This window comes from Dipteris shenzhenensis, chromosome 7 (genome assembly GCF_047967505.1).
Source record: "Dipteris shenzhenensis isolate YYH24624 ecotype China chromosome 7, Dip_SZ_1.0, whole genome shotgun sequence".
In the NCBI taxonomy this organism is placed as follows: domain Eukaryota; kingdom Viridiplantae; phylum Streptophyta; class Polypodiopsida; order Gleicheniales; family Dipteridaceae; genus Dipteris; species Dipteris shenzhenensis.
In genome coordinates this window covers 30805510-30877598 of record NC_141602.1, presented here as the reverse complement: position 1 = coordinate 30877598, position 72089 = coordinate 30805510, and the positions used below count along the sequence as shown (strand labels likewise).

Genomic DNA, 72089 nt, shown 5'->3' with positions numbered 1-72089 from the left:
GTGAAAAGGCCGATTCAAACACTGTAATTACTCCGTCCGTATAGTACTCAAAGTGCCTGTGAAAATCACTATCTGAAGAATCAACTACAATCTGAACTATTGATGAAGACAGAACTACAATATATAATCCAATCTATTACAAGGCTTGTGGCAAATGATGCCAGGAATAGCCAAGAGGCTTTACAAGGCTTGAATAAAGTGTATAATGAATGAAAATAGCCAATAAGGCTTTACAATGGTGGCATGTGAGTTCAAAATGAATGAAAGTGCAATCTTCCCACTGATGATCAATTGACCAATGCCTCTGAAAACTCTAAAGTCTGCTCATTGAACTGATGGTGGTCGGGGGGTTACAAGAATTGTGATGATGTGAAACTATATGTAGCACAGGGACTGACTCCAAGTAGGTACTATTCGTGAAATTTCGGGCATGGCTTCGATTGGCTACTTTGGAGTTCTCTCCTCTAAGGATGAGCTATGCTACTTTGATCTAGATCTAAACCAACTGTCGAGTGATGAAAAGCAAGCAAATGATTCCTTTTCCTTTGTTTATTTTAAGTGATGGGTCAAATACATCAACGTAGAGGCTTGTGTGCATGCAAGAAGTGGATTTGTCTTGTTGAGGCTCAAAAGTGTGTGATACTTGCACCAAAATGTATGCATGATGTGATGAGCATGTAGAGCATGAAAAATTGAGCATTTTTCCTTTTTGGAGTACCCTCAAATTCTTCCTGGATCAAGAAATATCGCTTGATCAATGTGGAGGGGCTAAAGAGGGTGAAAAATGATGACATGGCACCTAGAGTCACATGAAAAACTATGCCATAAAGGGGTGAGCTAGTGAAGCACTAGGTGATGTGGCAACTAGGTGCACATAGGAGTGTCAGTGAAGAGGTAATAGTGCTTGTAGGGAGACTGTGTGCCACATGGCAATGATGACATGTTTGATGAGTCACTATTGATATGGCAGTGATGGCATGGATAGATGCTATGGCAGCTAACATGGTAGGTAGCTACCACATGGCAGATAAGATGACATGTCACAAGATGCTGATGTGGCAACGATAAGGCTTTGTTGATGAGGCACTCAACCAGTGGTAATGACGAGAGATCTCAACAACAACAGAAGCAAAATTGAAGAAGATGAGAGAGAGAGAGAGCTAGAAGAGAGAGCCACACAAGTTTTGGTGGGTTCAAAACACCCTAATCTTCTATGTAATTCATATATATATATATATATGTTTGAGTATTGTACATAACAGGGGTTGAGGTACAATGTCCTTTAACCCCCACAACCTCCCACTTAAAGGCCAATGTGCCTTTAAGGGAGAACAGCCTACCACCAGTGAGCATACTATCTAATGCCCATCAATACACAACAATACTCAAACCGTTGACTAGGTAGACTCTTCATCAGCATATCTACATGGCTATTATCTGTATTAACCTTGACAAGCTCTATGCGCTTGTCCTCCTCAAGTACCTCCCTAATAACATGGTACCTGACCTCAATGTGTTTGATCTTTGCATGAAAGACTGGATTCTGTGCTAGCTGAACAGCACTCATGGAATCACTATGCAATGTCGGTACACTTGTATGTATCCCCAAGTCTCCCACTAGCCGATGAAGGCATATAGCCTCCTTGCAACCCTCTGTCACTGCAACATACTTGGCCTCTGTGGTAGACAAAGCAACACACTTTTGTGCACGAGACATCCATGACATTGCACCACCTACAAAGGTGAACATATAATCAAAAGTGGATCTCCTGCTATCCACATGCCCTACATAGTCTAAATTTGTGTACCCAAGTACACGCATCTCTCCTCTGCCAAAGCAGATGCACATCTCCTTGGTACCCTTTATGTACTCATGATGCACTTAACTTCCTCCCAATGCCTCTTTCTAGGATTAGCCATATACTCGCTAACAACTCCCACTACAAATGCAATATCCAGTCTAGTAGCTATCATAGCATACATAAGACTCCCAACTGCTGATGCATAAGGAACCTTGGCCATCATGGCGCTCTCCTCATCTACTTTGGGACTATCTGCCTGACTCAATTTCACATATGGAGGCAATGGAGTACTGACTGTCTTCCACCCCTCCATATTGAAACGCTGCAACACTTTTGTAACATACTCCTTCTATGAAAGCCAAAGGAGTTTCCTACTCCGGTCACGCGTGATGTGCATACCAAGTATATGACCTGCAGGTCCCAAATTCTTCATGTCAAAGGCCTCATGCAACTTGGCCTTCACTGCATGTAGCTCATAAGTGTTCTTGATAGCCAATAGCATATCATCCACATAAAGTGCCAGGAGTATCACGCTATTTATCCTTAGCCCTTTTAGTATAGAGGCAATGATCAATCTCACTTTTTTTGAAACCTTGGGACTGAATGAAAGCATCAAACTTTTGATACCATTCTCTAGGCACTTACTTAAGACCATAGAGACTCTTTTTTAGCTTGCAAACCAAATGCTATTTGCCCTTTTCTTCAAAACCATCTGGCTATACCATGTAAATTTCCTTATGCAGATCCCCATGCAAGAATGTTGTAAGCTCCATATCCTCTACTACTACTGCCACAAGTCCAAGTAGGCATCTAAATGTGTTCGTCTTCACAATCGGAGAGAATATCTCATCAAAGTCCACACCCTTCTCTTGCTTGAACCCTTTAGCAACCAAACGGGCCTTGTACTTAGGCACATCATCACGTGTGACCTTCATCTTGTAGACCCATTTACATGGCAATGCTTTCTTTCCATGTGATAAAGAAACCAAGTCCCAAGTCTTATTTTTAATGAGTGAATTCATCTTCTCTAATTGCATATCATACTCCCACTTGCACTGATCCTTGCGAACTATAGCCTCTCTATAGCAAGAAGGCTCCCTACAATCAATAAGCATCACATAGTCTGCCCCTAGAACAAATCTCTCAGGCGGTCTAGACATTCTAGATGATCTTCACAAGGGCATTTCAACTTGCTGTCCCGCCTACATATCAGCCACATTTGGCTCATCATTTCCACCAATAGATGATCCATCATCTGCCCTTGATTGTGTACCTATGGGAGTACTTGGTGGCACCATTTCCTACACATTCAGTGCATGGACAACTTGATGTCTATCAACATATGCGGGTGGATTCACATCTTGGAAAGTGATTCTCCTTATTTCCACATCTTTCATGGGTGTCTTATGCATCTTCTTTTCATCGAAGACCACATCATGGCTTCATATGATCTTCTTTGCTTCTGGATCCCAGAGACGATAGCCCATCTCTCCACTTTCACCATAACCCAAAAAGATGTATTTCCCAGACTTAGAATCTAGCTTCTTTCGAAGCTCTTTTGGGACATGTGCATATGCCTCACACCCAAATATAAGCAAATGAGAGTAAGAGGGCTTCTTGCCACTCTATGCCCCTTCAAGAATAATATGAGCTCTTACTAGGTGATCTATTGATTACATGCATTGTAGTCTTCATTGTCTCAGCCCAAAAACCACCAGAAAGACTTGCATTAGAAAGCATACAATGCAGCCTTTCCTGAATGGTGCAGTTCATCTATTCTACAACTAGATTTTGTTTTGGAGTATGAGGGGACGTGAGCTCCCTCTTAATCCCACGTGTATCACATAGATGCTGAAAGTCATGAGAGAGATACTCTCCACCGTTGTTAGTCCGTAGGCATTTAAGCATTCTACCTGACAGATTTTCAACCAAAGCCAACCATTTCTGAAATACTTGGAACACATCGCTCTTTTCCGAGCTATAGCATAAGCCCACACTTTCCTAGTTGCATCATCAATGAATGTCACATAGTATTCAGTCCCGCCTAATGACTATGGGACCACATAGTATTCAACCTTGCCTAATGATCATGTAGGGTGCATGATCAAACACCCCTAATACATGTAAGGGATACAATGTCCCACACACCTCTTGCCAAAACCATGGAGCCCTTCTGAATTTTCCAACTCTAAAAACCAAAGGTAGTATGAAAACCAACATCATCTAGCTGACCCACTAAAATAAGACTCTTGGCCAGCTTAGGCACATATCTCACATTTTTCAAAACAAATGCAGACCCATTTGCAAAAGGAAACTTTATTGTTACCAGCTCCCACATTGTCACATGCATAATTATTTCCAAGATGCACACAACTTGTCTTTCCACTGTCATAAGTGGAGTAACATGGAATGAAGCACCAAAATCCAAAATCCAATCCTAGGAATATGCATCATCTGAAGTGGTAAGCAAGTCTACAGGTAGACTAGACATAAAGAGAATGCAGTGACTACGTTGATCTCCTCGATCTTCACTTTTTTTTTCTCCTCCCTTGGACTCTCTTCTTCTTAGTGTACCCCAATTTGCATTCTTTTTCTTATCCTTTTGCTCTCTTTTCAGCTTGTAGCAATCCTTTTTCATGTGGCCCTTCTTGCCACAATGGTAACACTCAATGTTCTGTGCCGTGGATTTGCTACGAGACTTTCCTCTTTCTTGGGACTTCCCCCTGAACTGTGATCTACCCCTTTGCACATTTAAGGCTACATCCTGCTTGTTGCCTTCCATAGACTTTTGTCTAATCTCCTTGGCCAACAAGCTATCCACAACATCATCGAACTTCAGTACTCCACCAGGTATAGAGTTATTGATAACTGTACGGAAGGTATCCCATGAGGATGGCAATGAACAAAAGAGAAATATTGCCTTAGTCTCCACATCAAAATTCATCTTTGAGCTTGAAGCTGGCTGAAGATAATATTGAATTCATTCAAGTGAGAAGCAATGGAGACCCCTTCCTTCATCTGCAACTCAAATAACCTCTTCACATGAGGTAAACTTTATTAGAGGCAATTTCCTTCATAAGTGGCACATAATTTCTTCCACGTATCTTCCGTAGTCTGCTCATTTACTATTGTGAAATAAACTGACTCTAAAAATGAAGTCTAACAATAGACTTTGCTAATGCATCCAACTCATTCCAATCATCCTCAGAAATATCTGAAGGCTTAGCTCCAATCCCTACTAAGGGTTTAATCTACTTCTTTTGAATAAGCACATCCCTTATCTATTCTTTCCACAAAGAAAAGTTTATCCCATCAAACTTTTTAATGCTGAAAAACTCATTTTCAGACATGGAAGAGGATGCCATGATGCAAATGAAACAAAATCCCAAATGCTAGTAGCTGCAAGAGAGAAATCACACCAAATACTAGGTGCACCCAAATGTGTATGCCAAAATGGAAGGTAATCTCACCAAACCTCAAAGGCTTAAAGCATCAAAACTATGCATCCATATGAGCAAATCTAGCCCAAAAGAAAATGCCAACAACTGCAATGGCAAAACAATGGCAATCCCAATGCCAATAAGTGCCAAAATGCCTCAAGCATAAATGTTGTCCATGAGCATATGCATCAACAAAATCTCACCCAATAGATCATAGCACAAACTGCAATATGTCAAAGCTGTCCCTCACCATAAAATAGCATCTGTGTGCTAAACGTCCATTAATAAGCATCCCATAAGGCAATTTGGGCCTATTAGTGCATCCAATGAGGATCACAATGCATCCAAATGGCCTGTAAAGCATCCAATGCAATCCAATGCAAACCACGAATGAGCACACATGACTTAGACTGCAACCACAGTGATTTGCATAAGGTATATCAGTCTTTTACTGGAACTCCAAAATCCCAATCGATGAATAGGAAATGGGGAGTCAACCCTTGCAATTGACCTATAATCCAAAAATCAAAGGTTTGAACTTTGAATGGATTTTTGACAGAGAAACAGTCGATTCGGTGCCTTAGAGAGACTAAACTTCTCCAAATCTCCATAGAATTGTGCAAGAGCTAGTAGGTATGGATTTTTGGGCCTTCGAAATGCAATGGATCATACGGTTTTGAAAATCGTGGTCCCAATCACCGAGTGCAACACACAGACCAAAAAAACTATTTTGCAAGTAGACCTGTTTGTAAACACCACCGGAGTGCGAATGATGAGCAACACAGAAGTTTTAGGACCTCTTGAGTTTACCAGAACTAACAGATCTGCAAATGGTTGCTTCAAACCCAAATTCCAATACACTGGTAGAAAAACATTGAAGTAGAGATAGAGAGTCAAAAATCCAACAAAATGATGCCAAATTCAAGAATGAAGGTGTTTTCAAACTCCTGAAGTGCAATGGACACCAAAATTAGGGAATGGCTACTTCTTCAGGTCATTTTGGACTCTCAGTATATTCAAAAGGAACAGGGAAATCATCAAAAAAACATATTTTTTGCTCCAAAACCACCCATGTATCACCCTCTATTAACCAATAACACTGCAACAAAATTTTATCATTCAAGTGCATTTTCTATTACAAGGTTTTGAAAAAGAAGCAAGGATATCATGTGTGTAGCATTCCTAGCACTATCCCAAGATGGATGAAATATTAACACCATGAATTTTCAAAAATATAGCTAAGATGAAAGCATGCTAACAAGCTAATGAGAGAAAGAGAGAGAGATTCACACCACAAATTGATGCCATTCATCACAAGTTACACAGACAGTCATACTTTTCGTGACAAAGAGAAGAAAAATAGGATATGCATCAAAATTTAGCTCAGGTATTTTTCATTAAAATAACTAAGATTATACAATCCTTAATTTTTAGCTCGGTAATTTTTCATTAATAAACGATCATTGTATTAGAAGGATAGCATCTACCTTGTGTGTCTTGTAATTAAAAAAGATGAGTTACAAAATCATAAAGAAGGGCTAGACTCCCTATAGCTTGCATCTACTAGAATCCTATGACTAAAGATAAGCTGAGAGCCTTCATAATCAAGGTTGGTGACTAGATTGCTATGACAATCTGTAGTATGGCTCTTGCCTCTTGTCCTTGAGATCAAAGGTGGCTGGGCATATATATGCACATGTGCCAATCATTCCTTAAGGGCCTGTAATGCATCTCATCAATCAGCAACATATTATCATATTGGATTCTAGATGCATGCACCACATGTTGTCCTATTGTCATATTGAATTCTAGATGCATGCACCACATATTATTGAGATTCCTCAAGAACATAGGTTTCTTCCCCCACTCTAACAAAATGTCAAGAATTTATTTGAAATTTTGGATCAACTTTTTGCAATCATTTTGCGATAGAGTATTTATAACAAAGAAACTACACCATGCGAATAAATGATTGTGTGCTATTTTGTGTAAATATAACGCTATCAATCAGATACAAAGCAAGACTCAACCCCCTGAAGAACCAATAATGTTCCAAATCTATGGGAAGCTAGTAGCCATAGCATTCTTGATGTTGAACATGTACAACAGCTCTAAGGGATGATCTCTTCTTGTAACTCCAAGGCAGAAAGTATTATATCACCATCAATTCAAATAATATCAACAAGAACTGCATGCACTTTTGCAATTCTAAATTGGTTTTTTGAGGTAGGTGAAGTGGCCTGACTCATGACTTTAGTCATTTTAGAGCAGGCCATTCATGTCAAGGACACTAGTTTTCTTATTGAGGCCAGAGGTTCATGAGGGACTCATGCCACCTCTTCTTGCAAGATTTCCATAATGATATCTCTTATTTGCAAGGACCTCCTCATGCATGACCTCCTTCATAGCTTCATTGAAGAAGATGTCATGCAAGACCTCATTTATGATGTGGTTATGATTTTCTAGAGAAGAGTTTTGAACATTTGGTTCAAAATCATCCATACTAATGTGCCTTGACATAGGAACTTTAGTTGCATGATCTGTTACATGCAAATTGAATGGCTATATGCCAAATTTGGCATCCTCATAGGAACCCTTTAGTTCAAAACCATCCATATTAGTGTACTTTGACATAGTCACATCAAAAAATCTCCTAAGATTTAGTAGATGAGCTAGTTGTGCATTCGATATAGACCTAACACCCTTAGCATCTTAAGCAAGAGCCAGATTAAGGGCTGTAGACTTAGCTCAAGGTGTTGCCCACATAGGTTGGCTTTCAGGATAGTAAGGTGGAAGGGATCCTTTGGACCATCGGTGGAGCATGCAGGCTCTAGAGGTGCCAAGCATATAGTAAGAGAACCTTTTGGTATTATATCTTGTCGAGTTTATGGATGGACATAAATATATAAGAGTTGCTTCTACATTGCCTTTGGCCATAGTCTATTTGCTAGTTTGCACACACATGAATGGTTGTAAAGTACACAATGTTGATGAAGCTTGATTCCATAGTGAAACACTTCCACGCATAATTCTTGGGCCCATCTATCAGTCTTCCGTTGGTGGGATACCCTCTGTAGGGATTTCATTTTCTAACAAAGTATCCCTCGAATTAAAGGAAGAAGATGTTCCCATTCGGAATGTGAATCAAGGACATGACACATCAACATGTTGAAGGTGAGGTGCATAGTAAAACTGCATTCTATTTGATCACATGCATTGTCAAAATTGATCCTTAGAAAACAAACATCACTACCTATTTCTTATGCATATTTAATTTTCTCCCATTGTGTCAATATGGTGGGCTTCCTATATATCATTGTATATTTTTGGTCCAAGACTACATCTTGGCTCTAACCCTTATAGCAAGCGTTTGACTATTGTTAATTCATAGCTTATGTTTAGCATAGTGAGTGGTCTTCAATTCTTCATTTATCTTTTGACCCACCATTTAGAATGAGTTTCATCATGCCTGTATTTGTCCAAGAGTCTAAGGATCTTCTATTCAGAGAATTTTCTCACAAGTATAGAAGTTATCTCACAAAATCCTAGAACTGTAGATAAAATTCTTTGGAAACCATCCTCCCCTAGAGTCTTCCCCCCAATGCCTTAGCCACATCCTCTAGTTCTTCTAGTGTTATTCCATTCTTTAAGAAGTTACAATCAAAGGATGCAACAACTTTGGTCAAACTCACTCATCTTGCCTCCTAGCATGGACTTCACCTAAATCCTCTAGTTGTTGATTGAAGCTGGACTATAATATCCCAGTGGATCTTCTTAAGTAACTAGAATACTAATCTTTATTTTTTTGAATTTTTACCCACACCCCCCTACCTAGTGTATAGTTTTTATTGGTGTGATGATAGAGCTTCCTCCTCCCCAAATTTCTCTTATATTCCTCCTAGCTTAGTAAGCCCTTCCTCTAAAGTGTCCATGGAGATCTCCTTAAACTACTCTTCCAAGTTTGTGAGTTGCTTCTCTTTATTTGGACTGATTTTTCTTTGACTACTTTCAAAAGGATTGTACAAATTATCACAAATTGAAGTGGCTCCTTAGAGGTAGTGTCCCAAATTTGTTTCACTTTCTATTGAAAAAATAGGAGGCTAACAAAGTAGGGTTAGCCTTAAACTATGATGATCTAGCTTTACCCATGCCTCAATCTAGCTTTAAGAGTATAGGAAGATGGTTGGAAAAGAACAAAGACTAGAAAGCCCTTAACAAAACTTCCAAGAAACAATTTCAATACATAGAATCATCTATTAATTCCTTTCCTATGCTTTGTCCCCCATTGATTCTCACACCATGTAAGGGATGTTTCAACAAAATTGACCACCTCCTTTGCTCTTTTCCAGTGCTTGTTCTAACCCTCTTATAATAATGCCTAATCTCTTCCATTTGTCTAAGCAATTCTCAACCATATTGAAGTCTCCCAAGCATCCCACTACAAGCCTTTATCTCTTGATAGATAAGGGGCATATAGATTGAACAAAGTAAGTCTTTACTTGACATGATTTCCCATTCATTTCCCATGTCTATTAAAGTCTATGCCATCAACGTACTAATTCCTTCATGTTTCCAATGAACCATTTATGTTCACTGTTTGCTTGATCTAATGTCTTTAGTAATTTCTATCCTCCTATTTTTACATCATGCAAAGAAATCATAGTAAAGCAATCATAGTTTGGTCGGGACGTAAGTATTTTCAACCATATATGTAAAAGTTTTGACTTCATATCATCGTATTTGTAGATTGATGTTCAGGATGAAAAATTCAACCAACCATTTTTATTTGCTTCTTTTTGAAAGGTATTAGGTTAGACATAGAGGTAAATACCAAACTTCTTAATACTTTCCTCACTTTCTTAGGTTCCCAACCCGTGCCTTCTTTTAATCCCATGGCATTTGCTTGCAAAGATACCTTAGTAATCTTGATTAAAGGAGCTTCCTTTTCTTCTACGTTTTTCTTATTGATCTCATTTGTTAGCTCTTCCAAGCTTCTTGGCAACTACATCTCAATCATCATTCTTAGCTTACTTCCATGTCTAGAGCAACCAAATAGTGACTTGGACTAAGCTTCTTACACTTCTCAACTAGCTTCTCCTAGGGAATCATCTTCTCCTTACCTTATGAGATTGCATACTCTCCTTGAATAGATCAACTCTCTACTTTGCACAAGTAGTTTCCTTATTAACCGTACGATCATTTCGTCCAACTTGTTTTGAAAAATGGCTCTTTCCCTCATGTTTGTGATGAGCAAAGCTGCTATATCCTACTAGATTTAAACATAGTATCCATTCCCTTTTAATGGAATCTTTCATATGGCATTTCCTTTGTTAGGTACAACTTGTGTGAGTTTATATAGACAATATTAAACAAAATATCGGCCCATTTTACCCAAAAAATAGTAAATGATCTTCTGAGTCTAGTGCTTCTATCCTCAATTCTAGCATAATAAGCCCACATGCCTCCACCACTAAGTTCATTACAACACGTGCTTGAGGATTATCTTAGGGATTCACAAAATTATCATGTTTTGCTATAAGAAACTTCATAGAGGGATGCCCATGCTCCCATTTTGGGAGAAAAGGGTTAAACATAATTTTAGGGAATTAGAATTGTACCCAAATTGGAGTGTTGGTGGTATGAGGCATGCTTGGAGAGAAGTTAGCACATGGGCTAACAAGGGTTGTGTCCTAATATTCAATATGCAATAATGAAAAACTTTTGTGGCCACCATTTCTAGCTTATCAAGCAAGAATAATGCAAATCCATTTCAAAGAAAGGAAACATTGGAAAAAGGAAGGCCTCATTTTACCTAGGCAATTTTGAGCCCATTGCTCTATGTAAGATGTAGGGGGTTGTGGTCCATGCCACATGGATGAATCCTAACATAGTACGACTTTGTGTTGTCTCTCAAAAGGCCTTGCCTTAAATCTTGACTAAAGGGTTGAGCAAAAGAGCTCAAATCTATAGTATTCAATTCTTCCATTTTGCATCATGCTAGAGAATCATGCTCAAGAGATTATGCAATTGATCTCATTCCTCCTCTAGTCCTCGCTATCCCCTTAAAGGGGCACTGTGAGGAAGGTCCTCGAGGGACCCTTTGCCCTTGGATTTTCTCTCAACCTGTTGCACTAGTTTTTGGTTGAGGGGATTGCAATTCCCATCATTGTGTATTTGTTGGTGCTTAAGAGCTAGGTTATGGTAAAGAGTTGTCTTTAAGCATCAAGGCAGGCATTGTGTTAGCATAGACATCCATACCCATTCTAGGAGCTTGCTAAACTCTTTTAAGTTTGACAATAAGTGGATTACATCACCCCAATCTAAGAATGTGTATTACCTTATTATGTTGGAGATAAAAATATAATATTAGTTTGTCAAGTCCTTGGAGGTAGTACAATGGTCATACCCCATTTAATCACATGGTAATATATTCATGGATAAGCATCTTGCATAGGAATAGATAAGGAAGTACATTAACAATTTTCCTATACATGTAGCACCAAGGGAGGCATAACAAATCACCTAGTCAAGTCTTGATGGGATGCTTTTATGCATGTTGACTATATAACAATGAGCATGGAATGCCTTGAAAATTCATGTCTCTCTAATCACTTACCTGTAATCCAGAAGTTTAGTACACCGGTGGTGGTTGGGAATCCAAAGGACATTTCCTTCAAACTATCTAAGGTGCTACTGGCCTTTAAGAGCTTTTACACTAAGATGAGAAGTCTATGGGTGACTCATATGCTGGAATGCACCAATGCATGACAGATATTGGATGTCGCTATAGGGCTAGTACACTCCAAAGCCAAAGAGCTTGATTGCTGACTAAAGTCTGAAAGGAGGGTTTCAAAGGGGTTGCTAGCCCTCATCAGAAAATATATTCGGGCAGCACTATCTTTATCCCCCAAGGATCCATTCTTGACAATCTTAAATGTGGAAGTGCATTCAGCTCTCTGAATGATTGAATATTAAGAAGCCGAACTAGCAAGAATCAAAAGTCGTCGCCTATGGCTCACCAACACAAGGGACTATGCTTCCAAGTTTTTTTTATAGTCTATTAAGAGAAAGTAGAATAGGGAGGTGATCAATCAAGTTGTTGATGATTAGGGTTCACTAGTGACTAAATATTAGCACTTGGAAGAGTTTTTTCTTAAGGAGCTCACAGTTGTGGGGAGGAGGGGATTTGGGATGACCAATGGGAGTAGGACTTTGATGCTCTATTGGAAAGGGTGGATCACTATGTGTCAAACTTTCATGAGGCCTTGTTGGCTGGCCTTTTACTAAGGAAGAGCTCAAAGATGCCCTGGATGCCTTGAAACATGACAAATCCCCTAGCCCTGATGGCTTCATAGTTGAATTTTATAGGGAATTTTGGGATATGCTTAGCCAGGATTTGACTGATATGGCGAATGCAAGTGTGTGCAAGGGGTCTCTTTCACCAGATTTAAATGCGAGTCTAGTGAGCCTCTTCCCCAAGAGACAAAGTCAGTTAAAAGTTGGTGACTGGCGCCAGTCCATGCTTAACACATCCTACAAACTAATAGTGAAGGCTAAAGCGGTGAGAGTTTGTGATTTGTGCATGATGGTGGTCGATTGTGAACAATCCAGGTTTGTAAAAGGTCGATATATATTCTATAATATTTTAAACATCTCTTAAGCTCTAGATTCATGCCTTCGACACATTGAAAAATGTGATGCTATTTGGGGTTTCTTCAACAAAGCGTACATGTGGGACTACCGCTTGGCCATTCTGGAGAAGTTGGGTTTGGGTAGGGCTTCATCCATATGGTGGCGACTTAAGAGGTCAATTTGCATATGAGTTAAAAAGGTCAATTTGCCAAGAGTGCCCCCTCAGAGACCCTACTTTTTGTGATCGGTTCTATCCCCCTCATGCATGTGGTAAAACAAGTGATAGAAGTGGGGAGCATCCATGGAGTCTCCCTCTTGATCGGGGAGCAACTAGGCATGAAATTGTTTGCAAATGACATGGTATCTTTCTTAGCTGAAGACCTAGATTGTGTTCACAATTTCCTTGAGATTTTGTCAAGGTCGCAGTGTGGCAACACCAAGACTTATGTGATCAGGATCGGGACTATGGACCACCCCCGTCTTGGCCGAAAGGCCTCTAGGTGTGCATCATACCAAGAGGGGAGATAGTCTACTACCTTGATGCTCCACTAGGCATATGTCTAATAGTCCATCAACATTCAATTGGTTTAAACTCAGGATCAAGATGAAGTTGAGAGCTTGGCACGTCTTATAGCTTTGGATGGAATGTGAGATTTCTGATCATCCAACATATCCTCACGACTTCGACGACATATGTCTCTATAGTCTGGTTTTTTCTTAAACTGGATGGAAATCGAGAGATTATTCGGATCATTCCTATGGACAAAGGAGGGTAATCAAAGAAGGATGCATCACATACCATGGGATCCACTCAAAGCACCAAAATTGTAAGGAGGTCTTAGCGTCTTGGATATATGAGCTTGCAATCTCTCAGTGGTATGTAAGTGGCTTCCTAAACTGTTTGATGACAAGTCTCCGTTGACAGTGATCATGAAGGACTTAATAAAAAAAGGCAAGGAAGAAGGGGTTGTATCGTAGCCAAGACGACTCACCTAGTATGATCGACTTTGCTCTAGATTCCCTATTCAGATTGTTGGTTCACATCTTGCCTCTAGGTTGGTCATAGCATGGAAGGTTGGTGTTAGCCTACTATCTTGGAGGGATTGTAAGGGGCTCAAAGGCAATTCAAACCTTGCAGAAAGTATTTGGTGGAGCACAGCTTTTAGGAAGGATCCCTTTAGTTTGCATGACATTACCAAGGCCCGGAGGCTGTTCAAAAAAGGTATCAAAGTGTGGGGGGATATTTGGGACAACCAACCTACAGATTGGATGGAAGACTTGCGCAACTAGTTTCCCCTTAATGATAGTGATGTGGATCTTACTAGGGCTATTCTAGAGCGGGTACTAGACTCTTGCCCTACAACTCTGTGACATACTTGGACTGGAGGGTGGACCATTGGCAACTCGCCTCAACGAGATCTTGGCAAAGCTGGTATATCGCAAGCTGATGCAAGACTACTCTCTAACCGTAGACCTAAATCATAGGTGGACCTTGAGGAGTGGCCTAGCTTGGTGGAGGTAGCACTTCCGAATCATGAAGGGCAAGGCAAGCTTTGTCCTTTGGAAGGTAATCCATCAATGGCTACCCATTGTGGGCAAGATTGCAAAATCTCGAAGAGTTGCATGGTGGGTAAGGCAAGTTTTGTCCTCTGGAAGGTAATCCATCAATGGCTATAGGTTAGGGTCAGGATTGTGAAACATCTCAAGGTTTTGTCGATCTACTCGCTCTATAAAATTTCCTTCAAATTAGTCAATCATTTAATGTGGCATTGTATTGTGGCTTTTGAGGTGTGGAAGCATGTGGAAATGGCGAGGGTCTCATGGTGAAGCTCTATATCGGATCCATGTAGAGAATGGTAATCACTGGGGAGATCTCCATGTGTTATCCATGCTGGCATTTTGCTAGCCCTTCATTTGTGAATCCCTGATGCTTGCTATTTGGGAAACTCACAATAATTGGTTAGTCTTTCATCCTGATGAGGGGTGGAAGTCTATCATCTTAGCTCTAGTTAAGGGTTTACTAAGGGACTTTGGGTAGTAAGGATTTGATGGTTAGTAGGAATTTATTAGTCCTGGGCTCTGTCATCTTGGTTTAATTTTGCTGGGTGTAGTGTAGGCCGGGGGCCTGTAGCCCTCTAAGTTAGCTAAATTTTGTATATACGATCTCTCTTTTCTAGGCCAGAGAAGCCTGTTAATACATCTTGAAAATAAGAAAAGAATAAGTATGAACAAAAACTCAACATATGAATAGTGATGCACATGAACGTCCTAAAAAATGCTTTGTGCAATAAACATTATGATGAATAACATAACGAGTCTTGTATGAACTCTTTCATGCTTTCAATTGAAGTCTCCTTCTTGCGTGTTTTCTAATTCCCGCTAGCTAGAGTGAGATTGAGTTGGAAGATACAAGTACTAACAAAAGTTTTGAATATAAATAACACCAAACAAGAATGCGAATTTGGGAATTTGTATTTCATCAAGTTTTGTTGGCGCTTATTGTTTCCACTTATTATGACCAATTGCCTTCCACCTTAGCTACATCATATGTCTCTTTCCATTGTGAGATGGTTAAAAAGAGCTTACCTAAGCCACTTGAAGTGCAATATGTATGCTTCTAAAAGTATATTTTATCATCTCGTGGGACACATACTTAGAGTTCCTAGCATATGAAAGGTGTTAGGCTCCTTAAATAAAATTAAGTAAGGGGAGGGGAAGATCAAGGGGAACAAGCATATACTATATGGTGGCACAAGGCATACTAATTTGAAAAAGCCTAATAATTGGGTTTGAGAGGGTTTAAGGTACATAGTATGGACAATATGCACATACTATGGTATTTTTAGATATTAATTGGTTAAAGGGTGGAAGGGTAATAAGGCATAAGGAAGGTTCTTGCTAGTAGAGTTGAATAAGTTGGCAAGCATGTTGGTACTTGTGGAGCTTTGGTTAAGTGGGCTAATGCTATCTTGCAAAACAAGGTCCCCTATATGATAGAAAACAATAAGCATTTCCTAAGATTATTGGTACATAGAACCACTCTTAGATACCATGTGTAGAGGAAGAGGGAGATAATGTACTCCCCCAAGCCCAACTTTGAGGAGCATCAAGTTCATGAGGAAGAGATGAGTGCCCGCTCCCATGAACATTAATAGTGTGCACAGGCTAGGTAAAAAATAGGCATACATTTGGTCACTCCATTTGAACATCAATTGCATAGGAGTATATAAATGATAGCATAATGTTTCTTATATATGTCATATATGATGACTTTTACACTCTAAGAATATAATAAAGAAGCCTATAGATATACTTTCACTTTAAGTGATTGACCAAAAGTTTTAAACATCATAAATAATGTGATTATATAATCATTGTGGGAGGTATTAAACAAGGTCTTGGCTTGAAAACATATATAAAGTGAAACACCAACAAATTGTAAAATGGCTAAGAAATTGCACCCTAATATATGAGGCCCCCTATAAATTTTACATGTTCACCTTAGAATCATAGCCTTAATATGCAACATGGGGATTCTAGTAACTTATTGATCATGGTGCTGTCATGCCCCCTATAAATTTTACATGTTCACCTTATAATCATAGCCTTAATATGCAACATGGGGATTCTAGTAACTTATTGATCATGGTGCTTTCATACCTTCATTACTTTACACCTTTCACGGCTTTCCTCATTAAAAAAAGGCCCAATGGACCTTTGGGTATCATGTCGCACCTTGCAAGATAGTATGACTATTTCTTCCACCATCAATGGAGTTGTAACTTAACTGGAGATGGGCTGTCCCCATGTCATTTTGATCTCATCAATAGGCTAGATAAGACTTGGGTGGACCTTTCAACATTTGCTTTCAAGGATGGCTACTTATTTGCATAGGAATTAGCTCCATAGCTTAGGTTTAACCAAAATATTAAAAAGATTTACACTTAGTAGAGATTCTCTATGTGGATAACCCTTAAAGTAGAAAGAATGATGTACTTGGTATCTTTACTCGAAGATGAAAGGAGAAAAAGTAAGTGTTAATCATGTTTTTGCTCAGCAAGTTCTAATCATTGTCCATGCATGCAATTAGCTTTAACTAAGGATATGATAAAGGTTGCTAATAATGGAGACCTAGTTATATTACAATCTAATTGCATTCTACTTGTTAGCATCCATATCATTGCTATGTAGCTACTTATTCTCCAAGAATAATATAACCATTAACATGATGAAGAATTGAGGTTTTGGTCATAATGGTTAATAGGCATAAAAGCAACCAGTCAAGATATGGTGACTAGACTAGGTGATTTGTTATGCCTCCCTTGGTGCTATATGCATAAGGAAATGGTTAATTCACTTCCTTATTTATTTATATGGAACATGCATATCCACGTATATAATACAATGTGGTTAAACGTGTATGAGCATTGTACTACATCCAAGGACTCAACAAACTAAAATTATAATTTTATCTCCACATAATAAGATGATATGCACATCCTATTTGATTGAGGCTTACAAAATGTAGCTCACACATATATTTATGTTGTACACATCTATGTATATGCATATTAAATATGTCTATGTTTGGAGACACATATGCGCATGCCAGTGCACTTGTGCATGCGTACATGCACACCTACACACAACTATGCACAACCACATGCACATGCACTGACATGGGCGCACCAATGCCCTCATGCCCACATGCACGCATGAACATGTATGCATCACATGCATGGTACATTTGATTTTAACAATACATGCATTTTATCTCCACATAATGTGTGTAGATGCACACACACGTATATTTTCAAACGAAAGCAAATAGATGTGGGCAATTACATTGAGAACTTTGTCAAATAAGTTGAGGCCATTCCCCAACCTTAACTAGATGCCTTGAGCATTGACGCTAATAATGTGACAAGGTGGGAATGGGTTATAATGGGTGTAGTTTGGTTGAGTTCTGTACGAAAGGGATCAAGTGGGTAAGAAGCATCAAGCTCTTTCTTGTTGAAGGGGGGGCAACTTGTGCTTTGAAGGACACCATCGAAACTGAAATACTTCATTTTGTACACAGCCTTATTAGCATGCCATCGATATGAACCAAATGCACTTGAAGCCATAGAGTTTAGTGTTAGATTTTGTGGGGCTTTCTCAAAGTCAAGTTATGGAGTTATGCCATTTCAATGTCTCTTTAGTGAAATTGTTGGCACGAGAAGGGTGGAGTTTCTCCCCTTGCCTTGAGTTGCCAAAGTTTAATGTGGATTCTACTTACACCCTTGCCCCTCCCTTCTTGGAAAAATGATTTTAGAGTGGTTGCTGAGTGGCTTTCCATTTTATGACCCAACATGAGGACGGGACAACACTAGTGACAACCAAGTGGGAATGTGCTCTAAGAGGACTTCCATGCACCCTTTGCAGAGCCAGATTAGCTTTGTTGGTAGGAGATTGGCCCGATCTTGGATTTTTACTAACCAAGCAATGCAACTACTGGGTTGGAGGTTTAGGATGCTGAAAGTGGGAACTGAGGTGCCCAAGGTCTTTGTTCAATAGGGCGAGAGAATCAGCAGAAGGCGACCCTCACCGATGCCTAAGCGCGAGCGCGCTGATGTTGGTAGAGGGAGCGCGTGTTAGGAGAAGAGCTACCTGTGTGGGGGAGAAGAGCTACATGGAGTGTGCATCAGATGGGGCAAGGAGGAGGGAGAGGATCTCCACCACGACCTGATGAGTGGGAGGATGTTTTAAGTTAATTTTGGATGTTGTGAGAAATGTTCGGGAGGCTTGTACAAAAAAGAAAAAAGAAAGAAAGAAAGAAAGAAAGGCTAAAAAAATGGAAGTGGCCTTTTTGGCGTGTGCAAGGCTTTCGTTTTGAACCAGGGTTTCCACAGCACAGCTTGAAGCTTATGGCGATGGCGATGGCGATGGCGAGGACGAAGACGATTCTCAAACCCCAGCTCGCCAGCCTTCTTCCTCCCCAATTTCAACCTGTCCATCCCCCCTTTCCCTCCCCGCCATCCCCTTAGCTCCATTCTCCTCTCTTTCACCTCCCTAACGACCCCTCCTTCCCCCCATTTTCCCCCTTCCCGCCTTTGGCAACAGCTTTCGCCAGTACTGCCTTCCTTCCTCCCTCTCACAGCCCTCGCTGCCGGCTCCTCCCAGATCTTGCGAAATTCCGGCGCTGCACAAGCTCCCTTCAGCCCGAAGCGGGCAGGAAAAGCGCGTGCTCCAATTCGTCTCCGGCTTCTCGGAAGCCGCCCCCTTTCTTTATTCGGAGAGCGCACTGTAAAATGCCCCTGCTTCTGTAGAACTTTCTAGGTTACTGACTTTGCGGCAGCTGACGCCCGGCATCAAGAATGGACCACTAGGAAATTGGCTCTGATGCAGCTTCATTTAAGCAGCAGCAAACCGGAGAGAACGAAATTGAAGACGACGGAGTGTCTTCGGAACACGTCTCGTAGGTGGTTGCAATCTCCAAAAAGTTTGCCTGAAGTACGTTGCTTCCACATGGAACGTTACATCTGTGTTTCCCGACTTTCTTCCTTCCTCAGTGCGCGAGAACCTCACTTGTATCTCTACGTCGAAATATTTAGACTTGCACACCATGTTTCTCCATTTTCACCTGCCTTGGTATAGGTATCATTGTTTTCGAATACGTTTCCCAAATTTGGAAAATGCTTTGCTCTTCCAACTTTGTCATTTGCACACGTGGGCATCATCGCCGTCACATTTGGGGGGTGAATTTTTGTAGATATAGATGGACGCAGTTAACTGTATGTTTATGTGTGGCGTTTATTGTTCAGGTATTCCCACCCTCGAGAGCCCATCAATTAACGGACTGACAAGAAATTAATCGTGTAGAAAACAGTGCGACAGTTATAATTTGAAATCGTGTTTGTCCTATTATGATTTATAAACCTTTTGCATTGGACCAGAGAAACTATATCCTAGACATACCAGAGGCTTATCTAGTTTTCAAGCCATATCAGCCTCTACTATTGGCTACGGTAAACCCCATGTTACACTTTCCCTTTGTTTGATGTGCTGGATTTACACAGTCTTCTGTATGGAATTTTCAATTTCTCAGGTTCACAACAAGGTGTATCGTTGGTTTTTGACGATACTCACTATGAATTGTGGAAATTTGTGGGACATGATCGCCTCTGTGGAGTCTTTGAACAACCAAGCCAGATTGTGCGCTACAGATTCAACTTATGGAACCATGCTTCGGAGAGTCTTCTAACCCATGAGCCAGCTTGGGACCCTAATTCGAAGGAACCGTATTGAGCCTTGTTGGTTTTCTTAGTGCCAAGCTGTGAATTGATGGTATTGCCCGCATCCCTCGTATGGGGCACTCATGAGAAGTATCTGTGTAACATACTTAAGTTTTTTTGAGTTCTGTAGCCAAACAACTTGCTAAAGTTTACTGCTTTTGGGATCTTTCAGACGCTGCAATTTAATTGTCTTGCCTCTCCAACGTCATTTAAATTAGACCAAGACTACATGAATGAATCCTATCTGCAAGGTAAATAGATCTCTTGCAAGCGTGTAATTGCTCGAGGGTAAACATGTGCATGCTGGCACGAGGATTCACCAGTCTTGTGCTGTCAGTCAGCTACAACCATCCCCTGTCGATTGTTTGAAAGCCTGGCTGATCGGAACTGTTGAAGGAAGACAACCAACTTACCGTGGTTCCATTTCTCCTTTTGTCTTGGCCCTTCGTTCATCATAATGAAGTTTTGTGCTAAGCTAAAGGCTTTGTCTTACGTCACTGGACTGCAAGAGAGTAACTTAATGGCTACCTGAGGAACATGGTTACCAAAGAGGTGTCTGATATTCTTCTTCTCGTGTCAATATTGATAGATCAATTTTCAAGGCATTACAAACACCACATAGGGAGACACCTTTTTTAAAAGTCCTTGTAGTGTGAAGTTGAGTTGCCAGTGGTGCCACCATGTGAAGGCTTCCTCTTGCATATGCCTTGAGCAGGGTATTCTGATATATGTACTGCTCAGCATGACTGGTATGGCGTTGTACTGTACACATATGGGATTTAATGATTCATCTGTAAAGACTTAGTAACTATTTTCAACTACCTACTTTCAAGTTTCAATGTGGAACTTTCTTATTTCGATTTCTAACATGTACGGTACTAGATTGTTGATTGCAGTTGCCAGTACACTGTTCCTCTCCCTATATAAAGGCGGAGTATTGAACGTACCCTAGTTTTTTTCTCTATACGTTATGTGTACGATCCTCATCCCATATGAACATACTTAAGGTACGGTGGTTTATTAAGTGTTTTGAGGTGACTGAGAAATGTGTGTTAAACTGATTCGATCCATGAAATGGTTTGTCGCATCGTGATACCTGCAAAAGAAACCTTTTCTGAACGAGTTTAACTGCTGTGCCTTGCATTCGATCTTTTCAGAATGAAGCTTATCTTCTTGTGCTAACAGCTCTACATAGGTTCTGACTTCTGGTTCAGAACCATAACAAACTTTGCACTGTTAGATTGGAGTAAGGTCTTATACCAGCACTCCAGGTGGCTTCAGACTGAGAGGTCCTGCAATCGACGCTTGCAGGCTGCTTAGCAACTGACTGGAGCAGTGTGATGTGAACAATAGGCAACTGCTGCATGCTGACTGAGAAGTCAGGAGGACCTTCATGGAAGCTAGATCTACACCACCACCACTGCTACTATCACCAGTACTACTACTTATTGCTTTAGATCCAGTCTGTAAACTCACAGACTGAGCTGGGTATTACTATTATTTCCATTCATTTCATTGGACGGATCTTGTTAGGGTTATTGTGGTCACCTTTCCACTTGTGAGCCCCTAAATGAAGAGGACATGGGGGAGATGTATCAGCAGCATGTAAAGGATCTAGGAGAAGCAGCCTATGCACTTCATAGGGTTGAACAGATGGTCAACCACATGGGCAGTGAACAGGCTTCCACGTAGTCAGTGTGGACAGTCCCTAAGGCTGACTGTAAGGCGGCATCAATGGCTGCTGTGCGGGTTGGCAAACAGGACTATTTCGGGGTCTGGTTTTGGGCCTGGCAGAGGCTGGAATGAGGTCGAGGTGAGAGCCTGCAGGAGGTCGGCTATCAGCAGAACACCACAGAATGGGTCGGCCCATCTGCGAGTCAGGTCGGGTATACGTGCAGGAGACTGGCTGGGGCAGAACCCAGCAAAAGGCAGCCGGGCCAGGGCCATATGTAGGCCTCTATGCAGGTGGTCGACTGAGCAGGAGAAGACCAGACTGGTTGAGCCCAGTCTGGTGTACTGATGGACTGGTCGGCCAGTTCACCAGCAGGGCTCTAGGGTCCTATCAATAGGCCCCTACTTGGGGCAGTGATTCATTCCATGTAGTGCCTGATGTACTAGAGGAGCAAAGAGACCAGGAATCAAGCTCACCATCTGTCTCACTTGAGCAGCAGGGAGGTCAAGGAGAGGGTGTACATCCAGAGCAGCAGGGAGGTCAGGGAGATCTCTCTGTGCGGTATCAAAGCAGCCCACTGAAGCTCCATAGGAGCATGCAGGCTGACAGAGTTTTGGAGGTGGTAGGAGGAGGTAGAAAACAGTTCTGAGGTGGCAGGGGTCCACATCTAGGCAGTACCCTATCCGCTAGATGGTGGCACATTGAGCACACCTTTTGTATGAGGTTTTGTGCAGTACATGTTTACTGTTTCTACTGTACTGTGCATAGTTCAACATCTGTGTCTGCATCTATCTCCATCTACATCTGTGTGCACAAAAGAAAAGGAGCGATGTGTGTTTCCTGGGCTATGTTTCTGTACTCAATCTTCTACTGTGGGAGTCTGACTACGGGAAGCAACGTCCGTCACTGTTTTTTAACATAATCACTGTTTTCTAACATACCTCCATTAAATACCAAGCCTCCCACTCTGTGAACAGGCTGATTCAGTCTGGAAATGGCAGCTACAGGAGCCTTCAAGGCTGTAAAAGGAGGCCAAAGCCTCATTCTTCCAGCGTGACCTAGTGCAATACTTCAGCCAGCAGACTTAGCAGCCATCAGCCCCTTCCCAGCAGCCCCTTGGCCAACATAGCCTCTCCGTCTCGTAGAGGCTAGGGTTTGCCGCTCATGGCTGAATCTGGTGATGGATAATGGCTGAGAACTCCTCCCATATAAGCAATGGATCTAGCCTTTCCATTGAGGAACCAGATGTTATATATTGAGGGCCTTTAGTTGTATTCAGTGGCTCATTGGTTATTGCCAAGGCCGATAGAATAAAGATAGCAGTTAGCATAACTCTTAGTGCAACAGTTATGAGAGGTGATGTGATGTATCTTTTGTCGGTCCATGTTATCTTTTCTCTCTCTTTTCAGCTCAGTGGGGATGTCATAGTAGCTAGTCCCTGCTATGCATGATGGGTTTTATGGTTTGCAACCTTATGAGTGACTATAACGCGATTGAAACCGCACACCGTGTTGTGTTTTTAGAGGATGTGTTTGGGCACGTTCCTGCATTCATCTAGATAATGCTTCTGCACCCAATTGTTAGTACATGCATAACTAATGAGAGTAATCTGTAAGCTTTATGCCCGTTACATACACGTGGTGAATTTAGATAGTGGGAGCACTAGCATAAAGCTATCCCTTTGATATATATGCTTAGCGAGTACAATGCTTGAATACAAGCTGAACTGAAAGGCCTTCCACCAGGCTGGTTGCCACAAACTGCTAGCTCCTCTTCTCGACATTAATTGAAGACAAAGAGCCTGTGTCCTCTTGTGAGAGCTTTGCCTTCTCTAGATATTGACAAGCTTCTCTCACCTTCTCCAAATTCTGATGCTTCTGTTTTCAACAGTTCTGGGGTGAGGTCCTCAAGCTTTTTGTGAAACCCTTTTTTATTCATCAAATTTTCCAAAAATTTAAAAATATTTGCTGACAAAATAAAATTACTTTTAAAAAAATGAATGATTTTATTTCCTGTTAAGATGAGGGAACTGTCCCCAATACTACGATTCAGGTCAAGTGAGCAATATCAGAAAACAATCCCTTGATGCTCAAACAAAGTTCCTATTTAGGAGCTCATCTACAAAATGTTAATTGGCTTAAGATGGTTTCATTCATACATGAGAGAGAGAGAGAGAGAGAGAGAGAGAGAGAGATTTCATATGTTTTTTGGTTGATTTCGTTTGTTTATTTTTGCTTAGTCACCTTCTTCCTTGCTTCTTTATTTCTTGTTATCTTTCTCTTTTGTTTAATTGACGTATTTTAGTAAGCATTGGGTTTGCCCAAGAGACTCCACAGGTCTTTAGAAACCCAGTATAATTGCTTATGCTTGGGCACTGATGATGACATAAGCATTGCTTTGCTTGCTAGTATGTCTACCTTTTGTTTTTTGTTACCTCAGTTTTATCCTCTTTCGTTTTCTCTTTTATTTTTTTTGTAGAATTTTGTTTTTAGAACAACAAAAATCTGAATATGTACGATTGGATATATTTTAGTCTTACAAAGGTATATATTCAAACTCTCTGCTAGTCCATATATCTACTTGTATATCAAGGTTATGTGAGCTGGTTCTCATCTTGCATCTTTTGCTTTGTGTATCTGCACAATGGTGGTGGTACTTCCAGTAGGGGGAAGCTATTACATACAGCATGGTTGAACGTTTGTGCTAGGATCGGGGCTAAGACCTCTTGTCCATGTTTGGTCCTGGGCTCTCCGGTTGTGGAGCCGGCGTAGTGCAGCTCGCACATTTTGTGCAGTGAATAAGATGCAAGTGGTGGGCCTGGGGAAAGCTGTGAAGTACTCAGTCCATAGCCCCTCATGGTCCTGGGCTCTCCGGTTGTGGAGCCGGCGTAGTGAAGCTCGCACATTTTGTGCAGTGAATAAGATGCAAGTGGTGGGCTCGGAGGGAGGGAGGACTCGTTAATTAACATCGACATAAGGCGAAATCAGCCTATGAGATCAATTACGTCATGCAGATAGTGGATCTAGAGGTTTCAAGGAGAGACGGAGAGAGGAGGCCTTGTGTTTTCTTATGCTTTGAGAAGGGTGGGTGTTCAATGTGAAATGGTAAATGCCGTAAGCAAATGTTCATTTTTTGTGTTACATGACATCACGTTTTTCAAGATGATAGGATCATGTTGCTACATTGAGACATGTCATGCATCTCAATAGCACATGCTGGATTGTGCCCTCGGATGCAATGTTTGTGCTTAGTTTTCTTGCTTCTAAGGTTTTTTTGACAGTTTCCTTTTGTGCCACTGATAGGTGCTTGTATTCATGAATAACCAGAGCATCACTATTGCTTACAGTGACATCACTATTTCATGAGCTCTTTCTAATTCAAAAATGGGTCTGCCTACAGGTGTTTTATTGACAAAGATTCCTCAATTGGAATACCCGCACACAGAATGGTTATACGAATTTTGACCCTGTGTAAGTCCCTGGCATAGCGGTGATTGGATAGTATTGATTTGTTCATGCCTTCATGTCCTTGCTTTCTCTTGGTTTTTATGGTATCTGTTCCAGGGGGTTGGGGAGGGCCAGTGTGGAGAAAGGGCTGTGGCGTGTTCTGGCTCCGCTTTTTAATTCTATGCTGGGCTGGATAGCAATTGCTTACATCGGGTGACGGTTCTTTTCAGGAATGAGCACAGTTACAAGTCGACTGAACTCATGGATTCCTATAATAAAGACATGGATTTACAGGATCAAGGTTTCATACCGAATCTCAGAAAGGATGAGTTGGGTTTGATGGCAGAGGGGCATGAACAATCACATTCACGTTTTGATGTAGATGAGCATTTAGAGGTGCAATTGAGGTTTGACTTGGGAAGTTTTGTGGATGCCCATATGTTACTTGATACTAATGGACCTAGAGATAGCCACTGGGATTTTATAAGGCAAGAACAATCTGGACTTGCGTTCCAGGCCTCTTCAGAAGAAAATGTATCTCTTCTGGCTCATCGTGTCAAGCAAGATGATGTAAAGCCATTTGACAATTGTGAAGGCTGGCCAAGGTCTTCTTCCAGTCAAGTGGATGCACATTTATTTTTAGATACTCAGGATGATGTCAGTATGATCACAGATGCCTTTGGAGCAAAAAGTAGGACTGTAGAAACTGAATGCGGAGGGCCCAGGGTGATTTCTTATGGACATGATGATGAAGCAACTGCTTGGGTTGACTTAAGTGAAAAGGAGCACTTGCAAGTTGGAGATGATGGAAATGAAGCGTTTGATGATAATACTTGCAAGGGAAATGAATTACACTCTCAGCTCAATGAGAACAAGGCTCTATCAAGTAAAACAAAGCCAGAAAGTGCTGCTGTAGGTTGTAAAGGAAGCCAAGATTCGGAACGACTCAATTCACCTACTATGGAAAACACCACAGATCGGCAAGGTGAATTGATTATATCAGCTGATATGTTAGAATCACCAAATGGAGCAGAGGAAAGGGTACAAACAGTGCATAAGCAATTGGCAGATGAGTCCTCACTATTGGATCCTGATTTAAGGATGGAATCTATTTCGAATACAAAAGAGACGACCAGTGGCTTTCCAGGTGAAAGCAGACTGCTGGACCCGCTAAACAACATGCAGAGGGTGGAAAGCTTACAGGGGCCGATTGTAGAGTGCATTAAGGCATCTACAGCACAGGTTGACGAAATGCAGACTCTAAACGATCCTACAGTGGTAGATTTCCAAAGAGATGATGATGACAAGATGTGTAAAATAGAAACTGAGGCTTCTAAACATTGTGAAGGGAAAGATTTGTTTCAAGACCATGATGGCCAGTTCCTTGGCTCTGTAAGGCAGATGGAAGATGCTCATGATTCTAGAGGAGATAAACATTCCACCTTTTGCATATCAAGTGCTTCCACTAGTCAATCACCAGTGTCCACGGTGGTCCCTATTTGCTATACACTTGATGTGAGGAGTCAACCCGACAATGGATGTAAACCTGATAATAAAGATGCTGGATGTGGAGGGCAGGAAGGTAATAAAGTGATTATAAAGGTAACTGGCGAAGTATTGCCACCTGTGGATCAAGAATTGCCGGAGGACAAAGCAATGCTAGAGGAAAGTATTGCCCAGATTGAGTCAAAGGTGGATCAGGCAGTCAACGAGACCAATGCAGAGACTCAAGTGCTAGAGTTGGTGTCAGAACCAGTGAAGAAAAATACTGCCATAGGTACTTTGGGACCAGCTGCATTTGCTTCTGAGAAGGTTCCAGATGCTGGATCCTTAATCCCGGAGAATAAAGTTATCAGTGACCATTCGAAGAGGTCCCATGAAGAGGAGCATATGACCAACTTGAATGTATGCTCTATAGTGGAGTCCAGCAGGAAACCTTCTGAAGTTGAAAAACATGATGAAAGGAAAGATAATATGGGTGAATCTCCAGAACAAAGCCAACTTGCTGCTGAAGTGTCTATGATCCCCCCTCATGATCAGGAGATTGTGCCATCCATATCAGATGGGCATCTCATATCTGACACATCGGATGTGCAAGAAGGTGCTTCACCCACAAAAGAGCAGAGTGCTGATAAGGTCCTCGCAGAGAGAGATTTACAAATTCAAAATTCTCAGAGTGACTGTCGAGTAAGAAGCGCAGACAGCCTCAATGAAGCAGAGAAAATCATTGACCCAGACATGTTGCCCTCACAGATAGAGGTGCAAACTCAAAGTTCTCATAGTGATTGTGAAGTATTACCCACAGATGGACTGAATGATGCAGAAAGAATCAGTGATCCGGGTACAGCACCTTTGGAGGCAGTATCTTCAGGAGTGGAATATGCCTCTGACAGTGGTCCAGTGCAGTCAGCTTCAGAAGATGTGACTGTTACAAAGCAGAATGTCACAGTCATGACCACTGAACCCATTGACAGTGGGATTTCAAACGTGCTAATTCCGATGCCTGAAGAGAAGACTAAACATCTGGAGAAGGATTCTTCGAGGGCACCTGCCAGTGAATCAATGGAGTGCCTAGCCAGGGAAGGTGCGGCAGACCTATCTGTTGGAGATGCAGTGGAAAATGAATCAATGGAGTGCGTAGCCAGGCAAGCTGCAGCAGACGTGTTTGTTGGAAATGCAGATGAAAAGTCTGAAAATACAAGGGAACATGATGAGATGGAGCAAGGTGTGAGGGTGAAAGTATCTGCAGAGGACACTTCTGGCCTGAATATTACCCATTTTACTGCAGGGCAGGCTCCTCATGCTTTAGGCAAACCGATCAGTGCAGAGAATGAGCAATCAAGCCTGGCACTTAATATAGATGTTGCAGAAGGATCGAATGATCCAGCTGAATGCAGTGGTGCTCAGGGAATAGCTGCAAACTTTGACTGCTCTCGAATCGTGGATGTCACTATGGAAGGTAATTCTTTAAGAAGATACTAAAAATTTGAAGCTTTTGTGCCGCATCCCCGTATGCAGACTATTTTTTGGGGTCTTGTTGTAGCCTGAACATTTGAATTTGAGAAAATATAGCTGATAACACCTTAAAAATTCTGTGCCCCCAAAGAATTGGAGCGTAAACGTGTCAATGCTTTGCAAGGACTAGTTTGTTATGAGTCGATTTGTTATCACATCGATAGTTTCAAATTCTTTCACTTGACTTTGACAGATGTGCCAGAAGCTGAATTGGAGATGAAAAGCTCAGACAAGCAGCAGAAACCTTTGACTGAAGCTTCATCTCGGCTAAGCACTGACCAGAGATCTGACAATGACTTCTTGGGGCTTACTCCAGTTGACACCAGGAGTCAGGCAAGGGAGAGTGCTAAGGCTGCTGTGACATTAGTACAAGATGGCAGGGAACCACCTTTTAACGAGGCTGCTTCTGTAAGAGCTGAAAAAGATGCCTTTGAAAGAGTAGAGGGTAAACTACTGGAAAAGCAAATGACTGCGCTACGTGACGATGACAGCTCAACAGGAGTCACAATCAATGAACATCAATGTACCATGCAATCAGAATCAGAAGATACTATAAATGATGCTCGCCACTTGGAAGCCTCAGAAGAAGATAAACATTCTTCTTCACCTGTTGCAAGTAGGAAAATTCATGTTAATAGCAATGTTGATGCCACAGGATCTCTTGGCAACCATGGAATTCCGACAATACAGACGGAGAATACTCAGTCATGTGAGGGTATACATCTACTTGTGGAGGTATCATGTACTGAGACTGAGCTAGGGCATGGTGATAGGCAAGTTTCTGATCCACTTGCAGTTGGGCCTCATCCGGAAAAGCAGGATGACCAACTAACAAAGGACCTCGTGTTCAAAGGAGGGGTTTTTTCAGGGAATGCTGCACTTAATGAAGCTGTCCAAGAGCAAAGGATAAAAACTCAACCCGAGGAAAGTGGAATTAAAAGCCTTGAAGGAAGAATCATATGCAGTGATTCTCAAACTGTTGAAAATCGTGATGTTACAACTGCTGAGTTGCAGGTTGATGTGGGACCGGCAGTGAGTATGACCTCTGCAGTCGCTGTTGTCAATTCAGAGTCAAGCACACCTGAACCTAACAAGGTGAACTTAATGGATAGGAAGTCAAGTGTTGGTTACTTGTTGGAGATTTTTACGTTCACATCATGAGGAATTGTGCACTCCACCTAGTGTTTCTTTTTAGACATTGAATCAAGCTCTCTAATGAACAAGTTTCTGGATTCTTGTAGTGTTTTTAGACTGCCTTATAATAGTGTAGAGGCTGGCTGCTGCAGTAAAGGTTGCTTTTTGTTTTGTGTGTGTATAAAATATAAAAACTAGTTATTAGCCTTATCTCAGTCATAGCAGTAGCCTAGGCGAGATCTTTGTCTATTTGATCATGTTTTCAGAAAGGAATTTCACATGCATCATTCTCACAAGGATGTGACCTGCCTACTGTAAACTAGGATGCAATGAGTTGGCATACCACCAGTTGTGGCCCCAAACAAAGGGCATAGGGTAGTTTAAGATTATGTGCAGGTCTCAAGGAATCCATGGCTAGTTAGATATGCTTGATAAGTGGCAGGCAGCTCATGTATGGATAGGAAAGTGACAGGGCTGCTATGGGTCTCCTCAACACATACACAGCTATAGGAGCAAGCTGTATGACTGCCTTGATCAGCCTGAATGGAAAGGGCAGGCATGGGTTTCCTCAGTAGCTGTAGCAGCCTGTATGGCAGGCACGAAGCAACGCCTGCCACCTAGTGTTGTAGCAGGGACAGGCGGGGTGCATTGCTCAGCCTGTCCTAACGGGGTGACTGCCCCCCCTGTGTGAATGTACCCTTAAAAATCCTTAAACCGTGAGGAAAAGAGACCCTCCCGTTCTCCAAATGGAAAGTTGGATTGGAACAAGAATTTAAGGGGGTGATCCACCCACCAAGTACTGCCTATAACGGTATCTAGAGCTCCAATCCACTCAAAATAAGTAGCCCCAACGGAGTATACCAGTTTACAGCAGAAATACAAGAAGAAAAGCGTAAAAGAGAGGGAAGAAGAGGTCATTTGAAGAGGTTTTTGGACACAAGCGGAGCGGGAGTTGGATAAGTACCACCAACTCTATAACACTTGACTTTTGTTGTAAAATACATCCTTTAAAAAAAAAATTACAGCAAGTCATTTTCTCTATTGTATTATTTAAAGGAAAGAACGGAAGGGGAAGGGAGATATAACAATTAACTTATTCCTTTTCCTCCATTACCTGAAGGAGAGAGAGAGAAAGAACACCTTCACCCCCTCCTGAAGAGGATGAATTAGGTGAGAGTTACAGATATCTTGAGTATGATAACCCACAAATAGATTTATAGCAGTCTCTCTTTCAAGAACCTCTTGGTAGGAAGTTCTCCTTTTGTAATGAAAGAAGAAATGAGACTAGCCAAGAACAAGGTGATGAGTTTACGCCTTCAACTCGAAACCCAGCACACATGGATTATAATCCAAGTGCAAGAGGAAGAGAGGAGTTGATAAGCTGATTTTCCAGCTTAGCAATATGATTGAACGGTCCATTATGACAAGATTAGGAACCAAGAGGACTTTAAACTTTGGGTATGAAGAGTTGAGTACCCCTTCTAAGAGATCCAAATTCCAACTGCGAGAGAGAATCGAGCTCCCAAAATATGATGAGTACCCCTTCTAAGAGATCCAAATTCCAATTGCGAGAGAGAATCCGCAATTGGATTCGCCATTTTGAGCTATACTTTGCCCATCAAGACAAGACCGAGCAAGAGAAGCTTGCTCCCCCTTGGAAGAGTCACTGGTGGAAGTCTTTGGCAGAAATTTCCCATGGGCAAGATCATAGTGGATTGCTTACTAATAGGATTTCCACAGATGGAAGGACTTGGCTGGTTGTGTAATAAGTACTCTGCCCTTTGCCCAAAATGCACCTTGTGTGGGGTTACAATGAAATTCCCATGCATTAGTGTGCCTTGGTGATCTGTTGACAAGGATGTAGCATTATTGTGCCATATGAGATCACCACCCTCAAGAAGAGGCCCTTTGTTCTTCATGATCCTCAACTTCTGTTGTGGCAAGTTTGCCTCATCCCCAACGATAGACTTACCTTGGTCTCCTGCAATAGCACTTCCATGTGCTTTCCCATCAAGTTGCATATCTGCATTACGTTGCTGCTGTGCACTAATGTACTCCTGGGGATAGTAAGTATTTAGACCAATGTGGTTGTGCAAGGGCTGATTGTCATCAATATTATAATACCCATTTGCAAAACAGTCATAACAGCCATCTTCCTTTTGCTGTGCATTATCTTCATAACTTTGGCTGTCATTTTCAGGTTGTACCATGTAGATGCCGCTTTTGTCATTTGCAGTGGTCATGAACATATAAGAATCAGATTTAGGGCTCTGCCATCTGGCATTATCCCTGCAATCCACATGCTTGGCCAGGTTTCCATCCCCACCATTAGTTCAGTCCTATATGAATGCATCTCTGTTGTGTGCTTCATATACATGTCATATAAGTTGAAGAGCTCAAATTTTGATTGCCTTTTGAAAACTATCCCCTCGAATTTTGCGAGTGCCAATACATGGCGACAATATTTTTGATGTGCTGTACACAGCATGAGGAGATCCTTCCAAAGTTTTTCCTCTGCATTTATAACACTCCTGTGTGATGCTGTTGTTCCCCTTATGGCTGCTAAGTGTAGGAGGTAGAACTCCCACATATACTCACCTAGTGAGCAGTAGCGAAGGGCATTATTGATGTGGCCATATTCCCCATTGTCATGCTCCTGACTGCGTTGTGATGCAGCTTCCGGGATCAAACTGTCATGCATATCTTGTTCTTGCTGCCCAAGCTGCTTCTCGTCATGCATATCTTGTTCAAGCTGCTCCTTGTCACTGTGGGTAAGTTTACTTTGGCATCCCTTTCTGTGGTTTATGGAGACCATACAGTGCTGGATACTCACCTCCTCAAAAATTTTGTCCTCAAAGTTTGCATGCCTAGAAGGATCAAGTGTAAGTGCATCCACATCTTTACTTTGCTGGTCAACATCTGCATCTTGATTCCTATTAAAGACTTGCTCATCATTGCTTGGCTAGAGTTGGTGATCTTGTTACCAAATATATTCTCGAGGCGTGCCCAAATCTCCTTAGCACACATGCGGGTATTGACAGATTTTATGTAGACGATTGGGCACTTGACAAAGGCGGATCTGTATGCATTTCTACTTGGGTTACCACCTCAGATCATTTTCCAGTGGTGTTGTAGATTCTTGAGCCTCATTGGAGAGGACACTCTGCCAGTGTTAGGATTCCGGATGCTTTTTCTGCAGAGGAGAGCCTCACGGAGGATATTTTACAGATTTGGGTTTCTCACATACAAGGTGGAGTTGTCCGCTCATCTCAGGTAGCTGCAGCCTTATCCAGAATTTCATCATCTAACTTTATACCCATCATGCCTGCTTCGTTGTCACTGTCAGGTAAGCATTTTCCATCACCCTGCATAGAGGTGTTAGTATGCTGAAGTGCCAGGGCATCCATCCTGATCAAAGTTTTGTTCTTGCAAACTGATATAACAGCCCTCTTTTTCTTGCTTTCCATATTTGCCTCCATCATGTGGGCTGCTCTTTTTATATGAGCGGCTATCTCCAAAAATCGCATTTGTATTTGCAGCTGTAATCGCCTGGAAATAACCAGATTTGTGTCGTGCATACAAAGGCATGTTCACTAGCTTTGAAGCATGATTTGGCTGTGTACGAGTGAGAGGCATAGGATGGCTGGGCTGCATTGGCATACGTGCATTCTCCTCAGATGTTGGGTGGCTATTTTTATTGGCCTACTTAGCCTTTGCCATCACACCTCTAGGCATCATAGCTATGAAAACAAGTGGCTACTTTATGGCATTTGTATCTCCACTTTTAGCATGGAATGACCCCACGAATGACAACTCTGTTGGTTTTAACAGCTGAATGTGTAAGGTACAACCACCGTCATAATATTGCGACCTTGCAAAGTGTTTTGTGTCGTGCATACAAAGGCATGTTCACTAGCTTTGAAGCATGATTTGGCTGTGTATGAGTGAGAGTCATAGGATGGCTGGGCTGCATTGGCTGCGTTACCAGCATTGGCATACATGCATTCTCGTCAGATGTTGGGTGGCTATTTTTATCGGCCTGCTTAGCCTTTGCCATCACACCTCTAGGCATCATAGCTCCAAAAACAAGTGGCTGCTTTATGGCATTTGTATCTCCACTTTTAGCATGGAATGACCCCACGAATGACAATTCTGTTGGTTTTAACAGCTGAATGTGTAAGGTACAACCACCGTCATATATATTGCGACGTTGCAAAGTGTTTTGTGTCGTGCATACAAAGGCATGTTCACTAGCTTTGAAGCATGATTTGGCTGTGTACGAGTGAGAGGCATAGGATGGCTGGGCTGCATTGGCTGCGTTACCAGCATTGGCATACATGCATTCTCCTCAGATGTTGGGTGGCTATTTTTATCGGCCTGCTTAGCCTTTGCCATCACACCTCTACGCATCATAGCTCCAAAAACAAGTGGCTGCCTTATGGCATTTGTATCTCCACTTTTAGCATGGAATGACCCCACAAATGACAACTCTGTTGGTTTTAACAGCTGAATGTGTAAGGTACACACCACCGTCATACATATTGCGACCTTGCAAAGTGTTTTGTGCTTGCAATGCACTGGCCCACGAGGCAAAGTGTATTTCAGCTTGGAGACCACTTGAAAGCTGATGCATGATAATCTTATCAATAAGCCCAAACGGAAAAAATACTTGATGCAACACATCCAATGTAATGGGGTACAATAGATGATGGATGGTGATTAGAAGGATTCCCTTGGGCTGTGAATCTTCCTCCTATTGAAGCTGCCCTAAGCTTCCTGCGTACTGCTCAAAGCCCTTAATAAGTTGCCCAAAAGTAGAGGCATGTTGCCCCATGTTCCCTCCAAAGGCATGTGGATGTCCCATAGTGTGTGACCAAGCTTTGTTGCTGTCCCACTGCGCCAAATGCATGCACATATGCTCAATTCCTGCCCATCTCAAAGCTCGAAATGTGATGGAGAGGCTCGGAAGAAGGGTCGTAGAAGAAGCTTCTGGTCCAAATGAGCCCAAATAGGGCTGTGGAAAGCCCCTAAAAGAGGCTGGAATTTTGAGTTTTTGCCCTTTTTTTTTTTGGGGGGGGGGGGGGGTCCTAAGTCACCTAGGATAGTTAGTACAGCAATAACCTAAGACTCCTAAAGCAGTTAGGATTGTTGGTTAGTCTAACCTAACCAACCCATGAGGTACTCAACCCTAGTTAGTTTGACCCAACCTAACCAGACCAAACTAGCTAAACCTAAACTAACCTAGCTAGACCGAACTGACCTAACCCGACCAACTTAACCCTAGCTAACTTAACCTAGGAAAAATATATTGACTAAGGTTTCTTTCCAGGTCGACGGCGGTGCGGCGAAGGCGGGGTGAGGATGGCGAAGAGACGCGATCAGCACGAACAGGCGTGGCGTGGCTGAGCAACAGGAGCACGGGAGCAAGAGAGGTGACGAAGCAACACATGGTTCACGGGAGCAGAAGACGATGACGGTTCACGGGAAGAGAAATGGTGAGTCTACGGGCAGTGATGACGGGGGAGGGCAGGTAGGGACAGGTCGTCCGACGGACGGATGCAGGAGCATCGACGCCATGCAGGTCGTCCGACAGAGGGTTGGATTGCCGTCAATGACAGAGGTGTGGAGCTCCGGATTAGTTGTGGTAGAATCATGGATCTGTTGTTTGCTCGTGGTCATCAGGCAAGTTGCTGTTTGCTTCTGGTCGGAGGGCTCTTGTTAGTTGTTTGCTCGTGGGCTGTTGTGGAGTGCTGGTTTTTCCCAATTGAAGCCTCTTACGCAGGCAATCCTTAGTCAAGTCTGAACTCTTGACTCCTACATCTGTACTTCGCTAGACCATAGTTGTTCTCTCTGGCTAGATTCACCGCTCTGCCGTCCGCGTAGGAGCTGAAGTGAAAGGTGAAAGGGGAAGCAAAGGTGTGAGAGTCGGAGCTCTGATACCAATGTAGAAAAGGGGTAGGGGCAGATTTAGAGAAAGGGGGATAGAATAGCAGAAGGGGGAGAGAGATAGGGCAAGAAGGGATGAGAAGGGGTAGGAGAGAGAGAATGAGGTAGGAAAGAGAGGGAGAGATTGAGAGGGAGTAGGGGAGATGTCACATCAAAAAGTGCTCAAGTACATGAGAGGATGGTACTTATATAGTACCCCCTTAGCTATTTAGACCCCTCTATCTAGCAAACACCCTCAAATACTAATTATCCTAGCCCCTACTAACTTGACCCACTTTTGGCCTTCATTACAATAGTGGTGTCTCCTCTGAATTATTTTCCCACGAGCTGTATGTTTGTGTTTGCTTGCCATGTAAGCAAGTGACACTAAGAACTTGCTGCCTTGTAGTATGTCAACTTTGTAAGGAATGATTCTTGGTGAACACATGTTTGCTGTTTCCCTGTAGCTGCATTCATAATAATCTGCCTGATAGTCTTAATATGACTAAATGGAGATTTGTCTTTACAAGTTAAGATATATGAGAAAGCAAAAGAAAAAGTGGAAGACATTGATATACGAGATCTTGAAGATAGTGAGCATGGTTCTCAGTTTTAATGGCCTTTGGTTGGTTTTCCTTGTGTCATGTCAGTGATATGAACAAGTCAATTGAAGATCAACAAGGGTTTTCCATTTTGATCCCAGACAGTTTTTGCTGCTGCCTGATAGTCTTAATATTACTAACTGAGCCCTTTGCAAATGTGAAAGGTCTTGCTGTAAATACCTCCTGTACATTCAGTGGTTGTGCCTATTGTCATTGAGATTTGTCTTTACAAGTTAAGATATATGAGAAAGTAAAAGAAAAAGTGAAAGACATTGATATATGAGAGCATCAAGATAGTGAGCATGGTTCTCCGTTTGAATGGCATCTGGTTGGTCTTCCTTGTGTCATGTCAGTGATATAAACAAGTCAATTGAAGATCTTTGTGAACGTGAAGCTAGTCAACAAGGGTTTTCCATTTTGATCCCAGACAGTTTTTGCTGCCCCATTTTGTTTGAACATTATCCAGGGAATACAGATATGTGCTTTTTGTGTGTGTGTGTGTGTGTGTGTGTTGGGGGGCGTGTCCTCTCTTTTTCTCATATGTGCTTTGGGATCTTGATGCCTGATTGTCTGCCTAAGTTTTGTCTGTGTATGTGCAGGATCCAAGGTCTAATGTGGTTTCATTGAAAGCGGGGTCTGATTTAATGAATGATGGGCAGTCTGAGAACAGTGCCAATCAGAGCAATCCTGGTGATACTGTGCATGGTTCCGAGCTTCTGCTATCAAAAGCCGAAGATTCTTTTCACTTGAACTCCACTGTCAATCAGGATTTAGATACAAGCCTACAGGAAAATAGCGGAACAAGACAAGAACAGGTCAGTGTAGGTCAAGCAGATTCTCAATGCCTTCAAAATGCTAGTAGAGAGGACGTTCGGGTGCCAAGCAGCAAGCCTGCTGCATCTTCCTGGGTGGACACAAAAGTCTCAAGCCAAAACAGGGACTCTAAATCCATCAAAGGAACTGTTGAAGTTGGTGGACTGGACTTGAAAAACATTTCATTCTCAGATCGTGGAAAAACTGTGATTCAGGACAGCAAGATAAGCATCCAGACTTCAGATGTTTTGGCTTTAAGTCATGGGAAGATCACTGATGTCCCTGTTTCTGTGCTTCCTGAGAGCATAGTTCGGTCACAAGCTGTAGATTCTAACATGAACAAACCAACTCTTGCCCTTAATTCGAGGCAGCAAATGGCCTTGCCTGATTTGAACGTGGCTGAAATAGTACCTGTCCCTTTGCCTGTACAGCCTTTCAGTGAGTCACAACAAGTTCAATTGCGTGCACAAATTCTTGTTTATGGGTCTCTTATGTAAGCAGACAACTACTTGAAAACTGATTTATGATCTTTATATATTTTTTTCCTGGAATGAGGATATTAGTTTTGCTATCTTCTCATATGTTTCTCTTTGAACGTAATTGTACTGCAGTCAAGGGGCTCTACCAGAAGAAGCATTGATGATAGCATCATTTTCTGACATCAGTGGAGGTGTGCACCCTGTGCTAGAAGCATATTATATATATATATATTTTGGTCTTTGATCTGTTGCCTTTCTGTTTCTTGATTTGACTTATTCCTGATCTATTTGTTGGATGCAAGATCTCTTTTATTGCAACAAGCTGTAATTCTGGGCCTTGCCTGTACTTACGTAGATCATTGTATGCTCTTTCAGCAGCTAGGAAGGAAGCCGGGAAAGATTCTTCAGGAGGGAGGGGTTTCTGGGAGAAATCATGGAGAACAGCTGCTGAAAGGGTAAAAAATAGGGGCTTGCTGAGCACACCAAGGGATCCAGCGCATGGAGTTGGAGTTAGTCCGCCTGTTGTGTTGTCAGTTTCATCTGCTAGAACACCTGAAGAAGGTGTTAGGTTTACAGGCATTTCAGCAAATCTGGTTGCTGGAGCTGCAAACAGTGTAGTAGATGCTAGAAATAGTCCTGTCTTGAATGCTAGGTTTCCAGAATCCTCTGGTTCAAAGGGTCACTCCTCTCGTGCGAGACAAAGTGCTGAAGCTGGAACAAGCAAGTCTGGAGGCAAATCTAATCAACCAGCCATCATGAACTCAGCTCGACTGTCTGCTACATCAAATGCAATGCGTCCTCTACCCTCTCTGTTGTGTGAAAGTTTCACAACTCCTCAATCTACAAGACCAATGCATGTCGACGTACAGCAGCTTCCAGCTAGGGGATTTTATCCAACTCCACATCTTGGACCCTCACTGCCTGGATCAACACACTGGATCCCCCCCTCCCCGTTTCCTGGACCATGGATACCACAATCACAACAAGCAGGGTTTGAATCCTCAGTTCCTTTTACTCATGCTCAATCGGCTGTTAGTTCTGAAATGATACAAGAACCAGCTGGCACCCGCAGGAACACATCTTCAGGCAGACCATTTGTTCCGGTTATGCCTATTGTACCTTCGTTTTCTACACCAGCAATAGGGTCTTCTCCTATTCTTACAGGTGCAGATGCAGGAGCTGTGCAGAAAAACAATGCTGGATCTATGAGGACGCCTGCTTCAGAATCTAGACCAAGGAAAAGAAAGAAATCTCAGCTGGAGCCTTTGAGTTCACCTCCAGACATGGTAGTTGCTGCAAGCTTTTCATTATCAAGGCCAGTGAGTGTCCCTGGTGTTGGCAGCGGTACAACAGCAGCTCTTAGTGTACCACTCTCCAGGTTAGAAACCTACCAAACTATTCCAGTTACATCCAGTCTATTGAACACACCACTATTCAGCTCTCCGGAATCTCTTGCCATAGTTGTTGCCAGCAACCAGCTCTCTAGCACGTTTGTAGGGCCATCTATGCAGGCACCTGCCAGGCAGGCTTCAGTCCCCTTTTCGACCAGTACACTTAGTGTCCACCCCAATCCTACAACTGAACGTCAACTTGTACCTGCTGGTGGAGAGAGTCAAGAGAATCCCATGCGGTCACAAAATGTGATAAGTCATGTGGAAGAAGCAAAGGCAAGTGCAGAAGAAGCTTCATCCATAGCAGCATCTGCTGTAAGAGAAAGCGAGTCTATGTGGAGTCAGCTGCAAGCTCAAAGTAGCTCTGGCCTTGTCTCCGATAGAGAAACACAGTTGGTTGCATCGGCTATTGCAATGGCTACAGCCGCTTCAGTTGCAAAAGCTGCAGCAGCAGCTGCTAGAGTTGCTTACGAGGCAGCTCTCCAGGCGAAGGTGATGAGAGAGGAAGCCTTAGAGTCCAGCAAAGAAGCAAATGGGGGCCCCTCTTCTGGAGGAAGTGAGAAACTGAGCTTGACAATAGGATTACCAGAGGAAAGTGGCAATGATAAAGCTCGTCTTTGGCACATGCCCAATAGCTATAAATCAATAATGGAAACTGCAAAACATGCTTCTAAAAAGAAGCTTGAAGATGCCTCCGCAGCTAGAATGAAAGCACAAAATTTGTATTCAGTTGTAAGAGCAGCTGAACTAGCGACTGCTGCGGTTTCCCAAGTTGGAGCTGTTGTAGCAATGGGCGATTCTGTTCCGTTTACTTTAGATATGCTCCTAGAGGCTGGCCCTGAAGGGTTTCACAGATTGATGTCATCTGGCCTCTTGCAGGAGGAGAGAGCTTATCAGATAGGAAACGAGTTGAAAACCCCAGAGAAGAGTCCAGTTATGGGAAAAGATTCAGAAGCATCAGATAAGAGTTTGTCCCAGAAGGATGATAGTGTGGTAAAAGAAAGCAGTATGCAAGAAGCACACATGGCCAACCAATCAACAGAAGTTGATGCAGAAGTTGCACTTGGTCTGCTTAAAAGCCAGCAATTTGAAGGTTCTGTTCATACAGATAATGTAGCCATTGCCCATACTACTAAAGCAGCAGGAACGAACGAGTCTTCAGAAATAGACACACACAGAGGCATTTCTAAAAACGGCAACTTGCTGTCTATTGAGGTGGAGGGTGCCATAAGGACAGAGCAAGGAGCTCGAGCACCTGGAAACCAAATAGCTAAGGACTCCATTGTTGAGGTCAGTGTCTGCACTTCGCTATCCGTTTGCTATGGTGCCTTGGTCTAATGGGCTGGTTGTCAGTCTTGCATGCTATGAAGCAAAGTGAAACAAGTGGCATTGTGTGTTTCTCTTTTATTTCCAATTAATGGAGGAAAGTAAGGAGCTTTGTCAATGTTTATTCAGGTTCTGTCAGATGAGGATGGGCTTCGCGGAGTGTGGTTTTCTGCTAGAGTACGGAATGTGGAAGGTGGAAAGGCATTGGTGCTCTATGATGAGCTACTGTCAGATGATGGTTAGTTAGTAGCCTAGTTCGTGGTATGTGTTGCTTTATGAAACAGTCGATCTGGATTCTATTTATACAAATGTGATATGTGATGCAACAGGTCCCGATCCACTGGAGGAATGGATTGATCTTGAAGGAGCACTTGGTGAAGCACCTAGGTTGCGACTGGCTCATCCAAATACCAATATCAGTTTTGAGGGGACAAGAAAGCGGAGGAGAGAGGCCATGGGCAACCATAAATGGTCTGTTGGAGATCGGGTTGATGCGTGGATTCGTGACGGGTATTTTCTTATAAACACAGACCTTTACTTCAGTTGGATTGAGATACTGAAGTTTTTGTGAGTACATTGTTTTGGTTTTATGTGTGAGTTGGAAACTGTTATGGTGGTGTTTCAGTTGGTGGGAAGGAGAAATATTGGATGTATCTGAGGAAAGTGAGAGCAAGGTCAAAGTTTTTTTCCCAGGTGAGAATTCAACTAAGGCTTTGTTGTGCAATAATTCAACTAAAACCTGACGCTGGATGGTAATTGGATTTGCTCATCTGACTTTACAAGTTTGTGCATAACTACTTATTTGTGTTTTGTGCTATTTGCGCTTAAACATCCTTTGTCTGTTTCCTGTTCTGCTATGCCCTGCAGGGGAAGGTGACACTGTTTTAATTAGAACATCAAAGTTGAGGCCATCGTTGATTTGGAGAAATAGCCAATGGGTTTTATGGACTGATATTAAGCAGGAAAACTACAGACCAGTTGAATCAAACATTGATGTACACAAGGTATGGGGCATGCTTGTATGATATTGTAAGGATGAATCTGTTCTTGGGCTCAAACACTATTTTCTTGGTTATAAAGTTGATTCCTTCCTGTGGATGTCTCTGTGTTGTCTTAGGGTGAGACTCCCACTGCAAAACGTCAGAAAACCGAGAAAGACCAATCAATCATTTCTAATATATCTAAACAGAGGGTTATTGAGGCAAGTACTGGGGAAAAGGTGCCGGTTTTACGACACATGGAAGAGGATAATCGTGATAATGCTGTGAAGCTGCACAAGGATGGTAGAGATTCTCCTATGGAAAGAATGACTAAAGATATTCCAGCCAAGCAAGGTTCTAAGGTTGTATTTGGAGTTCCGAAGCCAACAAAGAGAAGAAAATTCATGGAAGTGAGCAAGCATTATGCTTCTAACAGAGTGACACGTGGTTCTCCTGATGGAAAGGTCCCTGGAAAGCATGAAGGGCATAAAGAGTCTACATTAGGATTTCACACGGGATCTGCAGTCCCAGATAAACTTCAGGGTGCAAAGGCAAAGAAAAAGATTCCCTCTACGCAACCAGTTAGAGAACGAAAAGAACCTGAGAGAGTCGAAACAGTTCAAACTAAAAACATGCTAGCTAAAAGTCAGAGGGAGAAGCCTTCTCCTGGTTTTGGAATGGGCGTCCGGAAAGATGCTCATTCTCGAGAAATGTTGGCTTCGGGTCCCAAGGGCAGAGAATTGAAGCTAGCCAAAAAGAACACAGTTCCAGTTGGAGATACCCAAAGACAAACTGGTAATATTGCAGGTACTTTGCCGAAGGAGGCTAGTGTGCGGAACTTTCAGGCTTCTGTGAAGCAGGCTGTCATCACAATGGACTCAGACCGAATAGGGAATGAGAAGCAACCGTCTCCTTTCATCAAGGAACATGGAAAAGATAAGGATCTAGGAAAGTCAGGAACAGAAATCTTGGTGCAGAGAAGGTCAAATAGGACGATTCAACCAACTTCAAAGGTGGTGCCTTGCAAAAGCATGTTTAATTTTCTGATTAAAAGAGTGTTTGCTGTTTCTTCCCGTTGTCTGTACAAAGTTTGCTTGTGGTATTGGCAATCCTCTTCATGGTCCATCCTGCAAGCTCCCTTCGTTTGTTGACTTGATATTGTTTTTGTTCTGTCTCAGACATTTTAAAAGAAAATTTTGTCACTTCTTTGAATACTTATTATCGTTCCAGAACTCGTCATACTACTTACTCCCGTTCTACTTTAGAGGGATGATACGGAGCCTTGTTGATTGGTCTGCTAGGCTCCAAATCTGTGGCATGATCTGTATCTCTCTTTGGAGGTAACCGACGTAGCATATCAGCAAATATATCTGCATATCAACATCCTGTGCCTGTGGAATGCTTGCCATCTGAGGCACTGACACATTGATGCATAAATCACAATTTCTTTCTTGAGCTCTCAAGCCAACTGCCTTGAGAATCTTTGGGGCTGTCGAATGCTTCAACACCACGGTTTTGCCCTTATGTGCAAAGCGGAGTGTTGTGGTATTCAACTCAATACTAAACTCTCTTAGGGATTTCATCCAATCACATCAGAGGACAACGTTGATGGGACCCATGTCTAAGGCAAAGAGATCTCTTGCAAAATCATAATCATGAGAGTTGAATCTGTGCATCTTGGCAACATAGCCTGCTGATCATATGCTGTCCATTAGCAGCCTCAACTCAGCCCATGGTCAATTGTTGTGGCAGCCCCTTCTCTCAGCCCTCTTTGCTGTGAGCCCCCCCTTCTCTCCACTCTCTCCCTCTACTCTCACCAGATACGCTACGTGAATACCGTAGACTGGTACGGAGGAAGAAACTAGACTTCGTTCGTCGAAACGAGGAGGAGCTACTGAACATTTTGTTTAGTAACAACTCTAAGACTTCTGGCGGAGATTTCTAGAAGGACGGTCCCCTCCGCCACTCACTGACACCCAGATCTGGTTTGATTATGCACGCACACTTTATGACATCCCAAATCAGCCAGTCCCTAGCCTCTCTCACATGCCTCGTCCCACATTTTGCACCCTCTTCACTAGAGGAGGGGTAAAGGATGCTGTAATGAAACTTCATAATGGCCGAGCGAAGGATCATGAGGGACTATGCACTGAGTTCATGGCATATGGGATTAATCTCCTAGCCCCGATCTTAGCAAAGCTTTTTAATGAAGCGGTTTGTTTGGGATTTCCACACACTTACACCATTAACACTGTCTCCCCCATCCACAAGGCAGGGGATCCCATGAGCTCGAAGAACTACATGACCATTATGATTGGACATGTCATGTCCAAGATTTATGCATCAGTACTTGACTCTGAGGTTAGCAGACTTGCAGAGTGTCGAGGACTTAGAGCAGCAGGATAGGCCGGATTCCGGCGTGATCATGGAACCATGGACCACGTTCTGATGCTCAGATGTATCATCGAGGAGGCGAGGTCATGGAAGTAGAGGGTTTATTGTTGCTTTGTGGATTTTCGCAAGGCATTTGACACGGTCTCGAGAGCCCGCCTCATACGGCGCCTACAGGACTTGGGTTATGACCAGGAGATCATTTGGGCTGTCATGGCACTTTACGAGAGAGTTTCTGGTAGAGTTCGGGCAGGATTCGGGTGGACAGACGAGATCATGAGTACCATCGGAGTCAAACAAGGGTGTCCTTTGTCGCCTACCTTGTTTGGCCTCTATATTGATGAGCTTGAGACAATGATGCAGACACAGGGGAGGTTGCTCTCTTGCGGGCACGCTGATTCAGATTTTGCTCTATGCAAATGACGTGGCTCTCTTGTCTTCCTCAGCAGAGGGGCTTCAGAGACACCTAGACACACTACAGTCCTTTTGTGAGTCTCATGATTTGAAGGTCAACCTGGGTAAAACCAAGGTCATGATCTTCAATACATCTCGAGTCATCATGCGTCAGGAGCAGTTCACATTTGCGGGGTCATCTGTTGAGATAGTTTCATCATACACTTATCTTGGGGTTATCTTCTCCGGACCGAGCTTCACTATGAGACTCGCGATGCACGCACGCTTGAGTAGAGGGTATGCCTCATTGGACAGGCTAGAGAGGCAGTGCTTTCGCTCACACTTTCAGGATCCACGCACCAAGGGGTTGCTTTTTGACTCCTTGGCTCGCCCAACGGGGCCAGACTTATCGGATACAGAGTGGGCCCGTGTGGAGCGGCTACAGGTTCTCATGCTATCACGGATGATTCGTGGTAAGTCATCCGTTCCTCACCAGATCATTCAGGCTGAGTTTGGGTCACCCCCTTTACAGCTAGATGCTGCATTTCAGGTCATCACATATCTGTATCGAGTTAGGGAATATGGGGATTATACCTCGGGGCGTAGTAGGCTACCATGGATAGCTCTATCCTCTTCTATGGCACTTGCAGCAGGAGGAGATCAGAGGTGCGGGTATGCACGTACAGAGAGATGGTTTGAGCGACTGGGGCTCCACATGGATAGACTACCTTCCTTCCAGTATAGCATGGATGCTCCATTCTCTTCCCTCTTATCACACGAGGTCAACTAGGTTTTCGTGAGGATCTACTGCAACTACACACTTTTCGGATCTGGTTGGAACCGAGTGAACTCCCAGTGAAGCTTAGCTTCTACAGAGATCACTTCTTACATATCACAGCGGAGGGTTTCATTGACCCACCAAGATACACACAGATTCACCTACCCCACTCGATGAGGATCTCTCTTGGGCCGTTTCGGGTCTCTTCACACAGACTTTGCATCGAGAGCGGCAGAGCAGAGCGACTACCCAGGGAGCAGCGCATATGCACACTATGTGACATACAGGAGGTTGAGACAGAGGAGCATTTCATCTTCAGGTGTCCAGTGTACTATGAGATTCGAGGACGTTTCCACTGCCTTTTCAGAGATAGTTATGGGATTTTAGCCCATTTCCTCTCCTACCCAGACCGGTAGGTTTCATTCATGAGGCACTTAGACACCGTGAGAGGATACTCCGAGCACGGAGACAGGAGCATACTTCTTTCTCGGTTGATCCCTCTCAGAGCTCTATCACGGAGTTCTTTCAGCTAGATCACATGGATCCCAACGAGACGAGGCCTCGACATGACCGTGACCCGGAGCCCGTGACCCGACAGCTCAGACAGAGGATCGACACACAGATCACACTTGGAGACATCCCCTCCTTGTTTAGAGTTGGAGCGCGACCGACGGGGGTCTCAGTAGCCCTGGTTAGACGCAGAGCTACGACCAGGAGACGTGCCAGGACCGCACCTCTGAGTGGCCGACAACACTCTATTGTCGACTTCATGCCTCCAGTGCCTCATCCATCCTAATATCTTGCTGTTGCTGGGGATGATGATGATATTGATGATGATGCTGAGATTGATATATAGTCGACCATCGACATGACTATGCTATACTTAGGACTTAGTACTGCCATTCTGCATTTTTGCATTTTTTGCATTTTGCATTTTGCATTGGTATGGACGCTCGTTTAGTAGCTCCACTACCACAGCTCGTTGTATCAGGATTTTCACAGTCTCATAGACCCATCGGTCTTCCGAAGACTTTACTAAACTTTCTTTCTTTCTTTCTTTCTTTCTCAGTCCCTTCTCTCCACTTCTCCCCCTTCTAAGTTTTCTCTAAAAGTTTAAAGCTGAAATGGAAAGCTTAGAGCTGGTTTTCTTTTCATATTTTGGTATATTTCCAAGTAATTTGATGACGTGTCATATGACTTGGCGTTTCTGTTCCATTCCCCCTTTCCGAAACGTTCTTGTTTCGGCATCCGATGGTCCCGGAACATTCTCATTCTCTGGTAAGTATGGCAGTGAGCTGGGTTCTTTGGAGGAAACTTAGTAGAATCCGGGACCAGCCTACTCGGACCAGGTCGGGTTAAGTCGGCCAGTCTGCAGCCTAATCCCCCTGCTATCAATAGTGCTTATTCGCCCTTGTATTGCATCCATTCTGAGGTGCAGTTCTACTTCAGTTTGCAGTCATCCTGAGGCGCAGGTTTCAGCCTTTATGTGGACTATTCCAATGCGCAAGTCGGCTCTTGGATTGTATCTTCCTGTTGTGGTTTTCTCAGCAGTAAAGACCAGAGTTTTTCCAGCACTTTTTCCTTGCAGTCCAACTATTTGTCCATACGGAGCTATCTGCAATGGACTTAGAGAGAGAAGATACTGCAATTAGAGAGAGAAGATACTGCAAGGAAAAAGTATCTCTCCTACAAGATACTGCAATGTAACTTCCTGTTGTGGTGGTAATTACACAATATGGTCAACTATTTGTCCATACGGGGCTATCTCTATTGGCAAATGGGGGCTTATAATCTATCAGCTTAACCTTCCCAACTGACTAGTCCGGCCCTGTTTGGGGTAGAACATGGTGTAATTTCTCAAGTCATGGAGTTGCCAATCATGCTACTGCGGATTGCGGTGGGATGTTGCAGGGGATAACAAAAAGAAGAGATGTAACTATTGCAGGAAACCTAGGCATGATATTTTTGAATGTAGGAAGCACATAGCATCTGAAAAGAAAAAGAGAGAGTCTGGTCTTGCAGTATCTGGTTCTTCTAGTGCAGAAGATCGACATGAGTCCGCTAATTTCGCACAAGACCACCATTGGGCTTTCTTGGTTACATGTCAGTATAATCCTGATGTTCATGATGCTTGTATGGCAGTTTCAGATGTTCGTGATGCCTGGTTCTTTGATAGTGGTGCTAGCAAGCACATCACTTCTTGCAGGAAGTTATTCAGCTCATTGGAGCTTACATCTAAGGGAGGTAGTGTCACATGTGCCAATAATGCATCATATATTGTGAAAGGTATTGGACAAGTTGCTCTTACTTCTGTGGCTTTCATGTTATTTTTGATGGTGTGAGGCGTGTAGTTACACATGCCTCTACCCTGGTTTTGACTGGCACATTGTCTAGCGTTCTTTACAGACTTGATGCTTATGACAGATGTTCAGATGATGATGCTGCACTTGTTGATGCACATGCATGGTAGATACTCATTTGTGGCATGAGAGGTTTGGACACCTCAATTTTGGAGCCCTGGTGAAGTTATATAAGAAAGATATGGTTGTGGATCTTCCCAAAATGCATATGCCAATCAAACATATTTGTGAACCATGCTTACTTGGTAAGATGCACCGTGCTGCATTTCCCAAGGATGGAAGAATTGGTGCTTCACGTAAGCTTTATCTGGTTCATAGTGATGTTTGTGGACCCATGAGGGTTGCAGCGCTTGGGGGGTTCTACTATTTTGTTACTTTTATTGATGATTTCAAAGGTACACTTGGATTTTCGCATTGGAATCCAAGTTTGATGTTTCTTTATACTTCAAGCACTTTATTGCTTTGGCTGAGAATGAGAGTGGGCTGCACATTGCTCACATTGATACAGGCGGGGGGGCGGGGGGGGGGAGGTGAATACATGTTGAAGGAGTTTGCTGTTTTTTGGGCTTCCCGTGGCATTAATCATCGATGCATGGTGCCTTATACTCCTCAACAGAAACCCGTGGCTGAGTGGAAGAATAGATCAACGATGGAAATGGCCAGATGCATGTTGAAAGGTAAACATTTGCCTAATAAGATGTGGTTGGATGCGGTCATGTGTGCAAATTACATCTTGAATAGATGTCCTACAAAGGCATTGCAGACTATCACACCTTATGAGGTTTGGATGGGTCGTAAGCCTCGCATTTCCCACCTGAGGACTTTTGGATGCTTAGCTTATGCTCATGTGCCTTCATAGAGACGCACTAAGTTGGATGATAAAGCTGTTAAATGCATTTTTCTTGGATATAGTTCAGAGAGTAGGGGCTATAAGCTATATCAGCCCCGCACGGGCAAGTGTTTTGTCAGTCGGGATGTTGTGTTTGATGAATCTTCCACTATGCCTTTGCTGGACTGTCAAAAACAGCCCGTTGTTGATGCCCCAGACATATTTGACAGCTTGATGCCTTTGTTTCCATTCGATGCTCAGGATGATGTTCCAGCTGAGGTTGTCCCTTCTCCATCTGTTGGTCATTTACAGCCCCATGTGCATGCAGAAATTCAGCCTGATATGCCTATGATTGATCAGGATCATTTGCACCGAGCTCTTGACCAGGAAAGAGCAAAAATTCAGGAGTCTAAAAAGGTACCCCGTTGGCTCCTTGACACATAAAAAGACAGCAAACAAGACACTCCTTTGCCAGCCCGTACGACAACAGCTGTCTGGAAAAAGCATGCTAGTTTTGTTGCTTATGCTTTGGTTGCTACAGCATGCAATGAAGAGCCCTTATGTCATCAAGATGCCTTTTAGAATGATTGTTGGATGAAGGCCATGCAAGCTGAATTGGACTCTATCCATCAGAATGACACTTGGGAGTTGTGTGATTTGCCTTATGGCAAGAATGCCATTGGAACTAAGTGGGTTTACAAGATCAAACAGAAAGCTGATGGTTCAGAGGACCGTTACAAAGCCCGTCTTGTTGCTAAGGGCTATGCTCAGCAGCATGGCATTTACTTTGAGGAGACTTTTGCTCCCACTTCCAGGATCACTATCATTTGCATTGTTATTGCCTTTGTTGCCCACTTTCATTGGCAGATACATCAGCTTGATATTAAGATAGCTTTCCTTCATGGGCATTTGCAAGAAGAGGTCTATGTTTCCCAACCTCTTGGCTTTGAGGTTGAAGGTTCTGAAAGCAAGGTATGCCGCTTGAAAAAGGCCCTCTATGGATTGAAGCAGGCACCTCGGGCTTGTTATTCGAGATATCATTCTCACTTGCTCACAATTGGCTTTCAGAACAGCCCTACAGAGGCTACTCTTTACATCCACAAGCATGGGACAGATTTGCTGATTTTAGTCCTTTATGTGGATGACATGCTTGTAACTGGGACACATGCTCAGCAAATTGCAGATTTTAAAGTTGATTTGCAGCAGACATTTGCTATGTCTGATCTTGGTCTTCTGCACTACTATCTGGGCATTCATCTAGGATGTTGTGTTTTTAGAAGATGAGTTTGGGAATGTTCTTGGATTCATCTAGGTATATGCTTCTGCCATATTAGCGGACATGCAAATTTCACCTTGTGAAGTTTTTGTCCAAGTTGCGGTCTGTTGGTATTGTGATAATTATTTCTATCTTAAATGGTGCGTTGCCCTATGAGCTAGATTTAGACTTAGATGCTTGTTGGGGAGAGACCAAAATGAAAACGTTTAGACTTCACAAGCAGTTGTAGCTTGAATGAAGAGATTGTGGACTACCTTTTGATTAGCCTTCTCCTTTAGTGCTAGCCTTTGTCATGGCTGAGTCTGCCCTTCACCTCCGGAGTGCCGACAGAAACTTAGTACGAAGACTTTGTATAAATGGATGCTCAAAGTTGAGCTCCTGCGAGCTTCCCTCCCCCCCCACCGCTAGCTCTACCTCCCCTCCCTAGCTCCCCCCCTCGCCGCGACCACCCCCGCCCCTGCCTCTCCGCCCTCGCCCCCCGCCCGCCCTCCCCCTCACCCGCCGCCTCTCCATCACCGCCCCTCGCCTCTCCACCTCGCCTCTCCATCGCCTCTCCACCTCGCCTCTCCATCGCCGCCCCCTCGCCTCCACTCCCCCCCCTTCCCTCGTCTCACCCCACCCCCCCTCGCTTCACCTCAACCTCCCCCTCTCGCCGCTCCGCCTCTCCTGCCCGACCCCCTCGCTTCACCTGTCCCCCCCGCCTCCATTCCGCTCCCCCCCGCCCCCCGCTTCACCTCTCCGTCCCCGCCACACCAACCCCGCCCCCCCTGCTCTTCCGCGCCCCCCGCCTTCCCTGCACCCCGCACCCTTCACCCCGCCCCCCGCACCGACCCCCCCGCCCCCTCACTTCGCCTCGCCCGTCCTTCCGCTCCACTCCTCCACCCTGCCTCCACCCTCCGCCTCCGCAACCGTCCTCTCCACACCCAGGCTCCACCCTCCCGCTTCGCCCCTCCCTTTTTGGGTGGCAGCCTGTTCCTCATCGGAAGCTTGCAGTTAGTCTTGGCGGTATGGCGGCCCCCTGCCCGGATCCGGAGGCCCAATCAGACCCTCCCTCTCCAGATGCCTACCGCGTTATCCTGACAGAGCAACAATCATCTCGTGTTCAGGAGGTTGCCATTGACTTTGCCCGTACCTCTGTTTACGGTAGAGTCATTGGACACTCTCCCTCCAGATCAGCCATCAGGGACTGGCTCCAGTCCACTCTCCTGCTAGAGGATGGCCATATTGAGGAGGTGGCCCTTATGGGAAGGGGCATCTTCTGGCTCAAACTCTCCAATGAGAAAGCTGCGAGCAACCTGATTGCCGGTTCCCCCACATCGGTGGATGGAAAGATTATCATGATAGTCCCGTGGTACCGTGGATTCAGCGCAGCAGATTTTGATGTTCGGTTCCGTATACCTCGCCACCCAGTGACACTAGTTTTTTCAGGTCTTGTTGCTGAGCTGCGGCCGATTGTCAGGGACTTGGGCTCCCACTTTGGCTGGGTTATGCACGACACTTTCGCCGACGCGGTGACCACGGTAGGAGCCCCCCGAGTCCGTGTGGCTGTGACAGATCCTGCGACTCTCCCTGCAGTGATCGAGATTGTGACAGATGCCGGCAGCATCACCCAGAGCATGATAGTCACCGGACAGCTAGGTCAGTGCCTGAGGTGCCACGGCTTTGGGCACTTGGCGGTTGCTTGTTCACGTTTCGCCAGCTCGTCTCGACCCCCCCGCCCTCGCCCCCTCCGTCCCCGCTCCCCCCGGACAGCCACGTCAGGAGGAGCCGAGGCAGTCGGAGCCCGGTCCAGAGTTAGTGGGTGGTTGGACCGAGGTTAGAAGGAAAAGAGGAAAGAACAAGAAGATTTCGGATAAAGGCAAGGAGGCAGAGGTTACCCTTCCTGCAGCAACACCCCAGAGACCTGACAGGCAGCCGCCCTAGGGACTTGGGAGAGCTTCTTCTTCGACGGCAGCCCGCCCTTCACAGCCTCAGATCCCCCTCTCTCCCGCTCCCCCGCCCCTTTCCACTCAGTCCCAGCCCCTTCCCCAGTTTCCCCCCCTTCGCCCGACCCACAGCTTCAGTCCCCGCCTCTTCTTCCTCAGTCTCCTCCTCCTCCCTCTCAGCCCCAGTTCCAGATGCATCCCCATCCCCCCCCCCCCTCCCCCCGTCCCCCTCGACTCTCCTACAGAGTTAGCTGCACCGTTGGCTTCCCAGCCGAGAGCAGCCCCCGCTCCGTCTCCTCCACCTTCTCTGCCAGTCGCCTCCGTGGAGTCCGAGTCGCCTACCCCTCAGCCTCCTCCCCCTTCCCCCCGGCTGGCAGGACACCCGGAGTCTACACCACCACTGGAGCAGGCTTCCCTAGCCGCTAGCCCCTCAGTGGCAGACTCTGATGGGTCTCAGCTTCAGGAGAGAGAGCTTCCTCGAGACTTTTACAGATCTGGCCCCTGGGACTACTTGGATGTGGCCGACCTTGGGATCTTCCCGGCTTGTCTCGACATCAGTATCTTCCTGCTCCGCAAAGGGGCGGATGGGAAGATTGTTGCCTTGGCCCCTAGGGATGGCCCTAGCTTCGCCTTCACGTTCCTCAGCGATGGCACCGAGACCTGGACAGACGACTCGGTTTGGGAGACTCTCAGAGAGCAGACACACGCCCAGGTTTGCTCCTGGATAGGCCCGTCCGGTGGGCAGCTTCTCGAGACTCAGTGGTCCGAGGGCGATGTGCGCCTGCGGTGGCGTTGCGCTGCCAAACGCTTCCGACTGATTGTGATCCTCAGACCTCCCCTGTCATGGCCTCTCCCCCAGGATGTGAGAGCTTGGTTCCATCAGAAACTCCGAACCTTCTATGGGATGACCACTTCAGAGATCTCGAGCTGGCTCGAGAAAGCATTTGTTCATGGCACCAAAGGCCTCTCGCCTTTGCTGAAGGTGTTGAAGAACGGGAAGGACGACCCCGTCTCCCCCTCCAAACCTTTTCATAAGCGGCAGCGCCTCCATTCCGACATGTCTGATTCTTCATCGACTTCGACCGCGAGCAGACAGTTGTTCGCAGCCCCCCATCCCTCTCCATGAGCCTACACCTCGTATCCTGGAATGTGAACGGGTTTCACTCTTCTGGCACCCGTGGTCCCAGGAAGCTCATTTTGCGACAGGAACTTCAGCCTGCAGTGATTGGTCGTTTGGATGTACTTCTGCTCCAGGAGCACAAGCTTTCTGCGGCTCATTCCCGTAGCTGCGGGAAGGTTCTCCCTGGACGTTCCTACACTTACTGGGAGCCCTCGATCGGCGCACAGGGGAGGAGTGGGGGTGTCTGTACCTCCGTGTGCGAGCAGTTAGCCCAGGGAGTTTTCGGTCATGGCACGTTGATCCCAGGCCGAGCCCTTTGGGTAGGCCTGGATTTGGAGAGATCCAAAATTGGAATCCTCAACATTTATGCTCCCATAGACCTCCGATGCAGAGCCACCTTCTGGAGGACACTTACAGGGATTCTTCCAGACATGGATTCCTGGATTGTTGGAGGTGACTTCAACAATCTGGAGACCTTGGAGGACCAGCAGGGCAGAGGTCTGGAGTTCACAGGTATGGCTCAGGCAGAGCAGTCAGCTTGGGACTCTTTCATCTTCGCGACAGGAGGGAGGGACAGTTGGAGAGACCCGTCCTTCCGGCGTTGGCACGAGAGCCTGGACTTCTCTTGGGGCTTCCACAGGGAAGGAGGCAGACTCCTGGAGAGGCTTGATAGATTTTATGTCAGTGATTGGGCCATCAGCAGAGGCGGTCAGGCGGGTATAGTTCCAGGGACGACACTTTTCGACCGTGCGCTTGTGCTCCTATCATTAGATTCGGTAGCCCAGACCCTTCCCCCCCGGTCATGCAGGATCCCCGACTCCATTTTCTCGAGGGTGGACGTGCGCAGCAGTATTTGCAGTCTTTGGGACAGAGGCGGTCAGGCGGGTATAGTTCCAGGGACGACACTTTTCGACCATGCGCTTGTGCTCCTATCATTAGATTCGGCAGCCCAGACCCTTCCCCCCCGGTCATGCAGGATCCCCGACTCCATTTTCTCGAGGGTGGACGTGCGCAGCAGTATTTGCAGTCTTTGGGACAGAGACTGGGGGGAGTGCGTGGATCTGGTAGACTCAGTTGCGCAGGCTCTGCAGGAGTCCAGCCAGATCTGCCAGCTAGCAGCCCTACAGGTTCGACAGGATTGGTGGGGCAGAGAGCGAGCTCTTCGGAGGGACCTCGCCTCCATTCAGCGACTCCAGCAGGCTTCCTCGGGCTCGGAGGAGCTTCGGATCCAGGCCCTTCGAGCCAGAGCCCTCCTGGAGGAGACACTCCAGCGTCGCTCAGAGTTTTCCTATCACGCCTCTCTCCTTCTGGGCCCGGAAGGGTGACCGGATGTGCATGGAGTTCTTCAGGACGCATGGCCAGAGAGCTGCAGGTGATCAGCTTCGGAGTCTCAGGACAGCGGATGGTCACATCGTTACGGATCCGGGGGAGGTCCTGGGGTTGGCCACTGACTTCTACAGGACTCTCTTCCAGCAGGAGCCGCTTACCCCTTGTGCTAGTCGTGCCCGTGAGGAGGTGTGGAGGCACATTCCATCTCTGGTTCAGCCTAGCATGCAGGCGACGTTGTTGGCACCGTTTACCTTGGATGAGATGTTGGAGGCCTTGATGGCTATCGACGGACAGAAATGCCCAGGTGAGGATGGGCTATCCCGAGCATTCTTCACCTCCTTTTGGGACCAAATCCATCAGCCCCTCCTTGCAGCTCTGCAGGAGATTTTCAGTAGCGGTCAGATGCCAGAGAGCCTTTCCTCGGGACTGATTTGCCTCATCCCGAAGGGAGGAGATAGACAGGAGATCCGCCAGTATCGTCCGATCACTCTCCTTACCACTGCCTACAAAATCCTCGCCAAGATGATCAGTGCCAGAGTTCGGCCTCTACTCCTAGACCTCATCCATGACACTCAGACAAGCTTTGTCCAGGATCGTAGTATCCTGGATAATGTCTTCACCTTTTCAGAGGCGGCGGAGTGGGCTCAGCACAGCAGATCACACCTTGCCATTCTACTTCTCGACTTCGAGAAGGCCTACGATCGTGTGGACTGGTCCTTTTTGGAGGGGACTCTGGAGCGGCTAGGTTTCCCGGCAGGTTGGATTCAGGGTATCTCAGCTTTGTACAGGACAGCGTCTAGCAGGGTCATCATTGGAGGCAGGATGGGTGAGCGCTTTAGCTTGGAGAGATCAGTGCGTCAGGGCTGCCCCCTTGCTCCTTACCTGTTTCTTTTCTTCGCCGAGGCCATGACTTACTACCTTCGGGCGAGGTCCACCGGGATCAGGGGTGTTCGCCTTCCACTCCGGGAGAACACGGAGCTTTTGGACTCGGAGTACGCAGATGATACAGCCCTTTATGTCCAGGACGATGAGAGGATGCTAGAGAGGGTGCGGATGGCCCTGGAGGTCTTCTGCTCGGCCGCTGGTGCGAAAATCAACTGGAATAAATCAGTTGGTTTTCTCACAGACCCTGGGGCGTGTTCTCAGTGGGGGCGATTTCTGGGTTTCAGATGGATTCCACGGGGACAGACAGCTAGATACCTTGGCTTTCAGGTTGGCCTAGACATCACGCCAGCTCAGCAGTTTCTCCCGGTGCTAGACTCCATCCGATGGAAGCTGGCTTTCTGGAGCACTGCTAAGCTGTCTCTTGTAGGTCGTGCCCTGGTAGTTAACCAGGTCCTCCTAGCCACGGCTTGGTATGTGGCTTCCTGCTGGTGCTTCTCGAGATCCAGCGTGACACAGCTCAAGAGATTGGTTCGGAACTTCCTTTGGTCTGGGGAGGATGGTCTTAGAGATACCAGAGCCAGGGTTGCTTGGCAGATAGTCATTCTTTCATAGGCTGAGGGTGGCCTGGGGGTCATCGATTCAGAGCTTCAGAGTCAGGCCTTGTTAGGCAAGCTTGTCATCCGCGGTTTGACCCCGGGGGGGCAGACGTGGAAGATGTTACTTCAGCAGGGAGTCGGCTCTTGTGTCCCGCGCCGAGGTGGAGAGTGGCTACCGTCCCTCAGGTGGATCTTCACTTCCGCCCCGCTCACTCAGCCCCGTTCTCTACTCGTTCGTAGCCTCCTCATGGTTTGGAGGCGGCTCCGCCTCAGTCTCATTCAGTCCCCTCCCAGCTGTCAGGAGGAGATTGATCGCCAGCCGCTTATCTGGAACGGTCAGGTCAGAGATGCCGAGGGCCTTCAGTTGGGGGAGAGATCACATATCAGGTGGGACGACTGGATGAGGGGGCCAGCCCGGTCCTTTCGAGTTTGGAGGGATACGTACAGACATCTGGAGATGGCTGATCTTGCAGACGCAGCTGGAGGTGCACGTGGAGTCCAGGCGAGACGCACGGAGATCGACGGTGCGATCCCAGCTGTTTGGTTGGTTCCACCTGAGCCTCAGGTCCTCATGCCTGGTGACACCCGCTGGCTGGGACAGTTCACCCCCCGTGGCATCTCACTGGTGATCGCAGGACGTATGGATGACTCCTCTATCTCCTTCTTCGCGGTTTTTGGGGATGGACGACTCAGGAGAGAGGATGCGCTCATCGACCCCCTACTCCCGTGGCAGAGGGTTCGGGTCGTAGGCCTTTTGGGGAAGGTCTGGCGTACCGACCCTAGCATCGAGCAGGACCAGTTGCAGCTTTGGCGTCTTTGGCTCTGGGAGGGGCGGGCCTTGTCAGAGCTTGATTGGGACCAGGAGAGTGGTGGTGGCCTGAGATTGTGACAGGACAGGGGCCGACTTCCTTCTTCGCCTACAGCACGACTCCGGGCAGGCGAGTTCTCGGGAGGATGCAGAGCCGCCTCCCCACCCAGCGACCCAGCTGGTACGCACAGGGTATTTCCAGGTTCTTTTTGTAGGCATTCTGGAAGGCCTTGTGGGAGAGCTGGCGGCCGCGGAAGATCTCATGCTTCCTGTGGCTTCTTGCCCACAAAGGTCTTCCAGTGGGGAGCTGGTTGAGGCAGATAGGCCAGGACGGATGCTGCCAGATTTGCCATGCGGATGAGGAGTCACCAAAACACTGCCTGTGGAGCTGCACTCGCGCCCAGGAAGTGTGGAGGTGGACTTTCGGGATTCTTACTCGCGCAGCACCAGAGCTAGGATTGATCACTTGGGGCGCGTTCTGTTGGTGCAGCACCGCACCTGGTCTTCATCACTTATTCGAGGCATGCCAGCAGGACCCCACTTTCCTTATCACACAGGGGACGTGGGGGCCGCTCGAGGGTATCCTGCAGCACCTAGCAGAGGTTGATACAGGAGTTCGGGAGAGGCAGCCAGCTTGGGAGATTATTAGCAGCATTACAGGGTGGCACATCTGGACCTCGCGCTGCGCGCAGATCCTCGGTGGCACCTCCTTATCGACTGCCCAGATCATGGCGGAGATTTGGAGTGAGATTATTCATACCCTCAAAGGCCAGTGGGACCAGATTCAGGGAGACTCCCGGGCCGGTCAGGAGAAGCGGAGACGCTTCCTCCGGGCTTGGGACACACAGGGCCTCTTCTTCGAGCAGACTACGCAGGGCCTTCGGTGGCACTACTCACCACCCCGATGGCTGTTCATTCACACTCGTCATATCCCTCCGTGAGAGTATGATTTATTATGCTACCTTTTAGGACTGTGTCCGATTTGTGAACGCAGCCCGTCAGCTATAAGCTGACCTCTTGTATCTTGTTCTCGAAGTAATATAATTAGCACTGTTTTTTCGGCAAAAAAAATAAATGGATGCTCAAGTATGTGTGGGTGTGTGGATTTGTATGTGTGAGAGCATATTTTTATACTATGGTCTACACCCACTGTTGGGCGTTGATGACGTCAGTGGGGATGTCATAGTAGCTAGTCCCTGCTATGCATGATGGAGTTTATGGTTTTCAACCTTGTGAGTGACTATCATGAGATTGAAATTGCACTATGTTGTGTTTTTAGAAGATGAGTTTGGGAATGTTCCTAGATTCATCTAGGTATATACTATCTGGGCATTCAATTTGCTAGGAGTGAGGGGGGCATTTTGATGTCCCAATCCAAGTACATTGGACAACTTTTGCAGCGTTTTCAGTTTGAGGATTGCAAGCGAGTATCCGCACCATTAGAGACTGGTTTTCACTTCTCTCCTGAGGATGGCAGCGGTACATGTGATGTCACTCTCTATCAGCAATTAGTTGGTTGTTTGATTTACCTATGCCATATGAGACTTGATCTACAGTATGCTGTCTCACAGTTGAGTAGATATATGCATAGTCCATCTATGCACCATTGGCATGCCGTGAAGCGTGTTTTCAGATATCTTAAAGGCACTCAGCATTTAGGCCTTCTTTATGGGGTTGATACTTCACTTGTCATGCATGGGTTCACTGATAGTGATTGGGCTGGTTGTTCTGACATCCGTGTGTCACATAGTGGCAACTGTTTTATGCTTGGTACTTCATGTGTTTCTTGGTTCAGCAAGAAGCAGAGTACAATTGCTACTTCTAGCTGTGAAGCTGAGTATAGAGCGGCTTTTACAGCTGGTTGTTCTGACACTCGTGTGTCACATAGTGGCAACTGTTTTATGCTTGGTACTTCATGTGTTTCTTGGTTCAGCAAGAAGCAGAGTACAATTGCTACTTCTAGCTGTGAAGCTGAGTATAGAGTGGCTTTTACAGCTACAGTCGAGTGTGATTGGCTTCGGAAGCTACTTGCAGATCTTTGTGCATGTCAGACTGCTCCTACCGTCATCTTCATTGATAGTCAGAGTGCTTTGGCTGTCGCACGGAATCCAGTTTTCCATGCTCGCACAAAGCACATTGAGATTCACTATCACTATGTCAGAGAGCGATTATCAGCAGGTGATATTGAGTTGTCTTATGTTCCCACTGAAGACAACTTGGCAGATCTTTTTATGAAGGCTCTACCTCGATCTAAGTTTGAGGCTTTTCGGCAAGCTTTAAACTTAGTGCCTTTTGTAACTTGATCTGTTGTACTCTATACAGTCATAGGTTGCTATATCCTACGAGACGAACATGTGCAACCATGACACTAGATATTTAGGTATCCTGAGCCATGTCCAAGATACTTGAGTCCATACCATGGAGGGGGGTTTGTAGGCTATCTCATGGGCTATCCATAGATGCCACTTATACCTTGGTATGAGCCTTGTAGGCCTAGTTATAGTCAGTTAGGACTATTGGTACAATTAGTTTATGTACCATCTAGGTCAGTTAGGACACTTTGTCTAGTTAGGGCAGTTAGCCCTAGGGTTTTGTTATGTTGGCTCTCCTTGAGCCTCCATACTTCAGTTTTGCAGCAATCTATTACAGCATCTTGTTTTTCTCCATTGTGCTTCCATTTGTGGGCAGGCTGGTTACAAAGTCCCAAGAAAACAGTTGCAAACAGCTTAAGGCTGAATCACGACGTGCAAGAGAGCTTCCTAGAGGGGGCAACCAGGTACACCCGGCCACAAGAAACTGCCGTGCAAGCAGCAAGTATGGAGCTCTAGAGGGCTTCATGACCCGCAAACCTGATGGGGGAGTTCCTGGAGGAGTAGTGCCAGCACACGAGTCTTCCCACGATGCAGCTGAAAGAAAGCTGCAATGCGGCACCTTTGAGCTGGTCTTCGAACAGGACCAGCCCAAGCTTGGGCTGACCCATCTAGAAGAGGCTCGACCAGGGGGGAGCAGAAATCCATGCTGGAGGCAGCAGGGAGCAGCCCAAGCTTGGGGCTGCTGCTGGAAGGGAATGCAGCCAGAACACTGCGCACCAATGTCTTGAAAGACCACGAACAGGAGGGAACCCCAAAACCAGTAGCAAGTCGCCGCCCAGGAGACTTCTGTGAGAACTCCAAGAAGGAAAAGTAACAGTAGAACAGTTCCCGGGGCAGAAGATGACCGCCCGCGACCTGTCCTGAGCCTCGAAAATACCAGCATCCTGCTTCTAGACCCTGCACAAAATGGTGAAACAGTTCCCAGGCCAGAAACGAACAAGGAAAGTAGCGAAGAAGCTGTAGAAAGGCAAGGTGAAGGAGAAAGAGAAGGGGAGCAGAGATGAAGGGGAAGGAAGAAGCTAGGCAGCAGGGAAACCATAGTGTGAAGGGGAGCAGGGTCCTTTATTGATTGTTCAGCAATTTTTGTCTAGAATGCTACAGTGAAACAAGCGTCTGCACATGTACTTGTAGGTTGGGTCAGTGACTGCATTTTTTTATTAGTCTTCTCCTTTAAAACAATCCTCCGTCACAACTGAGTAAGCCCTTGACCTTGGTGAGTGCTGACGAAACTCAGTATGGTATAAATGGATGCTTGTGTGTCGGGATGTGTGAATATGTGTAGATATGAGGGAGCACATTTTTATACTATGGTCTACACCCATCATTGGACCCTGGTGACATCAGTGGGGATGTCATAGACTATAGTAGCTGGTCCCTGCTATGCATGATGTTCATGGTTTTCAACTGCTATGCAGGATATTCATGGTTTGCAACATTGTGGGTGTTTATAATGAGGTAAAAAGCTGCACTATTTTTGTTGGTTTTTATAGAGGATGAATTTGGCATGCTCCTGGATTCATCTAGATATATGAGTGAAAAGGTACAGTGGTGGATAATTGATCAGGATACTTTGATCAAATCATTTAATTGCGCTTGTATATTGGTGTAATCCAGAAGCTTTGTATATGTACCTGTGAGTGTAACAGTGAGCTTTCTTTTCCCCTTACAATGGTTCCGTAGTCCACATTTTTCTGTTGTCTTGGTTTTCCTCAAATGTATTTTCTGTAGAAGCTCCTTTTGATTGATAAGTGCAATCTTGTTTTGGTTGTGCAGCTTTTAGAAGGGCTCCAAAGCACACCCAAGCTAGGGAAAAGTGGTTTGAGCTCATCACATGACAAGGGAAGCAAACACCCTGTGAAAAGTGTCACGTCAACAGAGAAAGGTTCTATGTCTCCACAAAAGCAGTAGTTTATTCTTGTGGTTTATAACCTTTTTACATTAGGTGGGTTTTGAACTCGTTTGATTATTGCACCACGACATTGCTGTGGCCCTCTTATACTGTATTCTGAAGCTTTAACCACCCTTTGTTGAGTTCTTGGTTGGTTTGGGTGGTGGCCTGTGGATGTTATTCAAATCGAGCACAGCAGTTTTGAAGTCAAAACATCTGACGCAGCAGGGAAGGAGGGTTTCATACTCATGGACAGATGGTTGCACTGATTCGCTTGCCCAAAGAATACTGGCGGTGTTCTTGGTGAAGACGTGGCTAGAAAGTTTTCAGGGGTGGAAGCACGACTGTACAGAGTGGTTTTGAAGCCCCTATTCATTTGTGCTGTATGTACATATAACATAGAAGGTCCGGATTCCATAGTTTCTGATGGGTCTAGTGTGTAATTTTGAAGGTGATTATTTATGTGCCTGGAGTTTCTGATGGGTCTGTAGTGTAATTTTGAAGGTGATTATTTATGTGCCTGGAAGTTCAATGTTTTGAGATGGAAGGTATGGAATAAAGAGAATGCCAGGTCTTATGTCGTGGTTAATATGGTGAATGCGGTGTTATTTTTTTTTCGGGGTTCAGCGGTAAGATATATTGTCTGGTCGTATCTTAGAAAAATCACGTTGATTTTTAATGACGGGGAATACTAAGAGTTTTTTAAAGAAGTTGCCACTAGTCGTTTTTTAAAGTAATGTCGGTGTGGGGCTTGATCAGTTATGAGCTGCTTTCCTTCAACCTGCTTTAAATGGTGGAGGGTCTTGAATTGTTTTCCTTGCGCTCCTGATAATTCAACAACTGGACTGTTTTACTGAACCCAATGATCTTTTCTCCAGAACAAGGCGCATGGATTTCAGAATGAACCCAGAAAATGGATACAAGTTGTTCCAACTTACCATATGCACTAATGAAAAGGTCATTGTAACTGTCCCCCATCCAAGTTTGGCGTTTGTGTAGCATAGGCCTATCAGAATTCTTTCTGGCCACTCGATGACTGCCTTTCCTTAAATACATGAAAAGTTTTGTTTTGTCGAAATTGGGCTATGCAATACATGGTTCAGGAAGCTGTATGCCATGAAATCCAAAGGTAGCCGAAAGTGGAATCCCAATGTGTACTGTTAAAAAACGAAAACTGGATTACATTTTTCGTTGGAGCAGAGTTGATAAATTCTAGTCGTGTCGTTAGGGGCTACAAAATTTGCAATAATTACGTTGATTTGTAAGATTGTCTTGTGAACATTTGAAGCTTGGATACATTTTAGTCTCATGAAGTTAATCAATTGGGACGATTAGATATATTCGAGTCATATGAAGGTTTGTCAAATTTAAAGGTTGGTTACATTTTAGTATTATGAGGTTATGGATTATCGGGTTGCAACCTTAGTTTTGACTCCCTCCTCAATCCTCACATGCGATCTCATAATGGGTGCTTTCTAGGAATTAAATGTAAACATGAATACATATAAAAGGGAGTTTCTCTTCAACACTTCAACCACTTGCATGCATAGCAAGAGCAAGTGTTTGGATTATAATCTTTTCATTCTTCGTGTGACGTCTTGATTGCAGCTTGAAACTGCATCGGAAGACGGAAGGTTGAATATAGGAAAACAAAGGTCATGACAATCTAAGGAATGTATTGTGAGTGTGTAACTCATTGACTCAAGTAAAAAAAAAGTCTTTGAAACAAAAACTAGGTTCGGTAGAGTGAAGTCTAGACACCATCAAGAAAGCACAAGCACGAGAAAAAGCCTTTAGACTAGAGAAGAAGACTAGATGGCATAAAGAAAGCACAAGCACGAGAAAAAAACAAGAGCATGAGTGTGCTGCCTCATAGGTATTTGGGAACTATTAGGAACAAAGGTTTTTTTTTTTGTGGGCATGATGGTTTGCTCAACTAGAATTTGCAATTGATAGCAATACTTTGTGGATGAATGATGGCAGTCGTGGTGGTAATTGGTAAGTATGTACACGGGGATACATTCAGTCTAGTTTGCATTAGTTGTCTTGACATGGCTAGTTCTAGTAGGTGCATTTGCCCAAATATGTTAAAGCATGAATTTGTAGATTGTGGTTGGCGTTTTATTTACAAGTTCTAGATTGTGTTTCTCCATTAGATACACATTGTGTTTTCTTTGCTAAATCTTGTCATGTCAACGTTTACATCTCCTATTACGAAGGTTGGGTAGTTGGTTGGTTTTTGGTTCACTAGTTTCATGTGTTCTAAGAATGTATTAAAGTTGCAACCCTCAGTGTGATATGTTGTTGCTATGAAGATTGATTGCCTGGGATTTGGTTGGAATGTGCAATTATTATTTCAAGCGTAGGTGCAATGATTGTTGCTTGTGAAGTTAAACAAAGTCTAGGTGTGTTGTGTCCATTCTTTGAAATACCATAATCATATCAAACTTTTGGGTTTCAATGTATGTGGTTGGAGTTGTTTTAGTTTTGTTGAGACAAAGTATGTCTGATGTTTGGAGATTTCGACGTTTGGAGATTATAGGATAATGCAATGTTTAATGTTTGTATGATTGTATAAGTCTGAGCCCATTTTCCCAAGCATGGCATGTTAAATTGCCAAGCTGTGGAGCCTTTCCATTTCCTCTTTTGCCTCCAAGTTGGAAATGGTTCTTTTTGAAAGGTTTGTCTAGGTAAATATTTTCTTGTTACAAACTCTTGAGAGAGTTGTGTATATAATTCCATGATGTGGATGACATGTGAGATCAAAGCAGTCTTTCTAGTGTCAATCCTTGTGTGATGCTTTTCTTGAGGCCGCTTGTATTGGTATTGTATTCATGTGAATATGTAGTTATTGTTTTGTCTTATCTGTATTTCTTTGGTATTCGAGAATATTGTCGTCCAATTTCTTTAATGCAGTCTATGTATAGGTGTCTCGTTCGTTGCCGAGTATGCATCTCATAGTTTTTGTTGAAGAACTGTATCCATAGAATTGCGACTGATGCTGTCTGTGTTGTGGCTTTGAATTGGTTGTGAGCTCCATTCATGAGCTTGTCATTGGTATCGTAGTTCTTTGCGCATAGCTCAATGACCATGCCTTTCATTAATTTAATTTCTATACGAAGGTTGATACTTTTGCTAGGGTCATTTGGCAAGGGCAAGGTAGCAGGGACAATTTCCATGTTTGTTTGTGGTGTGGAAAAAACAAGTTTCACCATTTGTTTGTAGGAATACATGGATGTTATGCCAGTCGACTTACTCATGCAAAAATGATAAGGCAATGGTAAGTCTTTAGGTGGAAGGCAATCGCATAGTGTATTCATGTCTTCTCATTTGTTCTAAACTTGTTCCAGATGTTAATGAATAGTAAGTCATCTTGGCGCATAACTATGTTGAGTTGGTAGCAGTTGATTTTGTTTTTCCAAAAGTTTGCTTTAGTGGATTATGTTGCTTGAAAACCCATTCGTCACGTAAAGGGGGAAATTGGAATACTTGAGTTTAAGCCACCGAAAGAAACATATTTCATGGCTCCCAACGTTGGTTAACAAAGTGAAATATTATTTTTTAAATTAATGAGACTTCATCGAAGATAATTCTTTGCAGTTCCACGTATTGTTTTGCAGGGCTATCCAGTTTGTTAGCTACTAATTTGGGCATGTCCTTGCAGTATGTTTGTATGTCTAATGTGGAATTGAGAGTTGTGCCATTCATGTTGTATGTGGCTTTGCTTGTACCTTTGTCTTGAGTGGATCTAAGTAGTGGTCTTTGTTATAGACATAGAAGTTCTTGGATCAGAGTTCATATAGTTGTAGTTTTGTCAGTACCATCTCCTCTTGTTAGGAAGCAATAGATTGGGTCTTCAGGAATATGTTTCTTTTTTCACATTACGTCACCTATTCGGGTGTAATGATTTGTTGATATAATTAAATCTCCTAGTTGCAAGAGTTGGAAGATGTTATTCTGTATACGCGGTTGATTTTATTATGTATAGGCGGTTGGGACATGTTATTAAGTATAGGGAGTTGATTTTTTTTGTGGTTGCAGGTATGTTAATGTCTATTGTATATTTGTTGAGGTGGTCGTAGGAAGAAATAGATTGGGTCTTCAGGAATATGTTCCTTTTTTCACATTACGTCACCTATTTGGGTGTAATGATTTGTTGATATTATTAAATCTCCTAGTTGCAAGAGTTGGGAGATGTTGTTCAGTATACACGATTGATTTTATTATGTATAGGCAGTTGGGACATGTTATTATGTATAGGGAGTTGATTTTTTTTGTGGTTGTAGGTATGCCAATGTCTATTGTATATTTGTTGAGGTGGTCGTAATGTGTCACATCTATTATGTTAGTTGAGTCCATCAAGATGGCATTATTAAATGCATTAGCCCATATGTCATTATTTGCTTTGGTGCTCATTTCATGTACTTAATGTTCAAAGTTCTCCCAAACGTTGTCTTCAACACTTGTGCCTAAATTGTAACTGTACTTGGCACGTACTTTTGTAATTTGGTTAATTGTCCTGAAGAAAGCATCGTGCCATGTCGCGTGATTGTTTTAAACTCCCTCTGAGTCACGAGATGGTTGGTAAATTGTTCTCTGAAATGTAGTTTTGGGTCTCGATGCTTATTGAAACGAGTCTACTTGATTACTTGTTGCCTTTCAGCCTCTCTTTCATACTGACCTCATCATATGCAACTTAAGAAAAGCAATTAAGTAAAAAGAAAGAAGAAGGATAAAAGAAAAACAATTAAGTAAAAAGAAGGATAAAAGATGTATCTAGAGATGTCTTGGTGGTCTCATCACAATGCTTGTATGCTTGATTATGTCTACAAAGCTAACAAGAGAAATTGCTAATTGTTGTCGAAATAATAGCATGCGCATAGTGCATCTATTTGTCCTTGTTTCATTTATAGCTCTCGATTCTTGATTTAGTCCTATTGCTTTCTTCCAAATTAAATAGACGTCGTCTTTTGCTTAGGAGAGCGACATCCCTGTTGCAATTTTCATACGGCTTTCATTCTTGAAATCACATGATGCTACTATTACTTCAAATATAATTCATTCTATAAGAATATGAATCTTTTCTATCCTCATGCCCTAAGATTAAGTCATCTTTGGTCATGGCTGTTCATCTTCCTATCCAAAGACTTCTTCTTTCAATTCATTAACAATAGGCAATGAAAAGAAACAACCATAAATTTCTTACCTCAAGTCGGAATATAGTGATCCAACCACTCAAAAGAACCGGCACATGCCCTTTGAACAAGCCGTGTGGGCCGTTTTTGTCAATCGCAATTGTAGCATCTATTTTCAAAGAATTTTTGATAACTTTTGCATACAAACTCAAAACCTAGCCACCCATTCTCCTTTCCATTGACCACCGAGATCCTAAGTCTCCAAGTGGGCATATCTCTAGCCTTTATTTGCCGGGGCCTCCATTCATATCTCTCTTTATCGGAAAGAGCCACCAAAAGGTTGGACTAGACTGATGCAGGCAGCTTGATCGCTTCACTCGTCAGACTTTCCCTCTCGTCAGGATTGAACATCAATTGTAATTTGCCAAACGGATTTATCCAAGCATCAACTGGCTTTCTTTGCAAGAATAATGTTGGCCATGTCAAGTTCGTTCACAAGCAATCTATGTTTTATTCTTTTGTGACTTGTACTTTTGTTAAGAATTAATCTAGTGTATGCATTGGATAAGGGATTGCTCCCTGTAGATCCTAACTAAAATAACTTTGCTTTGGGAAAATTATGTGCCCAGAGGTTCTAAAATATGAAAAATGGAAACTGCACATAGGATATCTCTTGTTTTTGGCATGTGTGTGTGTGTTTATGGCATTATGCAAGCTGTAATACCTAGGGAAAATCATGGTCATGTTCACTTCCAGGGTTTTGGAAGTAGAAATCTTGGATATGACCGAAGATAGTCTTATCAGCTTTCAAAAGTTTCATTAACGCTCTCATGCTGTGGTCATAGTAACGTGCACATGTGACAGGATCATCATGGACCACTTGGGATGTTGGGATTTTGCCATTGTTTTGTTGAATGCTAGGTAAGTGTAGTTCTTTAAATGCATTCAACAATGGTGTCCAATTGTTTTTGCCACTTGTCACTGTCACAAAGAATGTTGTAGGGCCTCGTTGGAGAATCATTTTTCTTTTGGCTTTGCAAATAATGTGGACATGTCCTAATGGATTCAAGTTCTCTGAAGCTAATATTTGATTGTAAGAGTAACTCTAAGTTGGGTTTCTTCTTGACATCTCTTGCCATTATGACTCTATTATTTAGGTTTTCCTTTCGTATATGGATCCATGTTGCACTAGCAATGAAGTTTTTCAATATCTTGATTACTTTGAAGAAAATGCTTATAATATGTATTGCAAAGCGACGATCTTTATGTAAAAGTTCCCATTAGGAAACTTTCTAGTAATCAAGTGTTTCAAGTATGTGTGGATATCGTGGCTTGCCAAAGAAAAGTGTTGGATATATATGTAACTCTAAGCTTAGAATGTGGTAGCCATAAGTATGAAATAGAGATATGCCTATACAACAGTGTCTCTATAAGGTGATTCAAATATACCATTATTAACTTTAGTTGAACGTTTTCACTCATAAGGAGTCTGGTATTGTAATTTCCTTTTATTGCAATCCCAATTGTCATCATGCCATTCAGTTGTTGAGGGAGTGCAGCTTGGATATTGTCTAAGTTAGTAGGTACATTTATAATACTTCCCTTAAGCAATTATCGGCCGAATCACAAGTACTAGAGAATCTAGCCAAACGTAGCTCGTGATGCATTATGCGAGGTTCCTCTATGTCTACGGTCTCAGGTAAGTATGCATCAACTTCTTTTGTTGTTTGTTTATTTTGTTACTCAAATAATAACCTCTCATAGCAACAACAAGCATGGGTAGGTGTATCAATAATCATTGCTTGGAATTTTTGCATAGCTTTGTTTTCATTGGATTCTACTTGTTTGTTGGGCTTACTTACAAGCCAAGCCTTTGGTATTATGTCTTTAAAAATGTTTGAGCTAATGAGCCATTTAAGAATCTATTTTTCCTTCTATTTTTTGTTCTTTTAGCACAATTCGTAGCTATGCCAGCTCGTGATAGTGGAAGGCTAGATTGTGCAAGTGATAGCAATTCTCTATCTCCTAGATTAATCTAGTTGTTGGTTATGTCCTGTGGTTCTTGTCTTGCAATAGTTGGATAGTAAAGGCTAGCCTTTTGCTTGAGAAATTTTATATGATATATTATTTTTGACAAAGGGAGGTTTTCATTATCATTCAATTTCTTGTAATTTTCAGCAATTATCCATATTTTTTACATAGGGCTCTTTCTCACGATGGATTGTATCAAGTTATTTTGTTCTTGTGTCCAAAATTTACCTGTAGTTTTGTCTGCATTGCATGTAGCTACAGTTGCTTCATTCCTTTGCTTGCACGATCATTGGCTTCGTATATGCATTCCAATAGCTTCAAGTACTTGCACATTTGGCTCAAAGTGGGGCGCCCATCTTGGGTTGTCATTGAGCAAGATTTGTAGTGGCTCAAACTTAAAATCCTCACCTTATCTTACATAATTTTTTAATTCAATGATGACCATAGATAGATTGGCTTTTACAAAAAAGATGAAATCCACAATAGAACAAAGTGATCTCCCCAAAGGCCATTTTGTGTTGCTGAGATGCTCATTTGTGTAAAGTAGTCTTCATGACATTGGACTCCATGCAAACTTCATAAAAAATCCAAAGAAAGGAATGTTAGTTGGCAATTTATTGTTTGGATTTATTTATTTTGTAGAGAAATAGAAAATTGTTGCACTATTGCACCTCGAAGTTGTTAAAATGTTAAATTTATATGTACTAAGTACTTTATTGTGTGAAATAGACAGTTGCCTCTAATATCAAGTCGATTGGCTCAGTATTTCCTATTTGACAAATTTTTTGATGTTGAGCCCTACCTTTTATTATGTTACAATAGAAAACTATTATGAGACGACATTGTATTCCATTTCTTCTATTGGCCACACACATTTGGTTGGATCAAGTCTCCTTAATGCAATAACTGGCTTACAATTTCTTAAGACATATATTCCTTTGGATTTACATAAAGTATGGCCTTAGACATATATCTGATGAGATTAATCTTGGTTGACCATTGCTCATGATGTGGAAAAAATTGAAAACTCAGAATTTCGCTTTCCACACAGTAAGTAGTCCTACATAGCCTTAACAATTTCCAACCCAAGGAGAATATATGTGATGCGAATGTCCATCAAATAGCTCAAGAGCTAGCCAATGCTTGCTAGCTAGTTTCTCTCTTTCTTTTTCTATTGTGTTGTTGTATTTTGTCATTTTTCTTAGCAAGTTTTTCCTTGATCTTGGTGCATAACTTGCATGCCCCTAATCATAGATACAATTTGTAACTGGTTGTTGGATCCATATTCCAACAAAAAATTGAGGCTATGCAAATCATGATGAATCTAACCTTGTGCATGCAAAGCTTGCAAGGCCACACATGAAGCAAAATATAGTTCTAGTATTAAGGTTGTGATCCCTGATAATTGTTAAGATTGTCTTCCATTGAATTATGTTTGGTTTTTCATAAGAGATTATGTAAGGTACCACCATTAAAATATGGCATAAAAACCCAATATGGTGGGATTATTGACATAGCAATGGGCCACACTAACAGACCATGTTTCACTTGCATAACTCCTTCACTCATAAATGCCACCATCCTAATAGCTAGAGTCCCTGTATAAGTTTTAGCAACATGATGAGCCAACAGATTTATACCTAGAAATTCTTTTATTTTTGATAAAAATAATTCTCCTTTAAAACTTGCTGATCTAAATCCATATCATATGTAGTTTCATGCAATCAAGCTACATAAGTAATGGTTGGGAACATAGAAGGTTCAAGATTAAATGTAGTTGCTTCATCCACTGCTTGATGAAGCTCCATACTCTCTGGAGTCATTCCCACATAGTGCTTGGTTTCTTTTGAGACACTCTTCTTTTTTGAGATCAAGGACAAGCTCAAGCACACTATTCACCCTTTTTTCTCTTTCCACATTTTATCCCAAAGTAACATTTTCCTGGGAACATGGACTCATAAACCTGTCTTACATGGTAGCTTATATTCCCTATGATTGTTGAAATCCACTTCATTACCTCAACTATTCAAGCCTCATTTGTTATATTTTTCAATTGGGAATGCAAAATCCATTATTGTTTATTCTTTCTATCATCTTCCTTTGAAACATTGCTAATAAGTCATTTTCATGGCCAAGATTTTGGATTGTCTTTCCATCCATGCTTGACGTTAGCCAAAGAACTTCTTTTTGAACATAACTGAATATTTTCTAAAGGCTCACCAGCCCTACTTAGAAGCGATAGCTATGTACCAAAAGCAACTAAATCCTGGAACAAACCATTATACATACATTAGTTCCAACACTGTTGAAATGCAAATATCCTCAAGGATGTGAAGCAATGGAAGAAGGCATACAGTGGTACAAAAAGCCATGGACAAGTTGTCAACTTTAATTTAGGAGCTTGTATCATGTAGGCCTCTCTCCTTGCAAACTTTGCATACTGCATTTTGTTTTCTTTCATCTTTCTATTAGTCACAAACAAATAATGATTAGAGACTATCATTCAACAATGAGACCTTTGAATATGTCAAATCAACATTTTCATTATACAATATACATACCTATTTGACTAACATTGGAATTTATGTCAACACATAGGTATCTAACTAACTACGAAGCAAATTCAAATGATGCTTTTTATAAAAAATGTCACACCAAATGGATGATTGGTCCATTAGACCATACAAATAAAATCAAAGACTTTGTATGAACATTATTAGACTAGCTACCTTTTATTCAATATTAAAGCATGAAATACAATTTATGATTTCTTACTCATGCCTAATGGCATTTGCTTTGATATACACCTACAAGTTCTACTATATGCACCTTCTTGGTTATACTCCAATCTAGTTGCATCATTGATCATGTAAATAATAAATAGACACATGCAATTTTGATTTTCCCCCCAAGAATGCTTGTGCATGCTTAAAATATTCTATGCTTTCTTGTTTTCATTTGTATTCTTTCAAGTAAGCATAAAAGAGAAATATGTCATCCTCATAATGCAAATGTAAACACTTACATATTTTGTTTTTGTAGAAAGAATATGCTTTCCTATATTCATTTGCATTCTTTCAAGTAATCATAAAGACAATGAGCTCATACTCATAGTGCAATTGTAAACACCTATATCCATGGAAGTCACCTCCACAATCTTTGCATTATCCTTGGCTCCTGTACTTTCTCCACTTAATTGCTTCCTATATTCTCTTCGCCCTCCATTGATCGGTTTCTTCCTGGTTCCATTTTGGTATCAGAACCTTGTTCTTCATTTGTGAGAGTTCCAAGAGGCGCTACTTGTGCTTCCATTGAAGGCCAGGGAGAGCCGTGTGAGGTTGAGCCCACCTGCATGAGGAATTGCTCCATTTGTCTTCAAGGTCCTAGTTATCATGGCCAGTGTGATCCGATCCCTATCCGCCCACATCTCTGCTCCTCGATCTGCTTCTACCTCATTTGAAATCACTGAACAGAAGGCTACTTGGAATTTGCCTCTGATTGACCTTGAAGAAGTATACAAGTTTTCAGCTTTTCAATTCAAAGCTCTCAAGCATGTAAAGATTTCCGAGGTTTGCATCAACATCGCTGACGAAGGTTCCTCTGGTGTTTACCTTCCTCTTTTTACTCCTCAGGAAATAGACTCCTTTGTACATTCTGGTTACCAGTTCATCCATTACGGTTGTTTTGTTCTTGCTATTGAGCCTCTTTTCCGTCTATATGTAAACGCCACTTGTATGGCAAGTCTGGTCACACGCACCATCTTAATCTTAAAGATGCTTGCATAGGTCTTGTGCATGGTAGTCTAAACAAAGAGCCTGTTTATACCGTTGTCTATCCCAATTTCAAGATGTCCTTCCATGATCCCTATTTGTCCATTGCTCTTCGTTTATATGTTCAGATCAAAGGCCTCTCTATGAAGCCAAAATCTAAGCACTGTGCTATCCATGTGCATTTTGTCAACTACTTGTATCCACCATTAACCCTATCCTGCTTCATGTACATCCTAAATCTAAGTGCATCTTGTATGGTAAAACTAATGTCGAAATTATTCGATTTCCTTTTGGTGCTGTACCCATGCCAGCAGAATGGGAGATGGACTACCAACAAGTCCTAGATGAAGTTTCTTCTCAGCCTCCCCATATTCAAATTGAAGACATTCCCTCTAAGGCAATTATTCGACGTCGTTCTTCCCAAGATAATGGCAAGCGCATTATGCATCTCTCTCTTCCTGCACCTTCTCAAGTTTCTATTGTTGGCATCCCTGATGATGAATAGGAACGTGATAAAGATTCCATTTCTCAAGTTGAGTTGCCTCCAACTAAAGCAGAAGCTATACAAGATTGGGTTATTACCCAAAAGCTACACAAGATTGGGTTACTGCTAGTGCCACCTCGCGTTTTCCGTTTGATGCTAGTCTCCAGTATCAGTGCTCCATAGCTATCAATCATGTGCCATAGTCCCATTTGAATTATGATAATATTACGGCATCAGAACGAGTACACCCCATGACGATGCTCCATCCAGTTCAATGGCCCAAGGCTTCTAGTTTCCAGGTCTTTTCCGAAGACTCTTCTCTTAAGTCTGTGCATGCTCCGCATGCCCTCACCAACAAAGAAGATGCCAATATGCCTATCGTGCAACAGCAGCTTAATTGGTGCAATTCGCACACAACAATGTAGCAACACAAGCATGTCTCGATGCCTGTTACATGGCACTCTACGACCTGCACTTGGCGGTTGGTAAGCTTGATCACAATATCCAATCTATTCTTCATGAATTGCATTCCAGTCAAGCTTCCTCGTCACGCCACTCCATATATTCTGGTTTTCCCCCTGCTCTGCCTCCTTCTTTGGCCAGTCCCATTGATGACTCGGTCCGACCGGCTGATGCCCCTACCTTTATGCTTCTACCTACTTCTGATTGCCAACCTTCTCAATGGTTAGATCTTGACCATCCTATCATTCGTGCCTTCCGTGTTCCCGGTTTTGTTGAGGATGATGAAATCGAGGTCATTCCTGATATTCCTTTTGTTCCCCTTGTCC

General features: G+C 43.6%; 1 protein-coding gene across 3 annotated transcripts; it reads left to right on the top strand.

Moving 5' to 3' along the window:
* The first annotated feature begins 18659 nt into the window (after positions 1-18659).
* LOC147900215 (uncharacterized) lies at positions 18660-60356 on the top strand. 3 transcript variants are annotated; one of them, XM_087376783.1, is made up of 13 exons: positions 18660-19335; positions 25220-25290; positions 25497-28225; positions 28475-29376; positions 36542-37248; positions 37367-37425; positions 37610-39915; positions 40081-40189; positions 40281-40461; positions 40577-40644; positions 40819-40955; positions 41069-41944; positions 59767-60356. In XM_087376783.1, exons 3-13 carry the CDS (start codon positions 25528-25530, stop codon positions 59899-59901), a joined length of 8178 nt encoding a protein of 2725 aa, XP_087232909.1. In that variant the 5' UTR covers positions 18660-19335; positions 25220-25290; positions 25497-25527; the 3' UTR covers positions 59902-60356. The 3 variants fall into 3 exon arrangements, with proteins under 3 accessions (XP_087232909.1, XP_087232907.1, XP_087232908.1); XM_087376781.1 differs by having other exon boundaries at positions 18660-19366; XM_087376782.1 differs by lacking the exon at positions 18660-19335 and adding an exon at positions 19966-20200.
* The last annotated feature ends 11733 nt before the right edge of the window (positions 60357-72089 follow it).

What these genes read in the sequence shown, in the direction of transcription:
- LOC147900215 (XM_087376783.1), top strand. Translation starts at nt 25,528, where the DNA reads ATGGATTCCTATAATAAAGACATGGATTTACAGGATCAAGGTTTCATA. An exon ending in ATTTTCTGACATCAGTGGAG is followed by an intron (nt 37,426 to 37,609) that starts GTGTGCACCCTG and finishes ATGCTCTTTCAG; the next exon opens with CAGCTAGGAAGGAAGCCGGG. An exon ending in CTAAGGACTCCATTGTTGAG is followed by an intron (nt 39,916 to 40,080) that starts GTCAGTGTCTGC and finishes ATGTTTATTCAG; the next exon opens with GTTCTGTCAGATGAGGATGG.